The sequence below is a fragment of the Zea mays genome, chromosome 3, assembly GCF_902167145.1.
Source record: "Zea mays cultivar B73 chromosome 3, Zm-B73-REFERENCE-NAM-5.0, whole genome shotgun sequence".
Taxonomy (NCBI): Eukaryota; Viridiplantae; Streptophyta; class Magnoliopsida; order Poales; family Poaceae; genus Zea; species Zea mays.
In genome coordinates this window covers 205,632,603-205,704,286 of record NC_050098.1, presented here as the reverse complement: position 1 = coordinate 205,704,286, position 71,684 = coordinate 205,632,603, and the positions used below count along the sequence as shown (strand labels likewise).

The 71,684-nt window shown below is 44.7% G+C and overlaps 3 protein-coding genes, 1 non-coding gene and 1 pseudogene across 9 annotated transcripts; 4 read left to right on the top strand and 1 right to left on the bottom strand.

Annotated features, from left to right (window-relative positions):
* The first annotated feature begins 13,703 nt into the window (after nt 1-13,703).
* LOC103652497 (two-component response regulator ORR6-like) lies at nt 13,704-14,108 on the top strand. Its single transcript, XM_008678070.1, has one exon. The coding sequence runs from the start codon at nt 13,704-13,706 to the stop codon at nt 14,106-14,108; it is 405 nt and encodes a 134-aa protein (XP_008676292.1).
* A 2,397-nt stretch (nt 14,109-16,505) lies between these two features.
* Nucleotides 16,506-16,578, top strand: TRNAK-CUU (transfer RNA lysine (anticodon CUU)). Its single transcript has one exon. It is a non-coding gene; the product is annotated as a tRNA-Lys (tRNA).
* Nucleotides 16,579-39,878: 23,300 nt separating this feature from the next.
* LOC100273184 (BURP domain protein RD22) lies at nt 39,879-42,227 on the top strand. 2 transcript variants are annotated; one of them, XM_008674195.2, is made up of 4 exons: nt 39,879-40,033; nt 40,118-40,264; nt 40,522-40,633; nt 40,765-42,227. In XM_008674195.2, the coding sequence occupies exons 2-4, from the start codon at nt 40,226-40,228 to the stop codon at nt 41,982-41,984; spliced, it is 1,371 nt and encodes a 456-aa protein (XP_008672417.1). In that variant the 5' UTR covers nt 39,879-40,033; nt 40,118-40,225; the 3' UTR covers nt 41,985-42,227. The 2 variants fall into 2 exon arrangements, with proteins under 2 accessions (XP_008672417.1, NP_001141101.1); NM_001147629.1 differs by lacking the exon at nt 39,879-40,033 and having other exon boundaries at nt 40,197-40,264; nt 40,765-42,217.
* A 416-nt stretch (nt 42,228-42,643) lies between these two features.
* LOC100192885 (uncharacterized) lies at nt 42,644-52,465 on the bottom strand. 4 transcript variants are annotated; one of them, XM_008673870.4, is made up of 14 exons: nt 52,391-52,465; nt 52,011-52,291; nt 51,016-51,405; nt 50,861-50,938; nt 50,642-50,746; nt 49,126-49,217; nt 48,803-48,984; nt 48,628-48,716; nt 47,095-47,169; nt 46,887-47,003; nt 44,802-44,930; nt 44,533-44,652; nt 44,165-44,381; nt 42,644-44,034 (listed from the first exon to the last, which is right to left on the bottom strand). In XM_008673870.4, the coding sequence occupies exons 3-14, from the start codon at nt 51,187-51,189 to the stop codon at nt 43,505-43,507; spliced, it is 1,908 nt and encodes a 635-aa protein (XP_008672092.1). In that variant the 5' UTR covers nt 51,190-51,405; nt 52,011-52,291; nt 52,391-52,465; the 3' UTR covers nt 42,644-43,504. The 4 variants fall into 4 exon arrangements, with proteins under 4 accessions (XP_008672092.1, XP_020405046.1, XP_020405045.1 ...); XM_020549457.2 differs by having other exon boundaries at nt 50,826-50,938; nt 52,011-52,416; NM_001138073.2 differs by lacking the exon at nt 52,391-52,465 and having other exon boundaries at nt 43,031-44,034; nt 52,011-52,349.
* A 4,870-nt stretch (nt 52,466-57,335) lies between these two features.
* Nucleotides 57,336-67,338, top strand: LOC100272503 (replication factor a superfamily protein pseudogene; annotated as a pseudogene). Its single transcript, NR_152385.1, has 16 exons — nt 57,336-57,351; nt 58,411-58,449; nt 58,542-58,603; nt 64,392-64,536; nt 64,700-64,845; nt 64,918-64,973; nt 65,069-65,168; nt 65,296-65,426; nt 65,502-65,583; nt 65,659-65,788; nt 65,878-66,029; nt 66,140-66,534; nt 66,613-66,657; nt 66,846-66,910; nt 67,001-67,056; nt 67,135-67,338. The product of NR_152385.1 is annotated as a replication factor a superfamily protein pseudogene (transcript).
* Nucleotides 67,339-71,684: the final 4,346 nt, after the last annotated feature.

Below are 71,684 nucleotides of genomic sequence, written 5' to 3'. Positions count from 1 at the left end.
ATCTCATAACCACCTGTACCATAATGTCTCTGATCAAGTACCACTAATCACTGGAGCTCCCTTGGCCGCTCATAACCGCGAGCACGGCTGATATATCAGTTTTCAAACACTCTGCAGAGGTTGTGCACTTTACCCACAAGCCGTGATTCCCATTCTGCCCGGAGATCATGACTCTCCATTGATCACTACCAAGGTGACCCAGCAGGGCATCACTACGTAGCCTTTACAAAGATTCCCTGGGGCTGTAGTCACCCGTTAGGTTTCCTAAATGCACCGCACTCCTCCCCAAGGGGCGAACCCAAACTTGGCAGAGCGAGCCGCATACACCGAGCCCCATTGACGGCACGACGGCTAAGTGAACTACACCCTGGATCCTCTAATTATTCAGCTAAGGGCATCCCATTCCACCCTCATGGTTGCACTGTTTTCCCGGGCGGTCATCCATAGAACAGGTCCTTACGGAGAGGCACTCGAGAAACCGCTCGAGCCCCCTTGAAGACCACAAGTATAACATCATCATAAGAAAGGGGAAAACAGCGTATCATAGATAATCTCATCATGTTCATTGATTAGAGTTTGAGCAATAGCATAAAGCTAAACAATAATAATCCAACCCAAATAGGTAAGCAAGGACATGGATAACAAAAGCTAGTCAATCCTTAGGCATAAATGTGTAAAGCGGGAGGTGAATTAAAGAATGAATAGGACAGAGATAGGTCAAGGGACACTTGCCTCCACCAACCGATTGCTGCTCAGGGGCTTCTCCTGTGGGTTCCTCGGGCTCTTCAACCGGATCGTTCTCTATGCGATTGCAAACATACATACATCCACATATTTAATACAAAAGAACAGTACACCATACAATAGAATGCAATAAGTAAACAGACGTTCCACGCGGGCTCGCGAGTACGGTTAAGAGAGAAAGAGGAAAAGACAGTCGAGAAACGATCACGTTACATGATTATAAATTAACCACTTGCTTAATGGAAGGAAATTTAATGTAGACTCTATGTTTAGCGTAAAGTAAAGTCATGTTTCATGTCTAATCATTATAAGCAGGTGGAGATAAATAAAAAGGATGGTCGCGCGGCGAGACGCGCGACATAGCACTCTAAAACAAATTAAGAAGTTAACGACTCGTCGCGCGACCGAGCACGCAACGAGACACTTCGCCTTAGTTATGAGGAGACGTTAAGCGTCGCGCGACGAAACGCACGACGGCATACGTCGACTAAACTGAGTCCAAAGTGGAACGTCGCGTGAATACACACGCGGCGTTACACCTTAAACAACCTGAAATAAAAATGGATCGTCGCGCGACGAAGCGCACGACGCAACACACAGATAGAATCTGAAATTAGACAAATTCGTCGCGCGGCGAAGCGCGCGACGCAGCACGCTAACTAACGGAGTTTGACATTAACTATCAACTAACAAAAATCATCACCGCGAGCGCGGGCGAGCGGGGACACGGTCGGGCGAGGCCGGGACGGGGCGGGGCGACCGGGCCGGGGCCGACGGGAGCGGCCGAGCCGGGGCCGGGGCGGTTGAACCGGGGGGGGCGGCCGAGCTCGCCGGGAGGCGGGCGGGCGGCCGAGCCGGGGGCGGGCGTGCGCGGGCGAGCGGGGCTTGTCGCGCCGCGGGAGGGCGCCGGGCCACCACGGCCGGCCGAGCCGAGGGGCGGGGCGGGCGAGCGGGCGCCGCGCGGGGCCGGGGGAGGGCGGGCGAGCGCCGCCGCGGCCGGGAGAGGGCGGGCGCCGCCGCGCCGGGCCGGGGGAGGGCAGGGGGCGGGGAGCGGGCACCGCCGCGGGCTGGGGTGGGGGGCGGGCGCCGCCGCGCCAGGGAGGGGGCGGGGAGCGCCGCGCGGGCGGGCAGGGGGCGGGGGCCGCCGCCGCGGGCGGGCAGGGGGCGGGGAGCGCCGCCGCGGGGCCGGGGGAGGGGCGGGGGGCGCCGCCGCGCGGGCCGGGCAGGGGCGGGGAGCGCCGCCGCGGCCGGGGGAGGGCGGGCGAGCGTCGCCGCCGGCGAGCAGGGGCGGGCAGGGGCGCGCGCGAGCAGGGGAAAAAAAGGGGGGCGCGTGGGGGGAAGAAGAGGAGGGAGAGGGAGAGAGAGAGGAGAAGGGGAGGGGAGGGGAGGGGAACTCACCTCGGGGTCCAAAATCCGGTGATCGCCGTCTCCAAATCCTAGGGCACCACGGGGAGAGAGAGGTGGAAGAGGGAGAGGAGAGGTTGTTGCGCGGGAGATCCAAATGAGAGAGGGAGGAGAGGAGGGGGGCGCATGGGGGGTTTGGGCGCCAGGGGCGCGCAGGGCCGGGCCGGACCGGGCCAGGCAGGGCAGGGCTGGGCTGGGCTAGGCTGGGCCGGGCCACTTCGCGGATCGGAAACCCACGACGAGCACGACCACAAAACGGAATTAAATCGCGAATCGAAATCCGGAACGGAACGAGACGAACACTCAACATCAGACAAAGAAATGTGCTTCGGCATGATGCAACACCCATGACACTTAGGTTTTGGTTTATACATGACACGGACACCTGTCGCTATACTGGTTTGAAATTGGGAAGAAGAAGCGAAACGGGGAAAGAGAAAAGAGAGTAACGCCCGAATTTGGTGAGAGAAAAGAAGAAAAAAATCTACCCCCAAATTCAGGGCGTTACAAACCTATCCCCCTTAAAAGAATCTCGCCCTCGAGATTCAGGGTTGGCTAGCAAAGAGCTCAGGGTATTTAGCCATCAGATCATCTTCACGCTCCCAGGTTGCTTCTTCCTCAGAGTGGTGATTCCACCTGACTTTGCACATTCTGATGGTCTTCCTTCGGGTGACTCGGTCTGCAACCTCAAGGATTTGCACTGGCTTCTCAACGTAGGTCAAGTCCTCCTGGACTTCAAGACCTTCCACTGGCAACTGCTCTTCTGGCACACGCAAGCACTTCTTCAACTGAGACACATGAAAGACATCATGCACAGCTGACAAATTCTCTAGCAAACTGAGCTGATAGGCCACTTCTCCACGTCTTGCAAGAATCTGATACGGACCAATGTAGCGGGGTGCTAGCTTGCCTTTGACTCCGAATCTTCTGACTCCTCTGATCGGCGACACTTTCAGATAGACAAAGTCTCCGACTTCGAAACTCAGCTCTCTTCTTCTTGTGTCTGCATAGCTTCGCTGCCTCGATTGCGCTATCTTCAGATTTTCTCGGACCATCTTGATGTTCTCTTCGGCTTCAAGCAGAATGTCTGGCCCAAACACTTGCTTCTCTCCAGGCTGATCCCATTGCAACGGAGTTCTGCAACTCCTTCCATAGAGCGCCTGAAATGGTGACATCTTCAAACTGGCCTGGTAACTGTTGTTATAGGAAAACTCTGCATAAGGCAATCGCTTGTCCCATCCGGACTGATCTTGCAACGCACAGGCTCTCAACATGTCTTCAAGAATTTGGTTGGTTCTTTCGGTCTGGCCATCTGTCTGCGGGTGATATGCTGAACTGAAATTCAGATGCGTGCCCAAGGCTTCATGCAACTGCTGCCAGAAATGAGAGGTGAACTGTGTTCCTCTGTCTGACACTATCTTCTTTGGCACACCATGGAGACAAACGATCCGAGACATATACGATTCTGCCAATACTGCACTGTTGTAGTTGGTCTTGACAGGTATGAAGTGGGCTGACTTGGTCAAGCGGTCCACTACTACCCAGATGGAATCGTAGCCGGCTCGAGTGCGAGGCAATCCGACTATGAAATCCATACCGATCTCGTCCCATTTCCACTGAGGGATCTGCAACGGTTGCAACAATCCAGCAGGTCTCTGGTGCTCTGCCTTAATTCTTCGACAACTATCACACATAGCCACATGCTCTGTGATCTCCCTTTTCATTCCGTACCACCAAAATTTCTTCTTCAGGTCCTGATACATCTTCTCACTGCCAGGGTGAATCGAATAGGCTGTCTCATGAGCTTCCTTAAGGATCAACTCCCGAATGGACTGGACATTGGAAACACACAAGCGGTCTTTGAACCATATCACGCCTTCTGCATCTTCTCGAAAATCTTTGCCTCTGCCATCTAGAATCAGTCGCCGAATCTCACTGATCTTCTCATCATTCTTCTGCGCTTCTTTGATTTCGCGCTCTAAGGTAGGTTCCAACTCAACTGTGACTCCTCGTGAATTGTTCAGAAATCCGAGACTCAACCTGTCAAACTCCTTGGCCAACTCATAAGGCATCGGACGAGCGACCATCAGATTGACTTGACTCTTTCTGCTCAAAGCATCTGCCACTACGTTTGCTTTGCCTGGATGGTAATGAATCTCCAACTCATAATCTTTGATCAACTCTAACCATCTTCGTTGCCTCATGTTCAACTCTGACTGGGTGAATATGTACTTCAGACTCTTGTGGTCTGTGTAAACATCACATTTCTGTCCATACAGGTAGTGCCTCCATGTCTTCAGTGCGTGAACCACTGCTGCCAACTCTAGATCATGGATTGGGTAGTTCTTCTCATGAACCTTCAGCTGTCGGGATGAGTAGGCCACAACTCTTCCCTCTTGCATCAACACACATCCCAAACCTGTGTAACAAGCATCGCAATACACCGAGAAGGGCTTGTGCACATCAGGCAAGACTAGGACAGGCGTTGTAGTCAACTTCTCTTTCAGCGCTTCAAAGGCCTCTTGGCATTTCTGGGTCCACTTGAACTCAACTTTGTTGCCTAGCAACACTGTCATTGGTTTCGCAATCTTCGAAAACCCTTCAATGAATCGCCAATAATATCCGGCCATTCCAATGAAACTCTTGATTCCTCGAGCATCTGTTGGTGCTTTCCAGTTCAGAATGTCTGCCACTTTCTTCGGATCCACAGCCAATCCTTCTTTGTTGATTATGTGACCCAAGAACAGGACTTCATTGATCCAGAATTCACACTTGCTCAACTTTGCATACAACTGGTGCTCTCGCAATCTCTGCAATACCATCTTCAAATGATCTGCATGCTCTTCTTCGCTATGAGAATAAATCAGAATGTCGTCAATGAATACCACCACAAACTTATCGAGATAATCCATGAATACACTGTTCATCAAGTTCATGAAAAAGGCTGGTGCATTGGTCAAACCAAAAGACGTCACTGTGAACTCATACAAACCATACTTGGTAATGAATGCCGTCTTCGGAATGTCCGAAGGTCGGATCCTGAGCTGATGATAACCTGACCTCAGATCAATCTTGGAGAACACACTGGCTCCTCTCAACTGGTCGAACAGATCTTCTATTCTGGGCAAAGGGTACTTGTTCTTGATCGTGACTTCATTCAGAGCTCGGTAATCAATGCACATCCTTTTGGTGTCGTCTTTCTTTTCCACGAACAAGACAGGAGCGGCCCAAGGCGAAGTGCTTGGCTGGATGTAACCTTTCTCTGATAGCTCATCAATCTGCTCCTTGAGCTCAACCAACTCTGGTCCGGATATTCTGTAAGCTCTCTTAAAGATAGGGGCGGTTCCAGGAAGAAGCTCTATGGCAAACTCAACTTTCCGCTCTGGTGGCATACCCGGTAAGTCCTTTGGAAACACATCCGGGAACTCAGACACAACCTTGATACTCTCAATTGGGTCTGCTTCACTGCTATCGACAGTCATCTGATAACAACTTCCTTTCTTTGGCTCAGGCGGGACTAACTCAGTCACCACTTCCTCTCCTAGTGGAGACACCAACTTGATTGTTCTCTTATCACAACTGATAACTGCCTGATACTTATCTAGCCAATTCATCCCTAGGATGACATCTATTCTCTGAGTACCCATTACTATAAGGTTGGCGGGAAACGATATCCCCCTTATTTCCACACATACATTCAAACAAATGCTATCGGCTCGAATTCTACCACCGGCTGAGTCGATTTGAATGGGGGTTGACATGGTAGTAATTGGAAGATTATGTGCTTCTACCCATGATGCAGTAATGAAAGAATGCGTTGCTCCAGTATCAAATAACACTTCTGCAATATGGGAGTCGACTGGGAACATACCTACTATCATGCCGGGGGTCTCCTGAACTACTTCAGCCTCCAAGTGGTTCAGTCTTCCATGATTATAACGCGGCTGAGAGCGATTGCCTGCTCCAGGCTGAGGCACATTCTGCTTTGCTGGGGCATTGGGGCCTGACTGCTGCTGGGCTGCCTTCTTCGGACATTGCATCACCCAATGGCCTTGCTCTCCACAGTGGAAACATGCCCTGTTTCCAACCTGAGCCGGTGCTACCTGATTGTTCTGCTGGTTTGCTGAGGCAGGAAGACAAGGTGCTTGCTGATTTTGCCTCTGAAACTGACCTCCTGACTGATTGTTCTGACGGTTCTGGTACTGGTGCTGAGGATACTGCCTTTGAAACTACTGATGCTGCTGAGGTGGACGCTGGTTCTGCCTGAACTGCTGAGGCTGATTGCCTGAGAAACGAGGACGGTTGCTGCTTCCAGGCTGGGGTCCACTGATCTTGCGCTTACGATCTTCCATCTCCTTACGCTTCCTCTCCGTCATGATTGCTCTGTCAATCAAGTGCTGGAATGTCGGGAAGGTGTGATTCATCAGTTGGTACTGCAGAGGGTCAACCAAGCCTCTCAGGAAACGATACTGTCGCTTGGCGTCAGTGTTGACATCTTCAGGAGCATAGCGAGACAATTGCAGAAACCTGTCTCGGTACTCACTGACAGACAATGGCCCTTGCTTAAGGGCCAGGAACTCCTCCTTCTTCACTGTCATCAGACCTGCAGGAACATGGTACTGACGAAAGCTTCCTCTGAACTCTTCCCAGGTGATGGCGTCAGGGTGGGCATGGGTGGCGAGGTAAGACTCCCACCATGATTGACCTGCTCCTCTCAACAGACGGGGACCATACAGGACTTTCTCCCTGTCATCGCACTGAGCGGTATGCAACTCCCGCTCCATAGTGCGTAGCCAGTCTTCAGCATCCATGGGGTCAGAAGAATGAGCGAACGTTGGTGGATGACCTCTCATGAATTCAGCACGCTTGTCTCTGGGCATCTGAGGCATCTGAGGTTGAGGTGGTGCCTACTGCTGCTGCTGCTGCTGAATGGCGGCCAAGGTCTGACTGATGGCTTGAACTGCCTGAGTCTGCATCAGAAACATCTGCTCGATCGACATCGGGGGCGGGGGCGGCAGGTGCTGCTGCTGGGGCACCTCCTTCTGTTGAGCGGCTCGCTCCTGCTGAGCGCGCCTTCCTCCTCTGCGCCTGTTCTCTGACATCTGCAGAATGCAACCACACATCAGAACTGATCTGGCAAATCTTGCAGCATAAGAAAAGAGTATAGAATTCTTCAACAGCACTGAACAGATGAGTATCTTCACTGATCTCCAACACAGACCACACAGCTTCTCAGATAAAGAGGAAAGTGGAATAAAAGGTTTCCTAACTATATAACTAACTCCATTAACATAATAGGTAAACCAAAATGCAGGGGATGCCCACACTCTGGTGACAGTCATTACAAAGATCCAAACCAAACATAGTTCATCATGACAAACATAAATGCACAGGATATAGCAAACTACCCTGTCTAACTAAGACTAACTAAGAGCGAGACTAACGCTAAGATTGTAGCTTCCACGTATATATTTCGTATTAATTACAAGATCCAACTCTAACGAGCTATGGTTCTAGAGTTATCTTGGTCTTGCAGTTGGGATTGCCATAAGACTGGTGTCCACGTCGAGGTGAGCGGTACGGGTGCTGAGTCCCGACGGGAGCGGGGGAACCACCATCCAGGTGACGACGTTCCGCGCGCTCAGCCTGTAGCAGGGCGATCTCAGCACGAGCCCTACTCAGCTCGTCTAGTGCATGGTCCAGCTCCGTGTTTAGCACGACGGCTAGGTTGACTGTGCTGCTCAACCTAGGATTGTCCTCACCGACAGGTGAGACAATCACGCCTCCTGTGCTGCCAGATGGACGGCGGGGGTAATACTTCAGGTCAAGACCGTCAGCTACCCCACCGAAAACCGAGCAGTAGTGCGAAAGCGCACGCCGTGCAGCATCTTGCATGGCTGCCTCAGCTGAGTCCCGCTCAGAGATAGAATAGTGCTCTGAGCAGCCCTCAGCACCCTGGAGATTGTTCTCCGGACGGCGCACCAAGCAGGTCGCCTCCCAGCGGTCCGGGTAGACCCCGCGACTATGCTGGTAGACCACACAGCGATACTCGATGGACCAAGTATGCCGGTTAAGTGCCCGACGTAGCAGGGTATCGAGCGCATCGTGGAAGTGACACCCGCGAGCAGCGTCGCGAGTGATGAATCGAGCAAACCATCCTTCCAGCTCATGGTTAGCAGAGAAGTCGGTGTCGTGGCTCGAGCTGTCGTCGCCATCTCCGTCGTCTGGGTCTCCTCCAGCAGCTACTCTAGAAGCTGGGGCGCCCAGTGGTGGTGCAGGGGGCACCTCCAGGGGAAGCACAGGGGAGCAGCTCCTCACAGACTCTATCTCCTGTTGGAGCGAGAAGGAAGAGCCCTGCTGCTCCTGTCGTCGATGTTCCTGCTCCTCATGCAGGCGGTGGTGCAGTCTCTCCAAGTGGCTGGACTGTCTGGCCACGGGACGGCGAAGCGGACGCTCAGCAAGGCGGGAGGGTAAGAAGAGGATGACGGACTTTCGTGCAGTGTGTCTAAGTCGAGCCATCTACAAAAGACATCGCAAGCAAAAGGGTGAGAACAGAATCAATATGACCAACTAGTAATGAATCATAAATAAAGGAAGGATTAGAACAAAACATGATTTTCAGCAAGGTATAATATATAGTAGAACATAGGTTTGGTCGGTATGACCAACTTTTGAAGGGATATCAAAGTCAAGGAAGGGACAGAGGTCTATAGTCCTTAGAACGACCATTCTATTCTAGGTTAGCGGTCCTACAGTCAGCACGGCTTTGATACCACTTATGTCACACCCGGTTTTAGAAGGCAAACCGAATGCGAACCATGTACGTGCCAGGATCAGTTATTCACGTACACAGCGGTTACATAACATGGACATCATCACACAGTGCTCAAAATAGTATTAAAAGGGAAATAATAGTCGATTACATCATACGTCTGAGACGTCCATATAGTCCTTACAATAAATCAAAGTGCGGAAAAGAAACGTAGATAACCGCGGCCTTCACAGGCAGCCGACTGGGGGTTGCCGCTAACCCACGCCTAGAACTCGTCGTAGTCTTGGAATTCCTGGAAGTCTCCTTCCATGGCTTCATCTTCGCCTGAGCAGTGGTTGCAATGCTGACAACCTGGGGGGGTTGGTGTGTAGAGCAAGGGTGAGTACACATCAACATACTCAGCAAGTATCCTGTTTGGCTGTAGTGGACTAGCTTTATGTGGGGATAAGTCAAGCAGTTGCTTTTAGTTGGTCAGATTATTATTTACTAATAGAAAGCCAGGTTTTAGCATTAACCCAAGTTATTAGCCCGATGTACCCTTTCCAAACGGAAAGAGTACCACTTACCAGCACCATAGTCATAACCAAAATCATCGATCTCATAACCACCTGTACCATAATGTCTCTGATCAAGTACCACTAATCACTGGAGCTCCCTTGGCCGCTCATAACCGCGAGCACGGCTGATATATCAATTTTCAAACACTCTGCAGAGGTTGTGCACTTTACCCACAAGTCGTGATTCCCATTCTGCCCGGAGATCATGACTCTCCATTGATCACTACCAAGGTGACCCAGCAGGGCATCACTACGTAGCCTTTACAAAGATTCCCCGGGGCTGTAGTCACCCGTTAGGTTTCCTAAATGCACCGCACTCCTCCCCAAGGGGCGAACCCAAACTTGGCAGAGCGAGCCGCATACACCGAGCCCCATTGACGGCACGACGGCTAAGTGAACTACACCCCGGATCCTCTAATTATTCAGCTAAGGGCATCCCATTCCACCCTCATGGTTGCACTGTTTTCCCGGGCGGTCATCCATAGAACAGGTCCTTACGGAGAGGCACTCGAGAAACCGCTCGAGCCCCCTTGAAGACCACAAGTATAACATCATCATAAGAAAGGGGAAAACAGTGTATCATAGATAATCTCATCATGTTCATTGATTAGAGTTTGAGCAATAGCATAAAGCTAAACAATAATAATCCAACCCAAATAGGTAAGCAAGGACATGGATAACAAAAGCTAGTCAATCCTTAGGCATAAATGTGTAAAGCGGGAGGTGAATTAAAGAATGAATAGGACAGAGATAGGTCAAGGGACACTTGCCTCCACCAACCGATTGCTGCTCAGGGGCTTCTCCTGCGGGTTCCTCGGGCTCTTCAACCGGATCGTTCTCTATGCGATTGCAAACATACATACATCCACATATTTAATACAAAAGAACAGTACACCATACAATAGAATGCAATAAGTAAACAGACGTTCCAAGCGGGCTCGCGAGTACAGTTAAGAGAGAAAGAGGAAAAGACAGTCGAGAAACGATCACGTTACATGATTATAAATTAACCACTTGCTTAATGGAAGGAAATTTAATGTAGACTCTATGTTTAGCGTAAAGTAAAGTCATGTTTCATGTCTAATCATTATAAGCAGGTGGAGATAAATAAAAAGGATGGTCGCGCGGCGAGACGCGCGACATAGCACTCTAAAACAAATTAAGAAGTTAACGACTCGTCGCGCGACCGAGCACGCAACGAGACACTTCGCCTTAGTTATGAGGAGACGTTAAGCGTCGCGCGACGAAACGCACGACGGCATACGTCGACTAAACTGAGTCCAAAGTGGAACGTCGCGTGAATACACACGCGGCGTTACACCTTAAACAACCTGAAATAAAAATGGATCGTCGCGCGACGAAGCGCACGACGCAACACACAGATAGAATCTGAAATTAGACAAATCCGTCGCGCGGCGAAGCGCGCGACGCAGCATGCTAACTAACGGAGTTTGACATTAACTATCAACTAACAAAAATCATCACCGCGAGCGCGGGCGAGCGGGGACACGGTCGGGCGAGGCCGGGACGGGGCGGGGCGACCGGGCCGGGGCCGACGGGAGCGGCCGAGCCGGGGCCGGGGCGGTTGAACCAGGGGGGCGGCCGAGCTCGCCGGGAGGCGGGCGGCCGAGCCGGGGGGGCGGGCGTGCGCGGGCGAGCGGGGCTCGTCGCGCCGCGGGAGGGCGCCGGGCCACCACGGCCGGCCGAGCCGAGGGGCGGGGCGGGCGAGCGGGCGCCGCGCGGGGCCGGGGGAGGGCGGGCGAGCGCCGCCGCGGGCCGGGGGAGGGCAGGGGGCGGGGAGCGGGCGCCGCCGCGGGCTGGGGTGGGGGCGGGGAGCGCCGCGCGGGCGGGCAGGGGGCGGGGGCCGCCGCCGCGGGCGGGCAGGGGGCGGGGGCCGCCGCCGCGGGTGGGCAGGGGGCGGGGAGCGCCGCCGCGGGGCCGGGGGAGGGGCGGGGGGCGCCGCCGCGCGGGCCGGGCAGGGGCGGGGAGCGCCGCCGCGGCCGGGGGAGGGCGGGCGAGCGCCGCCGCCGGCGAGCAGGGGCGGGCAGGGGCACGCGCGAGCAGGGGAAAAAAAGGGGGCGCGCGTGGGGGGAAGAAGAGGAGGGAGAGGGAGAGAGAGAGGAGAAGGGGAGGGGAGGGGAACTCACCTCGGGGTCCAAAATTCGGTGATCGCCGTCTCCAAATCCTAGGGCACCACGGGGAGAGAGAGGTGGAAGAGGGAGAGGAGAGGTTGTTGCGCGGGAGATCCAAATGAGAGAGGGAGGAGAGGAGGGGGGCGCATGGGGGGGTTTGGGCGCCAGGGGCGCGCAGGGCCGGGCCGGACCGGGCCAGGCAGGGCAGGGCTGGGCTGGGCTAGGCTGGGCCGGGCCACTTCGCGGATCGGAAACCCACGACGAGCACGACCACAAAACGGAATTAAATCGCGAATCGAAATCCGGAACGGAACGAGACGAACACTCAACATCAGACAAAGAAATGTGCTTCGGCATGATGCAACACCCATGACACTTAGGTTTTGGTTTATACATGACACGGACACCTGTCGCTATACTGGTTTGAAATTGGGAAGAAGAAGCAAAACGGGGAAAGAGAAAAGAGAGTAACGCCCGAATTTGGTGAGAGAAAAGAAGAAAAAATTCTACCCCCAAATTCAGGGCGTTACATAGAACAATAATCATTTACGTTCTGACCTTCATATGATTCAAGATACTAGGTATTTATCTCAAATCGTAATTGTGGTGTACACTGATTGTTTTACTTTTTTCAAAGAGCAACATAGAAACTAAAGGGAAGGCTCATATCTCTTATTAAGGCAAAACTTTTCCATCTTTAAATTCTAAGTCTGTCCAGATCTATTGCTTCTGCTCTCCGGATTTAGTCAAATCCGGTATGCCCGATCCCTCAGGATATTGTGTCTATTCAGTTAATTCTTCTTTCTTTTTGTTGTTGTTGAGGAATTTGGTGTTTTCTTTTCTACAGCTATTGAGCGCCTCACAATGTATTTACTAAAAACCCATAAAATGGAATATCTTCATTGCAGGTCTGCTTGGCAAGAAGCATTCGTAGTCATAGGGTTACCTGTTAATAATTTGATTGAGCAAGTCAAGCGTCGAGGCCATCGAGGCGGGGAAGAAGAAGCTCTATGAGGCAACCTACATCAAGAACCTCATAGTACGAATGGGGTCATTCGTGGACCACATCATCATTTGTTATTGGTTGATGACAAAGAATTTGTGAGATATTGAGATCAATGTGAAGTTCGTATGAGATACTTATGTTGTAGAGGGTAGGTTCCTAATTGTGACCATGTACTAAATTGTATTTTTGTTGCTAAGTTACATTATAGACCAAATAAACTTAACCTGACCAACTTGCAGAAAAATGTGGTATGGCAATTAAAGATACATGAATTGCTCATATTGTTACTTTCTATTCATGCTTGTAATTGAATTTACTTTTATGTGAATATTATGCATAGTAGCCATGTCATGATAATGAATTGCTAGAATCACTTATCAAATATGACTGTGTCATCGCAACACATAGGCATTGTACTATGTATTGGTGAAATAGCTAGATTAAGATAACAAAATTTATGTATGGCTAGAATCATAAATGGATTATGAAATCTTTTCTCATAACAGTATAACACATATTTATACTTAAGTTATTGTGGTATTATATGTTCCCGTTGCAATGCACGGGCACTTACCTAGTATGTATATATATATATATATAGTATTTAGAGCTCTGGGCTCTATTTAACTACAGGAAGCTCCGACCAGGTGCGCAGACCGCACCGGACCTTTTTTGGCTTATTGTACCTAACTGTGCTTACGCTAAATTATAATACGAGTTATGCTGATGTGTGTATCAGTTTATGCAAATATAGTCTGCGCATATTACGTGCATCGGGCCCACGATCCGGCCCATGCACTCATAATTATCCAGTCCCACGCCGCCACTATAAAAACACCCCCACGCCGCCAGGGATTAGATTTTAGCGGCGGCGGCGGTTCCCTCGGGCGTGCGAGCGGCGGTGATCCTGGGGGCCAGCAGCGGTGTCGCCTCGAGGCAGGCGACCGACGGCGGCGCTCCACCAGGAACGAGCGACAACGACGCTCCGAGGCAGGCGGGCAAGCGGTGACGGCGCTGTCGAAGCGGACGGACGACGGCAGCGCACCCTAGGCCCGGAGACAACGGCGGTTGTCCCGTCCGTCTCTGCGATGGCCACCGCCGCCGCCACTCCAGCATTTGTGGCGCCGTCCCTTGCACCCAAGGCCAACGACAGCAGGAAGGCGGTGGTGCCCGTGGACGCGTCGGAGCTGGAGAAGCACGTGCTGGCGGTGGACGACAAATCCGTGGACCGCGCCGCGATCGCTAGGATCCTGCGCGGCTCTAGGTACAGGGTGACCGTCGTGGAGTCGGCGACGCGCGCGCTGGAGTTGCTCGCGATGGGCCTACTCCCCGATGTCAACATGATCATCACCGACTACTGGATGCCTGGGATGACCGGGTACGAGCTGCTCAAGCGCGTCAAGGAGTCGGCGGCGCTCAGGGGCATGTACGTCGTCATCATGTCGTCTATGACCATCGTGATTTATACATTTTCAAACAAAATTTTACGATAGCTCTTATTGCATTTTACGCTTCCACTAAAAAACAAGTGCCACATTCGTCGTTACAAAACAGATCATTGATTTACGCTAAAATTCGTATCCATTTACGCTGTATCGGATCACGTTTTACGCTTAAATCCACCTGACCTAGAACCTGAGCACGATCGGAGCGCGATTTTCACGTCGTAATTTAGGCCACATTCGTCGTTACGAAATAGATTGATGATGTACGATAAAATTTGTACCCATTTACGATGTTTGATTCACGTTTTACGCTGAAATTTGACCAAGCCAAAATCCGTGCACGATCGAACGTGATCAATTTTCACGCCGTAATTTTTGGACCCTATTCGTTGTTACGAAACAGATCTATAATTTATGTAAATTTCGTATTCATTTACGTTATATCGATTCACGTTTTATGATTAAATCCACCCGAGCCAGAACCCTAGCACGATCGGCTGCACGCGATTTTCACGCCGTAATTTTGGGCCCCGTTTGATGTTACAAAACAGATATAGGATTCACGCTAAATTTCGTATTCATTTACGCTGTTTTAGCTAACGTTTTACGCCGGAATCTGCCCTAGCCAGAACCCGCGCACGATTGGGTGCATGCGATTTTCACGCCGTAATTTTGGGCTTCGTTTGCTGTTACAAAACAGATATATGATTTACGCTAAATTTCGTACTCATTTACGCTGTTTTAGCTCACGTTTTACGTTGGAATCCGCCCGAGCAGAACCCGCAAACTGCGGCTGTAAATTAAAATTTATTTCCTTCTACTAATGCTCCTCAAACCGTAACTGCCCATTTATTTACGCGATTATGCAGCACGTCTTTCCTTATATCAAACCGATCAAGATTTATATAATGCATGGTTTATGCTATCATGTTACACATCGTTATGCAGTCGTAAACGATGTGCACATGGTAATATTCGTTTCCGTGAGTCGAGGTACAAAAGATTCCTTCTATGCATGATTTATGCACATTACTACATATATTTATGTGTACGTATATCTCCTGACGCGTATCACCCGGGATTCGTGGCTATCATCTGCATGGCTGATATATCACACACTAGTTACGTTCTTTAGGTCGTTGTACAGAAAAACAGCCTAAACTTAGGCTAGTCGGGAAGAAAACTATATATGTAGCATGTGAACAGTAGCTTTCAACCTGTTTATCGAATAACAGCATATATCACCCACATCCACGATTACTCATGCGCGGCAAGAAGTCCTAATACATACAGGGCAAAGCTAGCAATAATAGAACTCTGATGCACAAATGCACAACTTGAAGAGCACATATATTTTTTACAAACTTATATGATAATGTCTAGTTTGACAACTTTATTTTTTCAAGAGAAATCTTTTAAAAAATAGGGTTGCCAAACTAGCACTAAATATCTAGTACGTCGTAACAGCATCAGGAAAACTGCACGTAGCGTCACCATAAGCATAGGGAAAGAATTACATATTTAGAGGTGGGAGAGGAGATAATAAGTTTTAGGTCGAAGGTCTGTTTGAATCCATCAAACTAAACTTTTTACTTGGCTAAATTTAGCTGCTAGGTATCTAAACGGTCAAGCTAAAAGATCAGCTAAACTTTAGCTGAATCTATTATAGCTTGGAGGATCCAAACGTCCCAGCTAAAGCTTAGCTGAAAGAACTTTTAGCTTTATAAAGTTTAGCTATAAATTTTTAGCTAGCTAAACTTTTGTTGAGTGGATCCAAATAGGGTGCAAGTTACATCAAAGTGCATTGAACACCAACCAAGTAGGTGTCGGGCGTGAAGCCAAAGGCATCGACACATCAACGTTCTAATAAGGAGAGGTTATGTATGGCAGTCCTATGTTCAACATGCTTTTAACTGTATGTGGAGATCTACTAGCAGTGCGAGGAGACTCAATGGGGCTGATTGGTTGCCGGTCCGTCACGCGTCTGCCTCGTGCGCGTTTGGTTCCTCAGCGAAGGCTATTTCCGGCTTCTCCACACATACAGGCCGAACGGCGAAAAAAACGCTAAACTACATGCGCGCATGGCCGCATGCAGTCTAGGCCCTGGGCGTGGCAACCAAACACCTGGGGCCCGGTCAACACATACCGCGAGCCTGGCGGGTAGGATACGGCAACCAATCACGTGAAATATGACTAGGTAGAGACGTAGAGTCTTTTCTACACCTTAATTTTAGCGCATCATCTTATTTTCGACTTAGCTTAATCACAGGTTACACGCACATGAATCGTTTTGCCCCTTAGCAGTGTGAACACATTTTATTTAATACATCGTCATCGAAAGGCAGGTCCAGCATAATAACCGTAAACGCATGGATGTATGTTATCCTCACACCTCAACTGTAAACGTTTCTGTTATATAACAACAAATATATTTTTATCACAGAAGCCCGTCTAGCTCAGTTGGTAGAGCGCAAGGCTCTTAACCTTGTGGTCGTGGGTTCGAGCCCCACGGTGGGCGTTTGTTTGTAAATTTTTTTTACTTATTCTGACTTTGCAGTTTAGCGTTGCTTCTTTTTGTTTTTTACTTAACTCACTTTTGTATTGTTTTTTATTATTATCAAAGGTATAATATAAAAAGTTTTATTTGTTTTTTACTTATCTCTCACTTTGCAAGTTTGGCGTTGCTTCTTTTATTACTTTTGTCCATTTTTTCTTTACTTTTCTATTTTAGTTTTTACTTACCTCACTTTTGTATTGCTCTTTTTTATTATTGTCAAAAGTATAATTAAAGTAGCCCCGCGGAGGGCGCATCTTTTTTATCTTTTTTGTTTTACTTATCTCTCACTTTGGCGGTTTGGGGCTGCTTCTTTTATTACTTCTGTGCATTTTTTCTTTACTTATATATTTTTGTTTTTTACTTACCTCACTTTTATATTGCTTTTTATTGCTGTCAAAAGTATAATTAAATGGTTTTTATTTTTTATTTATCTCTCACTTTGCCAGTTTGGCATTGCTTCTTTTATTACAGTTGTGCATTTTTTTCTTTACTTATCTATTTTTGGTTTTTGCTTACCTCACTTTTGTATTGTTTTTTTATTATTGTCAAAGTTATACTTATAATGTTGTTTATTATAACAAAATTTAATGCTAAATTTAAATTATTTTCATAAATTTAAACTATTTTTAAAATCTAATCTAAAATACTGATTTTAAAATTTATGGCCAGAGATATGTTATAACTATATTTTAAACTTTCATATGAAAACGAGGACAAACTTATAAACAGTTGATAAAGGAAGGGGCAATGGTGAAAGAATATGAATGTTTGTTTGCGAACTGGTATCGGTGTTTCGAACATTGCTCCGATAAATAAATTTATTTGTGCGCGTTTAGAGTTCTGGATGGTGTACTTAGTGGGCATGAGGTTTATACTGGTTTGGGCAGAACGTCCCTACATCCAGTCTTCGGTACCAGATGCGTACCATGCTTGATTAGAGATGGCAATGGGTACCCGAAACCCGAAACCCGATGGGTTTTTACCCCATTAGGGTACGGGTTTGGGTCAATTTTCATACCCATGGGTTTGTTAATGGGCATAAATGTATACCCGACGGGTTCATGGGTATGGGTTTGTTCCTATAGTACCCAAACCTGTGGGTTTTTTAAACCCGACCAAACCTAGTGTATATTGTCATTTTATTTTATAAACGAACAACAAACTTGTTATCTACCTATTTACTTCCTAATTTTTATCAAATAGTGAATGTATAAGTAGTTGGTGATAGTGTTGCATGCTTGCTATTATAGTTATTACTAGCGTTATATATGTGGTGGATGTATAACTTAGTGCAAGGTAACTTGATTATACAACTTATTATTTGTATTTAATTCTCTCTACTAATATTATTTATACCAAATCATGAACTCGTTGTTCATTACATAAATTTTGGACCATGATCTCATTAATCATTACGATACTTATTGATTATAAAAAGAATAAGCATATTGGAGATAAAAACCCGCGGGTAACCCGTGGGTACCCGCAAACCCGATGGGTACGGGTTTGGGCAAAATTTCAAACCCGACATGGGTACGGGTTTTTTAATGGGTGTAAATATTTTTCACGGGTACGGGTTTGGGATAGCAAAACCCGACGGGTTTGTACCCGTTGCCATCTCTATGCTTGATGCTGACGTTAGGCTTCGGAAGACTTTCAGAAAATGTTGGCGCAACATAGAGATTATCGAGGCACTAATCCAAACCATAACTTCGGCGGTGACGCCTACATTCGAAAAGTCGAACACATGGTAAGATTGTGTAACAATGTCAGTCACCAAATAATATCTTTATTTATGAAAGTCTTTTATCCACACAGGAAGCTAGGACTGGTCAAAAGTCTAGCAACATTGATGTGTACATAGCGGGCCACAAAGGATTAGACCCTAGATAGTAACCTTGAGCAGTTGTGTAGCTAGACGGCCACAGATCAACTAGTGAGTTTTAGCTCAAAATTGTAAATAGTTCAATTAATGCAACTTTTACATTTCTAAGTTTATAAAATGTTGTATAAGCGAAATATGGGGAGAAGATGGTTCGGTGTCATGGCCTGAACTTCGATTTACGACATGAATAGTTCGATGCCTCAACCGTGCATACTAGCGGTGGGGGAAAGCACATGTACAGTTAGCTCTAGCTTATCGAATTCCATGAGTGCTAATAACATGATCATGCCCTAAGCATACTTTTCAAAACAATTGTAGGTACACACTTTTCAACAAAATGATTGATTCATCTAAGGTGAGAGCTCAGAGGACGTGTTCATCGTCCTGTAGCTCGGGCCTTTCCTCTCGTCGGCCAACAAACGAAGGAGTTGCTAGGCTACATGAGGAGCTAAGACAACAAAGAGAATACTTCTTGTCTTGTGTGCAACAATAACAAGTGATGTTTCAAGTATAACGGATGCAAACTCTATATTCGTAGATTTAAAACAACCTTTGCAATACTAATATATTTGTTTAATAGGCATTATTCCAGCAACAAGGCATGAACGTAACATTCCCCGGGTTTCGACCACCGTTGTCATCGCCGCCATAATGGAGCCCTTTTCCAGCTACAACGACTCAGGTACGCTAACCTTCACTAATTCTGTTATAACATAATCTAACCTATCATTTCATTCTAGTTATTATAGCAAAACTTAGCCTATTGTATGTTAATTGAACAAAACTTTGAATCTAGCTTTGATTGGTATACTCATGTGTTATTTGGTAGCTATAGGAGATAAAATAAGAATTGTATCTAAACTTGATCAAATATCTATTAAATAGGGATCGAGGATGCATGAGTACCGTTTTAACACACTGCCCTCACATATACCTTCATTTGGAGACCATGGACGTTTTGTAACTCTCGAACAATTCATATGATTTAGACATTTGTATACTCAGCTTGTAAATATTTGCATTCTTCCTACATAGGCTATGATGGATGCGAATGGGATTGACGTCACACCGGTTTTGGAAGGCAAATCGAAGGCGAACCATGTATGTGTCAGGATCAGAAATTCACGTATACAGCGATTACATGATTGGACATCATCACACATTGCTCAAAATGAATAGAGGAAATAGTACTTTATTACATCAAGATGTCCAAGACATCCATAGAGTCATTAACTTAACATAGTCATTAACATAATCAAAGTGCGGAATACGAAACATAGAGATAAGGCATTCACAGGCAGCTGACTGGGGGTTTGCCACTAACACGACTAGAACTTATCATAATCCTAAAACTCCTCGAAGTCCTCCATGTTGTGTGCATCTTCTCCTAAACACTGATTGCAATGGGGACAATCTAGGGGTTTGGGGGGTTTTAAAGCAAGGGTGAGTACATATCAACGTACTCAGCAAATGTCCCGTTTGGCTAAAGTGGACTAGCTGTATGTGGAATTAAGGTTAATGCGGTTTATTTTAGTTGGTCAAGTATTTATTACTAGTAGTAAGCAAAGTTTTAGTAATAAACTCAATTATTACCCAAAAGTACTCCCTCCAAGAGGAAATACCATAAACTAGAGTTATATTCATCATCAGTTACCATTATCAAAAGAGTATCCAAAGTTCTTATAATCAAAGAGGATCTCAATGCTTCTCTTAACCGTGAGCATGACTGATATACCAGTTTCTAACACTCTGCAGAGGTTGCACACTTTACCCACGAGTCATGATCCCTTTCCAGCCTGGGTTGTACAGACCCGATCTTCACTGCCGAGGTGAATGACCAGGGATACACTACGTAGCCTTTACAAAGACTCCCTTGGTGCATAGCTGCTCATTAGGTTTCGCTAGTTGTACAAACACAGTACCCCTCCCTAAGGTGGCTGACTAACAAAATCAAATCAAATGAACCTCGGCACCCATCGTTAGCAGAGTGAGCACTATGCCCTGGCCTCCATTGACGGCCCTCCAGCAAAGCCAACTACACCCACAAGTTCATCTAATTAATCAGCTAAGGGCATTCCATTCCACCCTCATGGTTATACTGTTATCCCGAGTGGTCACTCAACGAACAGATACTTACGGAGAGGTACTCAAGAAACAGCCTGAGTCCCCTAAAGTGCCACAAGAACATCATCATAATCATAATAATAGCATCGTATCATAAATAATCTCATCATGTTCATTGATTAAAGTAAAGCAATAGCATGAAGCTAACCATAATAACCCGAAAGGTAATCAAGGACAAGGTAAATACAGACTAGTCAATCCTTAGGTTTCAATTAAATAATGCGGGAATTATAAAGTAAGTAGGACATAATGGGTGAGAGCACCTATAGGGGGGTGAATAGGTGATCCTGTAAAGATAGACACTAAATAGCCACAAACTTGATTATAAAGATGTTAGTGCGAGTTAATCAAGTTGTTATGAAGCGAGCTCTTGCGAACACAAACGGTTACAGAAAAGAGCAGCACAAGAGACACGCGATTTTTATCCCGTGGTTCGGCCAAGTATAACACTTGCCTACTTCCACGTTGTGGCGTCCTAATGGACAAGGGTTGCACTCAACCCCTTTCAAGTGATGCAATGATCAACTTGAATACCACGACTTTTTGTTTAGTGTTCTTTTCCCGTTTGCGAGGAATCTCCACAAGTTGGAGCCTCTCGCCCTTACAATATAGATCACAAAGAAGCACAAGAGTAAGGGAGGGAAAACAACACACACAAGACTTGAATCCGTAGCACACACACGCACACTAGCCAAGACTTGAGCTCGAAAACACAGCACGAGGAGTTCACAACTCGAACAGAGCTCAAATCACTAACACAACGAATCAAATGCGTGGAGGTGAAGTCTGGGAGTCTTAGGATGCTTCGTGAATGCTTTGGTGTACTGCTCCATGCGCCTAGGGGTCCCTTTTATATCCCTAAGGCAGCTAGGAGCCGTTGGAGATCAACTTGGAAGACTATTCTTGCCTTCTGTCGAGTGGTGCACCGGACAGTCCGGTGCACCACCGAACAGTAACTGTAGCAGTCCGGTGCACAATCTCCTTCCATATCGGACACGACCGACTGTTGGCGCGAACCACGTGTCGCGCGGACGACCGTTGGCCGCTAGAGCCATTGACTCACTGGACAGTCCGGTGCACCACCGGACAGTCCGGTGATTTATAGCCGCGTTGCTCCACCGTTTCTCGAGAGCAACTGGTTCACTATTGACCAGCCTGAGGCACCAAACACTGTCCGGTGCACCATCGGACACTGTCCGGTGCACCACCGGACAGTCCGGTGTGCCAGGCCCGAGCTGGTTTTGGCTGTACACAGCCAACTCTTATCTATCTCCTTCCTTCTTTTCTTGGCACTGTTTCTAGCAATTAGATAAACATGTTAGTATTCAAAAACAATTTACTAAGTCTAGAAACATACCTTGTTCATTGATTTTCACTTCTGACCCATTTAGCACATAAGAACTCAAACAGTATGTGTTGGGCATCTAATCACCAAAACACTTATAGAAATGGTCCAAGGCCTCATTTCCCTTTCAATGGGTCAAAGGACACTTGCCTTCACCAGGTTGCTGCTCAGGAAGGTCTTCGGCAACACACTCAGGAACCACGGACTGCTCGTTGTCTACGCAAAGTTATCATGCATTCAACACATTTGGATAAATGACCAAGAAGTAGTACACCAAACATGTACAATCAAGTGAACACAAGCTCGAAAGAACAACAAAAACACAAGAGGGGAAAATCTAGGTTCTAGGGTAGGCAATTACACCTAGAGGTTTGTCCTTCTCTAAGTACTGCTTATCTCAATAGATTACATAACTTAACTTCATTTATCTTAATGAGACACAAAAAATTATACCAGGGACGGGTTCATACTTTACAGGTTGTTACTTTCACAAGGTTGATTACCTAATTATAATTAGGGTTTTCTTTTTAATAAATAAACCATCACTTACACTAACCTATAGTCTAGGTATAGAATTAACACATACAGACAATAAAAGATTATAATTTAAACAGGTAGAGACCAATCTTATGAACATTTTGCAATTTGAATCACTCAATTTGGAGTTCATATGCAAAAGATATGAAATAAACAAGTTTTGGAATTCAAAATACAAAACTAGGTCCAATTCTGCGATAAAATAAAAGGTCGGGGGATTTTCTGCAAATACTCAGGGGTCTGTGCATGAAACGTAGGGATGGCGGGTTGATATCTCGAAAGTCGAGGGGGTTTTAACAAGTTTTCCAGGCAAACGGGTATGGGGTGATCTCGACCACACAATCACGAATCAACGGCCAGGATTAGATCTGAAATGCGAGCGCGCGCGGATGCGCGGGCGAGTGCTGACAAGTGGGCCAAGGATGTCAGCGACTGGGAAGGGAGGTGGGTTGACAAGCTGGGCCTACCACCAGGGGGCACAGGCACTGACAGGCGGGGCCTAGGGCCAGAGCGCGTGGGCGCGGGCCGACACTCGCAGATCAGAATCGTTGGATCTAGGACGGACAGTTGCGACGAGGCGCGCGGGGGTTTTACAGTTTGGTGACCGGCATTGCTCCCTCCGCGGCGACGAGGTTACCTGAGGCGAGGCAGACGCGGACGTCGGGGGTCTGGGGTCGCCGGTGAGGGCAGGAACGGGTGGCGAAGGTCCGACGAACTCACTGGCAGGACTCCGTCCGCAAGACCAGGACCGAAGACGGGAGAACGGCGAAGGGGAGATGCTCCGGGCGGGTCGGGCAACTCCGGTGAGGAATCCTGGCCGCGGGGAGGGAGTTTCGGGTGCGCTGAGGCATGGACTAGCTCCGACAGGGTAAGGGGAACACTATGGACCAACGCAGGGGCATAGGGCGAGGCTAAATCGGCTAGTCACCTCGCGTCGAACCGCGACCGAACTCCGGCGAGGTCAAATTGGCTAAGACCAGGCAGAAATAAGGTAAACCAAGCACGGCAGCGAGTTCCTCACCTCGGGACGGAGCTCGGGACGGCTTAGCGTGGCTTATGGCGGGCTGGACGACCGATAGCGTGGTCGTGGATCTGAGGCGAGCACGGGCGGCGATGGCAGAGTGCGAGAGTGTGCGAAATGAGGAAGGGAAGAGAGCGGGTGCGGGCAGGGCCTAAAAGGGAGCTGGGGCGCGTGGGCGGGCGACGTGGGTGATCTCCACGGTGGGTGCGCGAGCGTGGGTCAGAGGTGGTTGTGGGGAAGACGGAGCTAACATGGGGGCCCAACGGCACAGCGATAGAGAGAGAGAGAGAGAGCGAGTGCGCGGGCGAATGGTCTACAGCGCTGATGAGGCGGGCCCACAACGCAGAGAGAGAGAGAGAGAGTGGGCGCGCGCGAGGGAAGCGGCGCCGACAGATCGGCCTCACCAGGTAGAGGGAGAGGGGGAGCGAGAGCGTGTGGATGCGGGTCGTTGCTGTTAGGTGGGACCCACCTGTCAGGCGGAGCGGGCGTACACGCGTGCGGCCTGGCTGGGCTGGGATTGCTAGGTTGAATTCACTTTTTCTTTTTCCCCGAATTTCCAAATGTTTTTATTTTTATTTTGTCTAGGGAATTCAAATCAAATTCATAGAATAATTCAAACATGTGCATCAAACAAAAGAACAATTTAGGCTCAGCATGATGCAACATTTTATGACCCACATAGGTTTTGCTATTTTAAATAAATAGTTAATCCCCTACAAACTAGACATAGTTCTAATAAAAAAGAGAGAAGAAATCTAGAGAGAGAGAAACAAGAGGTAACACCTGAATTTGGTAGGCATTAGAGAAGAAATTTTGTACCCCAAAATTCAGTGTGTTACAATTGAACCTACTGGAGCCGGTTTTGTGGAGTCCGTCTTTGCCTACCCTCCTCCTGGAGGAGGCAGCGACCACAACTCTAATAATCCATGTGGTGGTCCCTGGACATGAGTAACATTGTATGTTTCTTTACATTTAAACTTGTGCTTTATTTTGGTTATGTATGATGGACAATATGAATTGAATTGAATGTTTATGGTTTGGTGAACGAATAACTTGACTTGTGATGTGATTTTGAATGGATATGTTAGCTATAATGAGCTTTGATGAATTTGAAATGTGATGTATATGGTGTATGTGAGTTGTGAATGAATGTATGTTATTTGTGTGTTGTTGTGATTAAATTGGATGAGAAACTGGTGGAATAGGCTGCTATGTGGCAGCAGAACAGGTTAACTTTCGTCGGCCTGCCAATAACTGATGGGAGTTATTCTGGTACAGTACCAGGTTCATTCCCGTTGATTATGGTCAGACCGATAGGAGTTAAGAGTTGACATGGCACTACTCTAGTTAACTCCAATCGTCGGTCGGCCTACCTAGATGACATGGTTACTGCTCGAACATAGGAATTTCCATCAACCACCAGGAGCCGACATGAATTAAATAAACATTGTCGGTGGCTGACGTGAATTACTCGAACCCTGACCAAAAAATCTCGTCGGTCCCAAATTGATGAGATTTACTGAATCACTATTGTGAATGGAGTTAGCAACACTACCGTAAGTGAGCATGTGTAGGGCAGTGATGCATTTTTGGTGGTGTTGGGAGGAAACCATTGTGGTTGAGTGCATCAGTTTTAAAAGTGAAGCAGGGGATCCTCACCCAATCTCTGCAAGATTTGGAGAAAAAGACTTCTTTGCATGTGGCTTTGATGAAAGTAGAGCGGAGGGCAGACACAAGAGTCATTGAAGTAGTCCTGCATCAACCAGTCATGAGCGGCTGCACGGTCTCGATCGATGTATCTTTGATGTTGTGTTCTTCGCTTGGTCCTCGTGGAAGACCTGGAAGCAGGATTCATCTCTGCATCCATTATAGTTTTCTGTAGCAAATCGAACACCTCGCATTCGGTCATATCAATGTCAGATCTCAACGAAGACAACACGGTAGCGGTTTACTGGAATGAAACGAGAGTGAGATAAGTATGAGGTGGTAGATCAATTCAAAGTGTGTGAGATGTGCCAATGAGTTCAAACACTCCTCTATTTATAGACCAGATTGTATTTTTTTTTGAATTTTTATATTTTCTTCAAATTTTAAAAATTTAAAAGGAGCGAACCAATCAGAAAGTGTTATATATGTGGTAACAACTAACAAATAGTCAATACTGATTGGTTCTCCAATGTACTAACTCCACCGTCCGATAGACAGACAGCCGGATCGACCACGCGTCAATAGGCAGTATCGCTCACCATTGGATCCTACGGAGAACCTCGGGATGTTGATCCCTCACGTCTTTTGATGTAGCTGTTGCATGGATCGATCTCCCCCGTTCCCGCTGAGGGCTTGTTCGGTTATTTTCAATCTATATGGATTGAAGGGGATTGATACGGATTGGAGAAGATTTTAACTTAGGCCTTGTTCGTTTGTGTCGGATTGGTGGGTCGGAACGATTCCGAACCGGATTGCTTCTCTAATTTATATAAACTTTGATTAGCCGGAACGATTCCGGGTGCAATCCGATGTAAACGAACAAAGCCTTAATAGGGATTGAAACCCCCTTAGGCCTTGTTCGTTTCCGTCGGATTGCACCCGGAATCGTTCCAGCTAATCAAAGTTTATATAAATTAGAGAAGCAATCCAGTCCGGAATCGTTCCGACCCACCAATCCAGCAGAAACGAACAAGGCCTTAATCCCCCTCAATCCATATGGATTGGGGTAGAACCGAACCAGCCCTAAAAGAAAGGTTCATGGAACCACCCATAAAAGCGAAGGTGCAGCAGCAGGACGCCGACCTCTTCCTCATTAAGTGAGCCGGCCATTAGGTGCCGGCCATACAAGTATCCGTACCACGATGGAACTGTCCATATTGGTGCCAATGGTGGCTACATACGCTTGGGGCGGCATGTCATGGATGGGCAGAACAAGATGATGGGCTGCACGCTGCAGTAACCAGGCCGCGGGAGCTGCACTCCCCGGTTTCTCCAGGGCATTGAACTGGGGAGTGTACACCAAATCAATCAGCGGACGGCTCCTAATAATGTGTCGCTGACCTGGTGCTCTAGCTCTCGCTTGATTAACTAACCACCAAACTGGCTCCAAAAGGTGCAAGCTTTTCGTGCCTGTGTTAATGGTAATAAGACCGTGTCCAACAATTTATTTATAGTTTATATAAAATACTGTTTTTACTGTTCTATATTATAAACGACAATATTCACAGAATAGAGTTTGAATATGCATGAATAAGCTGATGAACATAGTCTAATAAACGTTGTCTTACACCATCCAACGCCCAAATAAAAGTCTGCAGATCTGTCGTTCTGACTTTCGTTTCCACCGCTTAACTGACTGATGGCATGGCGGGATGCCGTGCCGTCGTCCTAACCGTGCACGTGTTAGTCAGCATCTCTGATCAGGACCTGCACGCCACCGCAGGGTTTTGCTGGAGGTCCGCCGCGATGCAAGCATGGTGGCCCGTGGCCGTGTATACACAAGAAGGGTGCCTGCTGTTGTGTGCTGCTGTCAGTTACTATCAGTCAACCAATGGTGGGTGAACCCATTAAAGACAGTCATGGGTGATCACAGTTATTCTCACTTACGGTCTATGCTATTTTTTTACATATATATAAAAAGCTGACTGCTCGTTGCCATCTCATTTCCCGTAGCTGGCTGCCGGTTTGGAACGTAATTTTCATCAAAACATTATCAACATTATATTGCAGTATGACCCCATTTACCGTAAACTTGGCATTATTGGGCATATGCATGCAGGAGGCACCGACAAAGCCTGTAAAATAAATCATCGATCGACGACACTGATGCAACGGTTCTTGGTCATGGCATGCATATGGTACTCCAATTCTTGCCAGCTCCCTCGTTTGCTGGCTGGTGACCGTTCATGCATGTATGAATCGACGTGGCCGGGCGGGGGGAAAGGTGGCGGCGGGTTGCGGAGCGCGCATGGAGGGCTTGTCCTGCAATGCAACCAATGCAACTCCCAACCAAAATTGAGACGATCTGGCCCCAAGTTTCCACGCTTCATTACTTGTTCTCGGCCCGCCGGCCTTAGCTTCTTGTTCGGTTGTTCCGCTCCAAAGTCGCAACGGCGATACTGATGTGCGTCACCAGTACAGAAACAGATGCACTACGCCGTATGCCGCCCAGAGCATCCCGTCTATCAGTGAGTCAAGTGCTTCGAACCGTACGCTGAGACGCCGCACCTACCAGACAGAGACCGTAGTTATGGCTAGGGTTGCATAAGCCATGGACTCCGTGTAAGAGATAGCTAAATTGTATGATGTGATTCTGAGCCCCTAGATTAGATTAATCGAGTCCCTAAAAACGGAGTTGTGAGTTTTTCACCTGACCCTATTATGTGATAATAATTTACGGATTTTATGTTTAGTTTAATCTAGAAATAATCTCCTGAATTTGCAATGTTGTGTATGTATATGTATATAATACTGTCATTCACAATAGTAGACGATATATACATGTAGATCGTACTAACCATAACCAAAATTATACTAAATTTAACAAATTTGAATATTGAACCATACCTAGCGGAGGGAAACATGCTAAGACACTTACGGTTCCATTCACACGAGTCAACATCATGTGTTGCTCAAAGTAGCGGACCACACTCGATGTAGTTGAATGTTCATTGTGTCGTTCCTCAAGTGTACGTCCACCAAGATAAAGAGGAAGAAGACAATATGAGACAACACCAAGAAGAAGATTACGATCAGTAAGAAGTAGCAAAGATGCTCTCTAAAAACCTGATCATCCACACACTTGAGCAGGTGTCATAGATATATAGATAGTGGTCCTGGAGATCTTCTCTCCCAACACTCCATGCACGCATATATGGCATTGCTATATGGAGATTCAGATGCAATCAACAGAGAAGTGACAGGTAGATTTGTGCTATTGTTTTCATCATCCTACTGATACTACTAGAGCTAGATATAATAGCAACAGTTGAAGGAAGATTAAAAGATAAGAGGTCGTTATAATGTACACTCATTACTTTGTATATTACAGGTCCATTGCAACTCTATAAATCTAGCCATTAACTTGTATTAACCTGCCCAACTAGCAAAACTAGCCCATCCACACAGTAGGGTCACAGACAATGCCATGGTATGCCAAGTCAGTCCAAATGGTCCGATGGATTTATTAGCTCCATATGGCCATTGTGTGCCCCGAGGGTTTTGAACAACCCTCGTGTTCCCTAAAGGTATGAAGGGTCCCAACATCCTAGGGGATCCAAAGGGCCTATGGTGTCCTAACAACCATGAGCCTCGAGCATTCCAAGGACCACATGGGGCCTCAAACATCCCAAAGGCCACAAAAGGCCTCATGCGTCCCAAAGACCACGGAGTCCCTAGACATTCCAATATCCACACATGGCTCCTAAGCATTCTAAGGGCCACACTGGCTCCCAGGCATCCCAAAGACCATGGGGGTCTAAAGTTTATAACTATAAACCATTGCTTGGAGATTTTAGATCTAAACTATATTGGCTTAATTTTGGATGAGGGGATCTAAACATGCCTTAAACGATGTTTATAAATTTAACCCTTTTAAATTAGAAATTCATGTTTGTACCCCTATGTGTCAAAATCTTAGCTTTAGATCCTAGAGATCAGTATCATAGGCCATAACATTGAGGTAGCACGCACTCGACGTTGTAGGCTATGGCACCGAGACTCTTGGCTCGGTGTTGCATGGTTGTTGGCATGGCATTAACATGACAGATGAGCCATGGAGCCAAGCTCAAGACCATAGATCTTAGTTTTGATCTTCGTTTCTAAAAATGACAACCAGTTTCGTGATTGAGACTCGGTTAATTGTTGCCTCCCCTCTATTCCTCTTTCTGTCTCCTAATCCTTCTTACCTTCTCTAATCATTTGATTCAGCCTTTAAAGGTGGATTGATCCATATATATTGGAGAGCAAGGTATTCTCTCCTTTTATTAATTTGTACGTGTTGATTTGGTCTATGGTATGTATACATTTATAATGCAAGTTTTCTAGGTAGGTAGGTAGAGGTTGAACTGTGTTTTTTGCACATGTTTCGAGTAACTAACTACTTACTAACTAGCTAACTAACGAATGAACTGACAAACTAAAAATCTAGCTAAGTTACTAACTAAACTAACTAGATAACTAATTAACTGTGAAGTTAGTAACTAAATAACTATCTAATCTAAGTACAAAAATTGTCTACCTAGGTCGTGGTAGCGGTTCTAGACGCTTGTGTGGGGAGGCAGAATCGTGGGGAGGACGGACAAGAGGGGCTGGATCGTGACGGTGGCTGGCAAGCGGCGGGCCATTGGTGTAGACACGACCAAGTGCACATGGGGACATCTGAGAGCACCTAGAGGGGGGGTGAATAGGTGATCCTGTCAATTTCAAAACTTAAGCCACAAAAAACTTGTTAAGTGTTAGCACAAGTATGGCCAAGTGGCTAGAGAGGAGTCAAAACACAATAACCACAAGAGATCAATCACAGAGATGACACGGTGGTTATCCCGTGGTTCGGCCAAGTACAAAAACTTGCCTACTCCACGTTGTGGCGTCCCAATGGACGAGAGTTGCACTCAACTCCTCTCAAGTGATCCAATGATCAACTTGAATACCACGGTGTTCTTGCTTTTCTTTTCTCAATCCCGATTGCGAGGAATCTCCACAACTTGGAGTCTCTCGCCCTTACAATTTGAATTTCACAAAGAAGCACGGAGTAAGGGAGGGAAGCAACACACACAAATCCACAGCGAAATGCGCACACACACGGCCAAGAATCAAGCTCAAAGACTATCTCACAGTTTCTCACATGAACAGAGCTCGAATCACTTAGAATCACAAACGGATGCGCAAAGACTGAGTGTGGATGATCAAGTATGCTCAAAGGTTGTTTGGTTGTCTCCTCCATGCGCCTAGGGGTCCCTTTTATAGCCCCAAGGCAGCTAGGAGCCGTTGAGAACAAATCTGGAAGGCCATCTTTGCCTTCTGTCGTCGGGCGCACCGGACAGTCCGGTGCACACCGGACACTGTCCGGTGCCCGATTTCCTTCCTTAAACAGCGCAGTCGACCGTTGCAGATCTGGGAGCCGTTGGCGCACCGGACATGTCCGGTGCACACCGGACAGTCCGGTGCCCCCTTCCGACCGTTGGCTTGGCCACGTGTCGCGCGCGGAATCCGCGGCCGACCGTTGGCCCTAGCCGACCGTTGGCTCACCGGACAGTCCGGTGCACACCGGACAGTCCGGTGAATTTTAGCCGTACGTCGTCAGCAAATTCCCGAGAGCGGCCACTTCGGCCGAGGCAGCCTGGCGCACCGGACACTGTCCGGTGCACCACCGGACAGTCCGGTGCCCCAGACCGAAACAGCCCCTTGGCTGTACACAGCCACCTCATTCCTTTTCTTTTTCTTCCTGTTTCCAATACTTAGACAAGTATATTAGTACACAAAAACAATGTACTAAGACATAGAAACATACCTTTGCTTGTGATTTGCACTTTGTTCATCCATGAGCATAGATTCACATTTAAGCACTTGTGTTTGCACTCAATCACCAAAATACTTAGAAATGGCCCGAGGGCACATTTCCCTTTCAATCTCCCCCTTTTTGGTGATTTATGCCAACACAACATAAAGCAACTAGAACAAGTGCAAAATCACTTCAAATAGAACTCAAATCTATTTTGATTCACTTTTGGCATATATGGATCATCCTTTGCCACCACTTGGTTTGTTTTTGCAAATCAAACCCAAATCTCTATCTCTAAGTTAAACACATACGTTGAAGCATAGAGAGAGTCATTCCAAAAGAAATTGATCAAAGATTTCAAAAACTCCCCCTATTTCCCATAATCAACACTTCTCCCCACAAGAAGCCAACTTTTGACAAGAGAGACGATAAAAGAGTTTAACAAAACAAAAACTCTATTCTACTATTTTCAAAATCTCTCAAGTGGTAGCTGATCCATTTATCGCTTTGGCCTTTATTTTCTCCCCCTTTGGCATCAAGCACCAAAACGGGATCAATCTTGGCCCTTTAACCCCATTGCCTCACCAAAATCTTCAATTAAGAGTACAAAGGCAATAAGATCATAGAGATGAACTTGGAATAAGTTACCCTCTCATCGGAGTGCAGTGGAAGTCTTTCATGGTCCAAGTCCACCTTTTCCCTTTCAATCCACCTTCGAGACTAAATCAAGCAAACTCAAGCAAATGGTTAGTCTCAAAGGGTCAAGTTGTAACACATCTCCCCCTAAACATGTGCATCACTTTGCAACGGACTTGTGAGGTCCAGGGAGTGTTTGTACAACTTGAGCACCACTATAAGCAACAAAATGCAGAATGAACCTGATCAAATGCATAAACACATGTATGCTACAATTCAATCCAGGTTCCGCGAATCTAAGACATTTAGCTCACTACGCAACCTGCAAAAGGTCTTCTCATCTAGAGGCTTAGTGAAGATATCGGCTAGCTGGTTCTCGGTGCTAACATGAAACACTTCGATATCTCCCTTTTGCTGGTGGTCTCTCAAAAAGTGATGCCGGATGTCTATGTGCTTTGTGCGGCTGTGCTCAACAGGATTCTCCGCCATGCGGATAGCACTCTCATTATCACATAGGAGTGGGACTTTGCTCAGATTGTAGCCAAAGTCCCGGAGGGTTTGCCTCATCCAAAGTAGTTGCGCGCAACACTGTCCTGCGGCAACGTACTCGGCCTCAGCGGTGGATAGGGCAACGGAAGTTTGTTTCTTAGAGTTCCATGACACCAGGGACCTTCCTAAGAATTGGCACGTCCCCGATGTGCTCTTCCTATCGACCTTACATCCAGCATAGTCGGAGTCTGAGTATCCAACCAAGTCAAAGGTAGACCCCTTTGGATACCAGAGCCCGAAGCAAGGCGTAGCAACTAAATATCTAAGAATTCGCTTCACCGCCACTAAGTGACATTCCTTAGGATCGGATTGAAATCTAGCACACATGCATACGCTAAGCATAATATCCGGTCTACTAGCACATAAGTAAAGCAAAGAACCTATCATTGACCGGTATGCTTTTTGATCAACGGACTTACCTCCTTTGTTGAGGTCTGTGTGTCCGTCGGTTCCCATCGGCGTCTTTGCGGGCTTGGCGTCCTTCATCCCAAACCTCTTTAGCAAGTCTTGTGTGTACTTCGTTTGGGAGATGAAGGTGCCGTCCTTGAGTTGCTTCACTTGGAACCCAAGGAAGTAGTTCAACTCGCCCATCATTGACATCTCAAATTTCTGCGTCATCACCCTGCTAAACTCTTCACAAGATTTTTGGTTAGTAGAACCAAATATTATGTCATCGACATAAATTTGGCACACAAACAAATCACCATCACATGTCTTTGTAAAAAGAGTTGGATCGGCTTTCCCAACCTTGAAAGCGTTAGCAATTAAGAAATCTCTAAGGCATTCATACCATGCTCTTGGGGCTTGCTTAAGTCCATAGAGCGCCTTAGAGAGCTTACACACATGGTCGGGGTACCGATCATCCTCGAAGCCAGAGGGTTGCTCCACGTACACCTCCTCCTTGATTGGCCCGTTGAGGAAAGCGCTCTTCACATCCATTTGGTACAACCTGAAAGAATGGTGAGCGGCATATGCTAGCAAGATTCGAATTGACTCTAGCCTAGCCACTGGAGCAAAAGTCTCCTCGAAATCCAAACCTGCGACTTGGGCATAACCTTTTGCCACAAGTCGAGCCTTGTTTCTCGTCACCACCCCATGCTCGTCCTGTTTGTTGCGGAACACCCACTTGGTTCCCACAACATTTTGCTTCGGACGAGGCACCAGCGTCCAAACTTCATTTCTCTTGAAGTTGTTGAGCTCCTCCTGCATGGCCAGCACCCAGTCCGGATCTAGCAAGGCCTCCTCTACCCTGAAAGGCTCAATAGAAGAGACAAAGGAGTAATGCTCACAAAAATTAGCTAATCGAGAACGAGTAGTTACTCCCTTGCTAATGTCACCCAGAATTTGGTCGACGGGATGATCCCTTTGAATCATCGCTCGAACTTGGGTTGGAGGTGCCGGTTGCGCATCTTCCTCCATCACATGATCATCTTGTGCTCCCCCTTGATCACACGCCTCCTGTTGATGAACCTGTTCATCGTCTTGAGTTGGGGGTAGCACCATAGTTGAGGAAGATGGTTGATCTTGTTCATCTTGTTCCTGTGGCCGCACTTCTCCAATCGCCATGGTTCGTATAGCGGCCGTCGGAACATCTTCTTCATCTACATCATCACAATCAACAACTTGCTCTCTTGGAGAGCCATTAGTCTCATCAAATACAACGTCGCTAGAGACTTCAACCAAACCCGATGATTTGTTGAAGACTCTATACGCCTTTGTATTTGAGTCATAACCTAACAAAAACCCTTCTACAGCTTTGGGAGCAAATTTTGAATTTCTACCCTTCTTCACTAGAATGTAGCACTTGCTCCCAAATACACGAAAGTACGATACATTGGGTTTGTTACCGGTTAGAAGCTCATATGACGTCTTCTTGAGGAGGCGGTGAAGGTAGACCCTGTTGATGGCGTGGCAAGCCGTGTTCACGGCTTCCGACCAAAAACGCTCGGGGGTCTTGAACTCTCCAAGCATAGTCCTCGCCATGTCGATTAGCGTCCTGTTCTTCCTCTCTACCACACCATTTTGCTGTGGTGTATAGGGAGCGGAGAACTCGTGCTTGATTCCTTCCTTCTCAAGGAACTCCTCTACTTGAAGGTTCTTGAACTCGGACCCGTTGTTGCTCCTTATCTTCTTCACCTTGAGCTCAAACTCATTTTGAGCTCTCCTGAGGAAGCGCTTGAGGGTCCCTTGGGTTTCAGACTTATCCTGCAAAAAGAACACCCAAGTGAAGCGGGAAAAGTCATCAACAATAACTAGACCATACTTACTCCCCCCTATGCTCAGATAGGCGACGGGTCCGAAGAGGTCCATATGCAGCAGCTCCAGAGGTCTTGAAGTGGTCATCACATTCTTGCTGTGATGTGCTCCTCCCACTTGTTTACCTGCTTGACAAGCTGCACAAGGTCTATCTTTTTCGAATTGTACGTTAGTCAACCCTATCACGTGTTCTCCCTTTAGAAGCTTGTGAAGGTTCTTCATTCCCACATGTGCTAAGCGGCGATGCCACAGCCAGCCCATGCTAGTCTTAGCTATTAAGCATGCATCTAGACCGGCCTCTTCTTTTGCAAAATCAACTAAATAAAGTTTGCCGTCTAATACACCCTTAAAAGCTAATGAACCATCGCTTCTTCTAAAGACAGACACATCTACATTTGTAAATAGACAGTTATATCCCATATGACATAATTGACTAACAGATAGCAAATTATATCCAAGACTCTCTACTAAAAATACATTAGAGATAGAATGCTCATTGGAAATTGCAATTTTACCTAACCCTTTTACCTTGCCTTGATTCCCATCACCAAATATAATTGAATCTTGGGAATCCTTATTCTTGACGTAGGAAGTGAACATCTTCTTCTCCCCCGTCATATGGTTTGTGCATCCGCTGTCGATAATCCAGCTTGAACCCCCGGATGCATAAACCTGCAAGGCAAATTTAGGCTTGGGACTTAGGTACCCAACTCTTGTTGGGTCCTACAAGGTTAGTGCAAATTTCCTTAGGGACCCAAATGCAAGTTTTGTCTCCCTTGCATTTTGCCCCTAACTTCCTAGCAACTATTTTCCTATCCTTTCTACAAATAGCAAAGGAAGCATTTAGAGTACAATAAATTTCGGAAGGTTCATTCACTACTTTCCTAGGAGCATTATGAACTACATTTCTCCTAGGCATTTGGTGAACAACATTTCTTCTAGACACATTTCTACCATGCATAACATGAGAACTAGAAGCAGTCATAGCATAAGAGTCATAAGCATGTGAATCAAAAACATCATTACTTCTAAAGGCAGTTCTAGAGTATCTCCTATCATAGTACATGAAAGCATGATTCTTCTTAACACTATTAGCCATAGGAGCCTTCCCTTTCTCCTTGGTGGAGATAGGAGTCTTATGGCTTGTTAAGTTCTTGGCTTCCCTCTTGAAGCCAAGCCCATCCTTAATTGAGGGGTGTCTACCAATAGTGTAGGCATCCCTTGCAAATTTTAGTTTTTCAAATTCACTCTTGCTAGTCTTAAGTTGGGCATTAAGACTAGCTAATTCATCATTCAATTTTGAAATGGAAACTAAGTGTTCACTACAAGCATTAATATCAACATCCTTACACCTAGTGCAAATTTCAACATGTTCAACACAAGAGTTAGATTTTTGTGCTTCTACTAGTTTAGCATTTAAGTCATCATTAATGCTCTTTAATTTAGAAATTGAATCATGGCATGTAGACAATTCACAAGCAAGCATTTCATTTCTCTTAATTTCTAATGCAAGGGATTTTTGAGCCTCTACAAACTTATCATGTTCTTCGTACAAGAGATCCTCTTGCTTTTCTAGTAGCCTATTCTTATCATTTAAAGCATCAATCAATTCATTAATTTTGCCAATCTTAGATCTATCTAATCCTTTAAATAAGCATGAATAGTCTATTTCATCATCACTAGACTCATCCTCACTAGAAGAAGCATAAGTAGAGTTTCGAGTACTTACTTTCTTCTCCTTAGCCATGAGGCATGTGTGATGCTCGTTGGGGAAGAGGGATGACTTGTTGAAGGCGGTGGCGGCGAGTCCTTCGTTGTCGGAGTCGGACGAGGAGCAATCCGAATCCCACTCCTTTCCAATATGAGCCTCGCCCTTTGCCTTCTTGTAATTCTTCTTCTTTTCCCATTTCCCACTCTTCTTTTCCTGATCACTATCATTATCGGGACAATTAGCGATAAAGTGACTAATCTTACCACACTTGAAGCATGAGCGCTTCCCCTTCGTCTTGGTCTTGTTGGGATGCTCCTTGCGACCCCTTAACGCCGTTTTGAAGCGCTTAATGATGAGAGCCATTTCTTCATCATTAAGCCCGGCCGCCTCAATTTGCGCCACCTTGCTTGGTAGTGCCTCCTTGCTTCTCGATGCCTTGAGAGCAATGGGTTGAGGCTCGTGGATTGGACCGTTCAACGCGTCATCGACGTACCTCGCCTCCTTGATCATCATCCGCCCGCTTACGAATTTTCCAAGAATTTCTTCGGGCGACATTTTGGTGTACCTGGGATTCTCACGAATATTATTCACCAAATAAGGATCAAGAACGGTAAAGGACCTTAGCATTAGGCGGACGACGTTGTGGTCCGTCCATCGCGTGCTTCCATAGCTCCTTATCTTGTTGACAAGGGTTTTGAGCCGGTTGTATGTTTGGGTTGGCTCCTCCCCCCTTATCATAGCAAATCTTCCAAGTTCGCCCTCTACCAACTCCATCTTGGTGAGCATGGTGACATCGTTGCCCTCGTGAGAGATCTTGAGGGTGTCCCATATCTGCTTGGCATTGTCCAAGCCGCTCACCTTATTGTATTCTTCCCTGCACAAAGATGCTAAAAGAACAGTAGTAGCTTGTGCATTTCTATGGATTTGTTCATTTATAAGCATAGGACTATCCGAGCTATCAAATTTCATTCCGTTCTCTACAATCTCCCATATGCTTGGATGAAGAGAGAATAAGTGACTACGCATTTTGTGACTCCAAAATCCGTAGTCCTCCCCATCAAAGTGTGGAGGTTTGCCGAGAGGAATGGAAAGCAAATGCGAATTCGAACTATGTGGAATACGAGAATAATCAAATGAAAAGTTCGAATTGACCGTCTTCCTGTAGTCGTTGTCGTCGTCCTTTTGGGAAGAAGAGGATTCGTCGCTGTCGTAGTAGACGATCTCCTTGATGCGCCTGGTCTTCTTCTTCTTCCCATCTTTACGTCTGTGGCCCGAGCCAGAGTCGTTGGATTTATCATCTTTTGGCTCGTTGACGAAGGACTCCTTTTCTTTGTCGTTGATCACGATTCCCTTCCCCTTAGGATCCATCTCTTCGGGCGGTTAGTCCCTTTCTTGAAGAGAACGGCTCTGATACCAATTGAGAGCACCTAGAGGGGGGGTGAATAGGTGATCCTGTCAATTTCAAAACTTAAGCCACAAAAAACTTGTTAAGTGTTAGCACAAGTATGGCCAAGTGGCTAGAGAGGAGTCAAAACACAATAACCACAAGAGATCAATCACAGAGATGACACGGTGGTTATCCCGTGGTTCGGCCAAGTACAAAAACTTGCCTACTCCACGTTGTGGCGTCCCAATGGACGAGAGTTGCACTCAACTCCTCTCAAGTGATCCAATGATCAACTTGAATACCACGGTGTTCTTGCTTTTCTTTTCTCAATCCCGATTGCGAGGAATCTCCACAACTTGGAGTCTCTCGCCCTTACAATTTGAATTTCACAAAGAAGCACGGAGTAAGGGAGGGAAGCAACACACACAAATCCACAGCGAAATGCGCACACACACGGCCAAGAATCAAGCTCAAAGACTATCTCACAGTTTCTCACAAGAACAGAGCTCGAATCACTTAGAATCACAAACGGATGCGCAAAGACTGAGTGTGGATGATCAAGTATGCTCAAAGGTTGCTTGGTTGTCTCCTCCATGCGCCTAGGGGTCCCTTTTATAGCCCCAAGGCAGCTAGGAGCCGTTGAGAACAAATCTGGAAGGCCATCTTTGCCTTCTGTCGTCGGGCGCACCGGACAGTCCGGTGCACACCGGACACTGTCCGGTGCCCGATTTTCTTCCTTAAACAGCGCAGTCGACCGTTGCAGATCTGGGAGCCGTTGGCGCACCGGACAGTCCGGTGCCCCCTTCCGACCGTTGGCTTGGCCACGTGTCGCGCGCGGAATCCGCGGCCGACCGTTGGCCCTAGCCGACCGTTGGCTCACCGGACAGTCCGGTGCACACCGGACAGTCCGGTGAATTTTAGCCGTACGTCGTCAGCAAATTCCCGAGAGCGGCCACTTCGGCCGAGGCAGCCTGGCGCACCGGACACTGTCCGGTGCACCACCGGACAGTCCGGTGCCCCAGACCGAAACAGCCCCTTGGCTGTACACAGCCACCTCATTCCTTTTCTTTTTCTTCCTGTTTCCAATACTTAGACAAGTATATTAGTACACAAAAACAATGTACTAAGACATAGAAACATACCTTTGCTTGTGATTTGCACTTTGTTCATCCATGAGCATAGATTCACATTTAAGCACTTGTGTTTGCACTCAATCACCAAAATACTTAGAAATGGCCCGAGGGCACATTTCCCTTTCAACATCGAACAACAATAGTACAAGGGGAGGTGAGGTGGGTGGTGGGGACACAATGAGAGGTAGTGGCGGGGGCAAGAATTGCTAAACGCGGGGAGAGAGCGTGCAACGAGAGAGAGGAAGACGACTACGCGACTGGGTTGGGATCTTAGAGTTAAGATCTATGATGTCAAGATTTGTGTAATGGTTTATGACACTGAAGTAGTGATTGCCACAGCAGCGTCGTATGGTGTCATGATCTATTGCACTGAGCTATATTACATCGGTGTAGTAGGTTACCACATTGAAATATTTGGTAAAATTGGATTTATGACCATCAAAAGTGTAAACATGGATTTTTTAGGAAGAAAATATTGAATACAAAGAATTCAACCCAGCTATGGCTAACCAGACTAATTACTCATGGTTGTTCGCGCGGTGAAGACTAGGACATGTTTGGATCTCATGTACTAAAATAAAATGATTAAAGTTTATGCCCCATTCAAATATACTAGATCTAATAGTTACTAATAAAATTAGTATAAGACATCCAAACACTATAACTAATAGTTCCGTTATTAGCCAACTAATTTTACTAGTAACTTTTGAACCAACTAACTATTAGTTGTATTGAATTACAGTCTCTTAGTCAGTTTATATAAACTGGATTCCGAGTTTCTTAAAAATCAAGAAGCTTGTCTGCTCTAGCTAAAACTAGTTTATGAAAATTGATTGGCTTCAAACACCATTAATTAGTTTTTTTTCTAAAACCAGTTTCTAGAAATTGGAATAGAAACTGCATTCTTATAAAAAAAAAGCTAGATCTCTTGCCTTAGTAATTTTGGTTTAGCTCGTAGAACCCCAGCGGACCTGCTGTCCGCCGGTCGCTAGCAGGTGGTTTCCCAGCGCAACCGTCTTCGCCGCGCGGCACGCGAGCAGGCTGGGCCGGTGCCGTCGCCCATCGGCTTGGGACAGTGACGGGCATTCAATAACGCATCAGCCAGTCACTCAGGTGGGGGACAGTTGAGTTGCCGCGATACAGTTCCATATGGGCCATGGCCCATGGCCGCCCCGGTCGTCTTGTCTCGCTACGGCTCTCTACTGCCCATACCGCTACCACTGTACGTGCCTGCTGACCGCCGAGCGCCGAGCAATCCTTGGAGCCGGCCGATCCCGGCGTGGTTCGGTGGTGGCACTCTATTACCGCAACTGCTGTCTGTACCTCAGAGCTGAGCAGCAGCGGTGAATTATTGATCCCTCTCCTTTCATGCCAATTAATTCTCTCAACTCCCAATCTACTTACTCCCTGCTTTTGGTTATAAATAGTGGCAAGTGCCACCTGCTGCACGGCCATCGTCTGCAACTGCATCGCTCGCTCTCTCCTTTCACTGGGAACATCTATCAGCTCGCGCTCATTGGCCATCTTTGGCTTCCATGGAGAGGCTCATTGCCGGCCTACTTGGCTTCCTATTGGTCAGTCAGTCACTGCCACGCAGCTCATGCATCTTGTGCACCTTTTTCTCACATGATTTGCTTCATCAGCCTTTACATGTGGATTTGAAAAGATTCAGCTTAACATATATGAAGTTGTATGATTGCTACTTGTATGGTTTTTCTATTGTTATTGTATATGGAAGCAGTTTCAGAGATGTTAACATTCTTTACACCTTAGTATTGACATAAGGTAGACGACCTCTGATGCAAGGATAACTCTTGTGGTTTGCATGCAGGTTGCATCGGTAGGAAGCCATGCAGCTCGTGCTCCGGATCAGTACTGGAAGTCTGCTCTTCCCAACACTCCCATGCCGACCTCCCTCTCCCAACTCCTCGACGCCGCTCCAGGTATAACAACAGACAGCTCCAGACCTTCATCAAATCATCAGTAGATAAGATACTTCGTATAGGCATGTGCCTGTCCCATCATACAAACATACGTGCCAACGCCACCTCTTCAATTCCCTGCTTGTTCGCAGCCGGCGGCGGCACGACCGTCAACGTCGGCTGGGGCGGTGTTCACGTCGATGCTGGGCACGGTAAGCCCGGGGGTACGACGGTTGACGTAGGCAAGGGCGGCGTCGGCGTCAACGTTAACCCTGGCAGGAGCGGCAAGCCCGGCGGCACGACGGTTGGCGTCGGGAAGGGCGGAGTCGGCGTTAACGTCAACCCGGGATACGGAAAGCCCGGCGGCACCACCGTTGGCGTCGGAAAGGGTGGCGTTGGCGTTAACGTCAACCCCGGCAAGCCCGGTGGCACAACGGTCGGCGTCGGCAAGGGCGGAGTGGGCGTCAACGTCAATCCCGGCAAACCGGCCGGTGGTGCCGGTACAACCGTTGGCGTTGGCAAAGGCGGCGTGGGCGTGGGCGTCAATCCCGGGCACGGCAAGCCGGGCGGCACCACGGTCGGCGTTGGCAAGGGCGGGGTTGGCGTTCACGTGAACCCGGGAAAGAAGCCCGTCCACGTCAACGTCTCCCCTTTCATCTACACGTACGCCGCGTCGGAGACGCAGCTGCACGACGACCCCAGCGTGGCGCTCTTCTTCCAGGAGACGGACCTCCGGCCCGGTAAGAAGATGACCGTCCAGTTCGCCAGCACCGGGACGACCGGCACCAAGTTCCTCCCGCGGAGCGAGGCCGAGGCCATCCCGTTCTCCTCACAGAAGGTGCCCGAGATCCTCGCCCGCCTCTCGGTGGACCCGGACTCCGTCGAGGCGGCGGAGATGGCGCAGACGCTGCGCGACTGCGAGGCGCCCGCGGCCAAGGGCGAGAAGAAGGCGTGCGCCACGTCGCTGGAGTCCATGGTGGACTTCGCCACCGCCAGCCTCGGGACCAGGCACGTGAGGGCCGTGTCGACCGTCGTGGCGAAGGAGGGATCGCCGAAGCAGGAGTACACGGTGACCGGCGTGGAGCGCGCTGCCGGCGGCACCGACGACGACGGCCGGGTCGTGGCCTGCCACGCGGAGCCGTACGCGTACGCCGTGTTCGCGTGCCACCTGACGCCGCAGACGCGGGCGTACTCTGTGTCGATGCTCGGCAGGGACGGCACGGCCGTGGACGCTGTCGCGGTGTGCCACGCCGACACGTCCGGCTGGAACCCCAAGCACGTCGCCTTCCAGGTGCTCAACGTGAAGCCCGGCACCGTGCCGGTCTGCCACTTCCTGCCGCAGGACCACGTCGTCTGGACCCGCAGCGGCTGAGTCTGCTGGATGGCCGCCGTTTGCTCGCGTCGCGCCGCCTGGAGTGATTTGTTATGTTCCAGTGGCCTCTAGGCATACTGTCATATTATTATTATACCGAGGTATCACGAGTTTGCTTATGTTTCCAGTACTTGATGCTTGTATGGATATGGTGTAGCCAGCTCAGCAAGTATCAACCCACCTGCTTAATTCTGTTGTATAGTTTTAAATAAACAGACAACCTCTTTATGGTTACTGCTCTCAGCCTAGGAATATCTGGTGTGTACATGTTCTTTATCTCAGATCTAACATCTCTAGTTGTGTAGATGAAACCTTGATCCCTTACGTTCGTTTAGAAGACTAAGCAGACATATGAACTCAGTCACCTGTTATTAGGCATGCCAACATAGCACGATAGCACTACCAATACGATACTCCCTCCATTCTAAATCGATCTAAACACATATACAAAACATATACATCAATTGTATGAATTCATTAAAAGCCTAAAACGAATTTTAATTTGAAATAGTACTACACTGGTTTGATACGATTAGTAAAATTCCAGAGTGAGCACTAAGTACAAAATAATAGTTCCGAAGTCATCAAAAGTTCGTTAACTGAACTGAAACAGGGCTAGACGAGTTGAATGCACACTAACAGTCAGATGCAACAAAAGCTGATGTAATTACTGTTCTCACTTAATCAAATGAAATGGTGTTTCGTACAGAGGGCTAAATGAGGAAACTTTAGATCATCCTCCAACTATTTCTCCGTATTGGATGCTTTAACATCTACATGTTTCCACATTTCCAATGCCTTTGATTTACAGTGAAATGAAATTCTCACTGGTTCCATATTCAGCAAACATGGATAATATGTACTTTCTTGCCTAGAGATGGCAATGGGTAAATACCCACCGGGTATTACTACCCCATACCCATACCCACAACACAAAAATAACCCCATCGGGTCACCCATATACACTGGCGGGTATGGATTTACCCCCATACCCATACCCATGTGGGTATGGGTCACCCATCAGGTCACCCGTACCCATAAAAGCTAAACATCTATCAAAATGTTATATGATACAAATGTCAACATCTAAATACCATTACAAAATTTCTAGAATCATTTAACCATCCATTCAACACACCAAAGATAATTGGATAAAGTAGTAACACTAGGATAGTACTACATAGCACATTACATGTCCCATTACATGTTCATTAAATTGTCGTTAAGCCTTCTATGACATTATGGCCTAAAAGGTTGTTAAAGAGTAAAAAAGATGGATGACTAAAGTCAAAGTTCATGCTTGGACTAAGTTTATATTGGGTATTTTATACCCACGGGTTAACGGGTATGGGTGAAGGCGGAACGTTCTAATACCCGTTTACCCATTGGGTGAAGATTTTTGCCCAATAACAGACCCACGGGTAGAATATTTAGCCCACATACATACCCTAATGGAGTAAATACCCATCGGGTATTGGGTCGCGGGTACCCATTGCCATCTCTATTCTTGCCCATCACAACTATGACCATGTCTCGATGTTAAGTCTACCAGCCCTTTCTAGATCCCTGAGCCATTTCGAAGCATCCGCTTGCTTGACACCACCTTCTTTACAAATAACCTCCTCTAGCGCAGCTGTAACATCGGCAGGCATTTTCGTCGAAGAGCCTGCAATGTAGATCACTGCATCGGACAGTAATAAGTTCCACACTCTTGAACTCTGTTCCATTATCTTATGTTGCACGTAGACCTTTTGCGGCTGATCCCGGGAAAAAGCGACGAAGAAACCACCGCCCCTTTTCGAGGACAACACCCCCTCATCCTGCGCATGAGTTAGCCAGAAATCCTTGTATAGAAAATCGTTTTCTTGGTTTCTACAGCCGAAGAAGAACAGAACCGGGGCTGTTGGTTCAGCTGCAGCCTGTGCAGCCCTTTCCTCCACAAATGCACGGAATGGTGCACACCCTGTTCCTGGTCCAATCAACACGAGAGGAACCAATGGACGTGGAGGAGGCAGGGACCCTTGGTGTATCCAACACGGGATAAGATTGCCTGCACACAAGCATAATGTGAGAGAGGGTAGATGGTTGTGTTCTGGTCAGTACTGAGCAGCGTAGCTACAACAGCTAACTGAAGTTAAGAAGAGAGGATACTAATTGCAGCTAAATGAAGCAGAACATACCTTTATTTGGATTGAGCCCGGCCAACCATGTAGAGCAGAGTCCACGCCGGGTTCTCTTGAATGGAGTAACCCATGCTACGACGCTAACGGTCAAATGGATTTGGTTTGGGTGTGCCAGTGGGGATGATGAGATAGAAAAGGCTCTTTTCTTCAGTGGAGGCGTTAGTTGCACCAGCCATTCAAAAGGCATTTGCACTGAAGGAAAATCCTCCAACACCTAAAAATGACACTATATCATGTAACTACTGTGAACCATGGAAATTAACTGAAGAGAAAAATGGGAATATTACTACCAAAAGTTATTCTGCATGGCAAGCCATCTATGGAAACAATGTTGTTATGAAAAGATTCAGTGAAGCCTTCCTCACCTCTAGAACAGTCCTACTCTCCTTCTGATTGTACTGGTAAAGATCATCTCTTCCTTCTGGTGAAGCAAAATACTGAAGCCTCTCCTTTTCACGTTCACTTGTTGCAAAAAAGCTCATGACCTACCAAAGAACATTGGAGTTATGTGAGCATTCGCAGCTTGGCATGACAAATATTAGTTAGACATCACATCAGACGCGTAGATATAAACATGTGACATCATAAGAAAAGAAAAGAGGTTATAAGATTAATTCAAAATATTGGTTCTTGCCTCAAAGAAATATCGCCGAGGGGAAGCTGACACGACATCCATTGTCAAAGCAACAAAGGTTCTTAATTTGATGCGGTCCATCTGCTCAACTGAACCCTTGAAAACTTTATCCCCACTTCTCACTCGAATCTGAGCAGGCAAAAGGACATTTTTCTCATTAGTTAACTAGATACTTGCAACAGACGAGAAGATAACAAAAATGCAAGTCTAAGGGCCAGTTTGCCAAAGCTCCGGTCCGCAAGATTCACGCGGAGTGCTGCCAAAAGCCAGTGCTACCGCCCGCTCCGCACATGAAGCACTTCAACTGTTTTGCACTGCTGGTGGAGAGCAGAAAAAATCCGCTCCCCACACTCTGCTCCACTCCCACCGTATTTGTCCACTACCCCACCGGCCGCCGCCCTTCCGCCTCCCCGCCACTCGCCTTGCCTCCCTCACCGCCCACCTCCCCCTCTGCCTTTCTCCGCCAATTCACAACTGGCTGACCTTGATTCCTGGAAGAGCACAACTGGCCAGAGGGCAACCTCGATCCATGTGAGTTCAATTCGCCTACACCAACCCTGGCCCAACCACATGCTGACTCTGCCGTCGCCTGACATGGAGCAATGAGAAGCTCTACCAAACGGTTTATGCAGGAACCTAGAGCGACTGGGAGCAGGAACTAGAGCGAAAGGATGTTGTATTAGAGCTTTACCAAACTGATCCTAATTATCCATTCTACCAGATAAACTTATCATTTCAGGAAAGAAAGGTGCAATTGTCTAAACCATCTGATAAACTGCTTGTAAAACAAAAATGTTGTTAAGCCAGCCGTATTTACAGCTACACTAATGGGGTGTGGGGATATGACAAGTATTGGAAAATAAAGAAAGTTGATGTATCAGGATACCAAAAACACAGTTACAAGTGGATAACTATTATAATTTGGAAGTGATGGGTTGGTCTTCAAATTTGAGATGGCTTTGGCTCCAGAAAACTGAACCAGATAGGCCTTGGGCTGATTTTGAAATAAAGGTACACAGATTTGGTACAGCCCTCTTCGCAGCCTCTTTTTGTTCTATTGTTGGAAATTGGGCAAACACTCTCTTCTGGACAGATAAATGGATACATGTCCAGTCTTTGTTACAGATTGCTCCTGCTCTAGCAAATCGTGTTTCCATGAGAACTAGGAAGAGCAGATCAGTCCAAGGAGCCTTAACAGCAAACGGATGGGTGCATGATCTCTCTGGGAGCCTTCCGGCGCAGGTGCTGTTTGAGTTCTCGTTGGTCTGGGATTTAATCCAAGAGGTGCAGCTGCAGCCAAATGTTGAGGACCAGCACCGGTGGCTGCCTTCTTACTCGTGGTTGTATTCGGCCAATTCTGCTTATAAGCTCTTCCATGGTGGTGAAACAACCTTTTGAGCCGGTCAAAAGAATATGAAAGACTTGGCTCCTCCACGATGCAAGTATTTTATTTGGCTGGCATCTCTCAACCGATGTTGGACGGCTGATCGGCTGGCTCGTCGTGGAATGGATCACCCGGATAGATGTCCCCTGTGTGACCAGCAGGATGAGACAGTGCAACATATTCTGGTGGCTTGTGTCTTTCCGAGGGATGTATGGTTTAGAACTCTAAGTAGGTTGGAACTGCAACATCTTACTCCCACGTCTGATGCAGCAGTGTTCCAGGAATGGTGGGGAGAGGCAAAAAGAAATGTGCCTAAGCAAAAGAAAAAAATGTTTTAACTCTATTGTGAGTTTAGTAGCCTGGCAAATTTGGAAGCATAGAAATGCTTGTGTGTTTGATAATGCATCCCCAAACATCAACGCAATCTTGTTGTCTATCCATGAAGAGACCTTATTATGGGGCCTTGCTGGGGTTGCTGCTCTTAGGAGTGTTTAGCAGTAGTTTGGCTTTTTGGTTTATTTTTTGTTAGATTTGGGTGTGTACTCTCTTTTTTCCTTTTCTTGGGTGCTTTCTGGGCACCTTGTATTTGGTCTTTTCTATACCTTTTCCTGACTTCTTAATATAATGATGTGTGGTTCTCCCGCGTGTTCGAGAGAAAAAAAAACTATATACTTTATACAGAAGAAAATAGAATTGCATACCGTTATGTAACAATCTGGATCCAAGTTACAGCGTTCAATGAAGGCATCAACAGCTGATGGATTTTGACTTGGTAGAATTTCAAGAGCATCACCAATTTTATAGTTGATGGCCATGGCCTAACATGAGAAATATGCAATTATCTTCCCATCTCTGAAGTATCATATTTCATGTTCATGAGAAAATTACAGTGTAGTATAAATGACATACCGAAGATGGATCTTCCAATTCAAAGTGGCGAACATCTCTATCAGTACCCTCCTTAGTCAAACACTGTTTTTTTACCTAGGGTGTTCAATATCATTAATTCATTAGCAACAGCAACAATAAAGAGAATAATGGCAAATCATGATACATTAGCATAACAGATGAACCATCATTTTCACCAAGCTTGTTGTTTGTCCAACTAGTCTTTAAAAATTGGCATCCAGTATCCACTAGTTAGTTAGGTTTGACTTTATTTCACCCTTGTAAACATCTTGAAACGCCAATAAGACCTACCGGGGCAAAAATCTATCAATCTATAATGTCTAACATCAAGCTGACCTCAGAACTAAAAAGATTGTTATTAGCTAGCTCGTTGCAGGCTTGATTCGAGCTCGGCTCAACAGGAAATCAAGCGAACTTTGAGCTCAGGCCAAAGCTAGTGAGCTCTTATTGAGCAATATCAAGTAGCTTGATGGAGCTCGTGTCAATTGATTTTCTAGCATGTTTATCTCCTTTCAAACTTAAAAGCAGTCAATGAAGGCCCAAGGACCAAGCAACTATCGGACTAGCAGACAACAGAGCCCACTCCTGTGTCACCGATTCTATCCCTACCCTAGTGCTGTTTCTTACCAGTGACACAGTGAGTGCTGCCTTTAGTCACTGGCCAGTGACTAGGGGTGGTAATGGATCACGATCCAAATGTCTCTTCATAATTTATTTGAGCCCTTAACTATTTTTAGTTCAAAAATGAATAGAAATAGAGCCTGATGCTAATCTGATCTGGTCCTTAAATTTTATAGTGTAAAATTTAGAGCCCATTACCACCCCTACCAGCGACAAGCAGATCACCACATTCCTCACTCTCCATTCCAATACCCTCTGCCATAAACCGTCATGTCTCTCTCCTCTTAAGTCCTAACCGTCCCCTTTGCAGCTAGAAATGTACTGCACTGCCACGCTTGACCCCATGATATCCGGGTTGAGCTCCTCAAGACCTCAACACAGATTACCATTTCTCGAATTTGCTACTTTGTGCTTTTCCTTTGATACATCCACTGGAGCGGTTTTTAAAGCACCCCTTGTTATATCATTGAACTCTGAATATCTCGTTTTGGATCATGTCTTCCATCCTCCCCATGACCATCACCTTGATGCCAATGTAGATGCTGGTGGCAAGCTTTTCTGAGTTAAGCCCGAGCTCCACTGCAAGATTGAGCGGGATCTTGCTCAGGATCAGCTCGAGAACATGGCCAGCTCAAGAAATAAGCAGGTAAGTTTGCTTGAGCTTGGCTCATTGAGATCCCTATTTGGAAGGCATGCGCCTTTGTCAAAAATGAATTTTGTGATTACTCTAGAGTCCAGATAATAGTTTTTTAGTAACATAGGAATAAAATTTAAATAATATACATGACTAGCAATGTTCAGCAAGCTGTAATTATTATGGTTTCAAAGCAAAGGAAAACTAATTTAGATATGAAACAAGGATAGAGATAACAATGATTCAAGTTCAAGCTGTCTAAAGAGCATATTACATACCATTTGAAGCATGTAAGGTGGCTCTCCATCAGCATGGAACCGTAGGGCAGGGGACATTGATCTTGCGCTACTTATTATTTTATTGGAATCTGTGGATTATACAATAGATAAAATCATGAACGGATACTGCAAAATGGAGCATAGCAGTAAATAATACCCAGTTCATCATTCATACCCAAAAGTATAGGATCTTGTGTAACTTCATTGGAAGAGTAATAAATGACATGAACTTTTGGATCCCCCAAAAAACTCAAATTAGGATCATTGATATCAGACACTCTAGGTAAGAGTGACGGATTAATTTCATTCAGAGACTTCCACATAGATAGCAACCAAGGATCTAAAGCCCCTTCATATCTGAAGTTGCATAACGAAGAAAATCCATTAAACTTGAGAAATGCTTCTAAGGAAAGGAAAATAATAATGTGCAAATTTTACAACCACAGTGTCACAATACTTACAGTCTTACACAATGCAAGTGAAATATTAAAAACATACCCTGAAGGGTGTTGGTCATCTCCAAGACCTATCTCTAGAACTGGTTCTGCACCAAGATGTAAAAGCCTTCTATCAAGCTTCTTTGCAGCAAACTGCAGTAGTAAACGCACTAATTAAGGGCAAACAGAAACAAGAGGACCATTGCAAAAAGTCTGATTTATGAGAAGCAGATTACAAGCTTACAGCATCGGTTTGATTGAAATAATATATAAATACAGTAAAGTATACAGCAGAATGTATGTTTATAATATACAAAAGGGAAAGTTACAATGTCGTATTGACTATTGAGGTACATGCAAATGTTATCTGACGCTGCTACAGTGGCTATATTAGAACTTAACAACATACAAGCTTCAGTTTACAAGTGTTCACCTGAGTAGTACTAGGACTGAAAAACAGCTTTATATCACACCCAAAATATGGTGTATTTGTCGCAACCACCCAAAGCACAAAGGGAAGAGAGTTACTAAGAGGGTGTTTAAATGCACTAGAGCTAATAATTAGTTGGCTAAAAAATTGTTAGTAGAATTAGCTAGCTAAGAGCATCTGCAAGAGACTAGCTAAATGGCTCATCAAGCCAAATTTTGGCTAAACAACAGTAAAATAACTCTCCAACATACTAGCTATCTGACTCGTCAAGCTATCTGACTCTCTAAATTGGTTCCCTCACTAGCCAAACTTGAATAGACACTGACTAGCCAAAATAGATAGATAGTCTGTTGGAGTGAAATGCTATATATAAAGTATAATCTTTATGAAAAGATAAATAGAGAGTCAAATATAGAGTCAAAAATAAAGGGTCTCTTGGAGATGCTCTAACTATTAACTAATTTACTAAAAATAGCTAATAGTTGGAGGGTGTTTAGATGTCTATAGCTAATTTTAGCCACTAACTATTAGCTCTAGTGCATTCAAACACCTCCTAAGCAGTATATGTCATTATCACCATATACTTTTTCTTAAAGATGCATGGCGCGGAATGTGCTTCTGGCAATAAGTCGCTAAAATGTAGGCAATTAACTGCAATTATTACAACAAATCTACTTTTTAGAGGATTTTCTGAATGAATGTGTCTACCGCTCACTTGAGTGTTTTGAGCTCTTCCACACTCAATTTTTTTCACATCTTCCTCCTCCCGCTGCCTACAGCACCAGCAGCGACCTCCTCCTTCCCCTCCCTCCACCGCCGTCATGGCCATGCTCGCCCCCGCACCAACCTAGCCTGACCACCGCCGCCACCGTCTGCTCCGGCGGTTTCGCCTCCACCTCGATGCCATCTCTCCCGTCACCACTGCTTGGCCTGCCTGCCTGCCCATAATTTCTTCTAAGCCGCCGGAGATGGAGAAGGAGAGAGGAAGAGAAAGAGAAGAGAAGGGAAGAATCGAGTGTTGGAACACTGAGTCAGATGTAGCTTTCTGCTTTGGGTTGTCTTTGTGAGTGTGTGAGTGAGTGTTTTTGTACTGATGGCAGCATATAATAATTATTAGCAAGCTCAATTACCCAGAAAAAAGTCTCACATTGTACTTCTGGTAGCCTGAATCCCCGAGTCCAAACACTGCATGATGGATCCCCTCAAGCCATTGTCTATCCAAATCCTTCCGAAGCATATATCTCCAAAACCCCTGTCGCAACATACAACCCAAAATCCCAATAAGCAATCCAGACGACTGGAAATTATCTAGTGGATCAAAATGTCCAGACCTTGGAAATTATCTAGTAGATCAAAATGTCCAGACCTTCATGGAATCTGGGGGGTCGCCCTGCCCCGTGGTGGACACGACAAATACCACGAACCGCTCGCTCGGCAAGCGACTCTGCACGAACACACAAAGGCGTCAAGTTCGCACATGCACGGGTTGTGTGGCTGAGGGCTCTAGGTTTTGGAGCTCACGGGATCGAAGCTGTCCATGGAGAGCACGTCGACGGCCGGGCAGCCGCCACGTTCTGCCTCGCGGCCCACACGCTCTGCGGCGTCCATGGCGTTCCCAGTTTGTGACGCGTAGAGCACGAGGAGACGGCCGCTGGAGGACACCGCCGAGTCAGCCTCCGCAGACGAGGGCGCCATGGAGTAAGAGCTCAGAATTCGCGGACTGCAGGTAACCTAGAATCGGCCAACAAGCACAGCCAATAGACGCCTCAATCGGCTCATTCCGCCCAGGCCACGCAAGCTCCTGCCGCCGCTGCAGCGGTTCGCCAGTACGATCACCCACCTTGAGCTTGGTGTTCGCTGGGCGCACGTGCCTCCCTTGTCGGCTTCGGCGGCGCCGGTTGCCAAGCGAGACTGCAAGAGGGGGGAATCGGGGAAGGTTAGCATTTCTCTTCAGTCCTGAAATGATACTTTGGGCATACTCAAGTTGCTCTTCACGTTTCACCTGTTCACACAGATACAGTGAACCATTGGACACTTTACAGAATCAGAACAATACAATAACCCATAACTATATGTGCATCTCAGGAAATGTTTCACAAACCATACCGCATAGAAACATGCATCTATTTTAGATGCAGTCCTTTATAAACAAATATCCCAAAATTTCTCCTTTATTTTACAGAAACACTGATACTATAGACCATATAGGCACTACATTTGCTTCACTTTTTGAAGCTAGGAACTGGAGTCTGGAACATGAGGGTATGAACTATGAGGATTGAGAAAGGCTGATTGAATATCATATTATGTTAGACATTAGGGACTCGGTTGATGTATTATTGCTATGCAGGCACAAATTAGTAATGAGACTGAGAGTAAATGAGGGCCCCATAAAAACAATCAAAAACTGAATCTGAAGTAATAAAAAATAATAATACAATAGTTTCAAAACCAGTGTCTAGTCTCTAATCTTGACCAAAACCAATATTGTACTAAAATAAGTAAATACTCCTTACCTGAATCTCTCGCTAGGGACTGGAGAGGAATGAACAGGTGCAGATCTAGCCGTGCGGAGAACGTGAGGAGGGAGTCAGGGAGAGGGAGGATCAGGGCGCTGGCGGCTGATACGAGCGTGGAGCGGCCGAGCGATGAATCTAGGCAGCAGCATGCGCACCTAGGGCCGGCTCTAATCTCTTCCCCAGTATCTCGTGGAGGCTCGAGGACGGGCACAAGAAGGTGAGGCTGGAGTCCCTGACGTCCAGGTCTACAACACTGGAGCTAGCACAACCACCCTCTCCTGCGTGGGAACGAGGTACAGGAGCTATGAGAAGGGTACCAACGGCGGAGGCGACGCGATGAAACGAAGAACCAAAAGAAGCCAGGGTTGAGGGAGCACCTGGGACCGGAGAATTTTGCAATCATGGCACCGCCAAGGGCGGGCTTCCACAAACATGGCACGTTCATCGCCGCAATTGCTTTCGTGGCATTATAATTCTAGCCAATTTAAACATTTAGCATCGGACCCTGGTAATGGTCATTAGCTCATGTCACTTTCTTCCAGTGCCCTCGCGCCGTTTCTTACCTGGGCGCCGTTACTCCCTCCCTGGTCGCCGTTACTCCCCGAGGCGATCGTTCTCTTCTGTTCGTCTTCAGTGTCTGTGTTCTTCGGCTAGTCGTCGTCTTCCTCGCTCCTTCCTCCCCCGGATATGTTCCTCTCGCAGTGCGGTGCCTTCCTCCCATCGCCCTACCCCCGCTGACCAGGCTCCGCACCTGCGCTATTGTTGTCCATTGCCGCCCCGACCACGCTGGTGAGATCTCTTACTTCGGTAACCCTAGGGTTTGCAGAGTTGGAGGCTGCCATGGAACCTGCCGTGGAGCTATGTTCCCAGAAGTTGTCCGCGGCCGTTGATGCCGCCCGTGACACAATGAAAGCTTCATCTACCGCCTGTATGGTTGATGGTGATTATTGCGCCACATTTTCCTTAGGTAACGATGTGGTTTCTACTCTTGATGTTCTTGAATCCGCTGTGGCGGCGGAAAAAAGTGCTATGAGTTCTTACAGCCAGGCGAGTGCAGCCGTCGATTGTGCTAAGGAGACTATTGCCAAATATTGTGAGGTTTGTATTCTCAAACTATTCTTGTGCCAGGCAATGATTGAGATTGTTTAGCCCTGTCATTGAAATGCGAAGTGAGTAAGTGTTAATTGAGGAAAAGTTTCTGATTATTTGTGGTTTTCACCTTGCTAGTGACATTGCTGCTATTTACCTGATGCCCGACAATGATTGAGTTGCACAAAAAATTTTACCTGATGCTTGTGCTCATGTGAGATGATGTACTAGCCTAGCCCTGTGATGTTTTCTTTGAAAAAAGTGAACTGTATACTACACTTGTTGGTTTTATGTTCAAAAATAACTGAGGGCTATGGCTGTTTAGAGAGGGCTAAGGCTGATTCAGCCTGTTTGATGCTGTGCCATGTTTGCAAAATTCTCCAGTAGAGTTGAGACTGAAAGTTGCCCTATGATGATTTCTTTGAAAAGAGTGAACTGTATACTACACTGATAATTTACAGAGGGCTATCGGTGTTTGAGCCTGTTTGCTGGTTAACATTCTTGATATGGCTTTTTTTAGCCTTTCTGCTGGTCTACATTGTTGATATGGTTGTTTTCAAACTGAGGGCATAAGAAACTTGTCAGTTCCAGAATCTTGTAGGTTCCCAGGTTGGTTCAGTTCAGTTGTTAGTTCCACAACTTGCTCATATGAGATGCCCATAGTGTGATGTCAATTTTTTTTGCCTGACCATGATCAGCCCTATGATGTTTTCAAACTGAGGGCATAAGACACTTGATAGTTCCAGAATAAACTTGTTTCCTAGGTTCGTTCAGTTCACTTGTTAGTTCCAGAACTTGATCATATGGCTGGCAGTAGTCTGATGTTAATTTTTTTCAGGTTAACCAAAAACTTGCGCAAGCACTCAGATATTCTCTGTCTCTAATGAGTGATACAGCTAAGAAACTACAAGAGACTGCCTCTTTGTGCTACACAGATGAAGATGTTGTCGACGGTTTCAAGCTGACTCAAGTGGCTCGTTCCTTGGACGAGTTAGCTGAAACGATAGAAGTTACTGCAATTGACTGTCAGGTCTCGATGATGGATCCAACAACTATATTAGAAGCTGGCTATGGTAGCGAAGATAGTGCGGTGTGGGAGGACGTATTCCGTGACCGAGAAATAATGAATCAGCCATTGGAAGTGGAGACACTAGCTGAGCACTGTGCTAAGTGGGGCTTAATTACAATGAGATCAGGGATAGATCTGTGTAACATCTTCTTTTGTAGTGTTTTTGTAACACTGGCTATGCTTTTGTAAGCTGAACTTGATCAGTGTAACACCGATAGTGGTTATGTAACACTGGCTATGCTATTGTAATGTGTATGAACTATGTTGTTATCTTCCAACCGACATGGAACTTGGCTGTTATCTTGTATGAAATGGAATGAAATGGTATGGAACTTGGTTGTTATCTTGTATGAAATGGAACTTGGCTGTTGTGACTAATTATTATCATGTATGAAATGGAATGAAATGCCAGAAAGAAGGGAGGTCATGCCAGAATTTTGAACTACAAATAACCATAATAATTCAACAGAAATACCATAGTACCATACTACTCAAACAGAAAAACCATAGTACCATACTACTCAACAGAATTTTGAACTACAAATAACCATACAAATTTAACAGAAAAACCAAAGTACCATACAAATTCAACAGAAAAACCATAGTACCATACAAATTACTCATAAATAGCATAGAACCATACTACTCAAACAATCTTCTTTCTAGGTGTGATTTTTTTAACTAGGACACGAACTACATGTTCTTCTTGTGGCGACGAAGGTCTTTCAATAAGTTCTTCATTAGCTGTTATAATTGCCTGTGAGGACTCGGTACATCTTCATTCTCTTCGACACCAGCCTGTGAGGACTCAGCTACATCTTTGGGGAACCAGCCTTTAGTTGAATGAAGAACTTATTGTCGAAGAGAACTCAGGTACATCTTCATTCTCTTCTACTATATTGTCTATAATTCATTAAAACCACTAACCTCTGTATGCTCTGTGGCAATACAAGTCAATGCCCACTCATGTTCTTCGCTCATGCAGGTAGTCGTTTCGTCGTTCGTAGGATCATTCATATTACTCTGCACATAAAATGAATGCTAAATGGGTGCTCGGGTCTAGTTCACTGCACAAACAATATAATGGCAGCTGGGCGCCTAGTTCACTGCACACAAAATACGCCGAGCTCGACTATAGTGCACTGCACACAAAATATACGCTAAACAGGCCGCCTATTTTACTGCAGATCATCAGTTACCTCAGCTGGGCGCGCAGGGTCCGGTGACTGGCTTGCTGGACGAACGCCGCTCCGGGCAGATCCATGGCGCTCGGGCCACATTTCAAGCTCGCGACGCACGAATTCCAGGAAGAAACACAGGAGCAGGATCCGGCCAGTGGAAGGGCGACGGGAGACAATGGAAGACCGAGGGGACGCAAGCAGTGAGCTGCGGGTCTCAGAAATGAGGGAGGAAGATGACGGCAACTGAACGAGGGAGGTAGACGACGGCGCCCAGGTAAGGAACGACAGAGGGATGGCGCCCAGGTAAGAAACTGCGCGAGGGCAAAAAGGGAATGTCACATGAGCTAATGACCATTACCAGGGTCCGATGCTAAATGTTCAAATCGGCTAGGATTATAATGCCACGAATGCAATTGCGGCGATGGGCGTGCCATGTTTCTAAAGCCCGCCCTTGGCGGTGCCATGATTGCAAAATTCTCCTGGGACTGCGGGTGGAGGGATGAGTTGGTGTAGAGATCGATGGCAGCATCGACGGCGGCGGAACCGTGGAGTGGATGGCGACTAGAGACCCGAGAGACCTAAAGGGGTGACCGCGGATTAGATTAGGGTTGTTAGCGGTTAGAGACGCTTTAGGATGGTTTGGGGACATGCGGTCGGGTCGTGCCGTCGTGGACCAAGTGGGTGCGATCAGCTGGCTTGGGCTTCCTCCAATTAGACAAAGCTCAGGGCTCTTAATAGATATACTATATATATAACACACAGAAATATACTAATCTCTGTGATTTTCTCTAGGACATATTTTTTCTAACAGGAGCGTCACCATGGAGGTGTGGGCTGGGAAGAAAAACTGTCGGCCATGGTGATCTGAGGAGAGGAGGAAGACGTAAGGGAACATGTGGTGAGGGAAGATGTGGTGGACGAGTTTGACATCTATTGAGTCGATAGTTCTGGTACCATGTTGAATGGCGCAAGGCAATCAGCCTCTCTGGCTGTTATCCTATTAATATATGCAGTGGCGGATTACCTAATAATAATTAGGTATGGCTGAAGAAGGATAAAAAAGAAAAAAAATGATGCAACACATAGGATTCAAACTTGCAACCTATTGATTGCAAGCAGTATGCACTTACCACTACACCAAACATGTTTTTTAGGTATGGTTTCAGCCATAGTAGGCCATAATAGGTGCTCCACCACCGAATATATGAAGAGATACATGCGTGACATATAGAAAGGGGGGCAACAATATAGGCAATAACCATGTCTAGAAAAGGAGGTGCAGCTCCAACACAATCAGGCCTACAAGCCAACACAATTAGGCGTACAAGCCTTATCTAACAAGAAGATATTTCATATCTTTAACAGTGGTCACTACTTACGAGGCCGTCCATAATCACCCTGCGAGAATCTCATGGAAGCACTCAGCCCCATCTTCAAGCAGCTCCACTTCCTCTCACACTTCCAATTCTAAGTTTCTAAACGAACCTTAGCTAGCTAGCTGCTTTGGTCATCATTGTATAATCATATATGCATACACAAGCACGGCGCGGCCACCGAAAAGGTCGAGCAGACAACATTATAATAAATACACAAAACCACATGTGTGATATGTGTGCTGCAGCTAGTATTACATAAGAGATGAAGAGAGTACAAACGTAAAGTATTTATTTACTATATTAACCAGCTGACCCTAAACGCGCAATCGTGCTATCCACGTCACACATATTTTTTCACCCCTCCGATTATAATCCGACGTCTCGTATAAAAATATAAATAAAAAAACGGTTGTTCCGGCTGTTCCGAAGGCTTACGAGAGAAGCTGTACCGAAGGCTTACGAGAGAAGGCATGTTTTTCCTTTTTGGGGCTACAATTGGGTACATCCAGAGTCTTCTACGGAGTGAATAAAATAAAGAGAAGTAGACGTCACATTCAACGAGTACTCCGCAGTCATCGGACGCCATCGGCTCCCCAAGTCCCCCACCGTCCGCTGTTCTTCAGGTTCTCCTGTCCCCTTTTTGGATCTTTACCTCCGTAATATGCTCTGATCGCTGTTGTACAAGATTTTTTCTCCTATCATCCTTGAATCAACATTTTTAGAAGCTGTATATGGCCTCCCTCCATACCTCCATTCATCGCCTTCCAATTTCTCTTACCTCACTTCAGTTCTTTATCCCAGTTTTTTAAAGAATACAATAATGAGGTCTGGGTTGTCTTATCCCACTTCAGTATTCTATTCATCATATTTTCCCTTGTTGGTACTGCTGAGTGAAAATGTGTTAAAACATTTGGGGAAACAATTTGTTTCACCCTCGTTGGTACTGCCGAGTAAAGAAAGTGTTAAAACATTTTGGGAAAATTGTTGGTCGGATGTTCCTAAATGGAAAAAAGAATCTCTTACACCACTTTAGTATTCTATCCATCATATTTTTACTCTCGTTGGTAATGCTGAGTGAAAATGTGGTAAAACATTTGGGAAAAGAATTTGTTTCACCCTCATTGGTACTGCCGAGTGAAGAAAGCGTTAAAACATTTTGGGAAAATAGTTAGTCGAATGTTCCTAAATGGAAAATAAGAATCTTTTGTCGTTTAGGGTTTTATTTAACAATTAGATTTTATGGTTTAGAGTCTAGGGTTTTATTTAACAATTACAATGCCACTTACCTGGTTATGCTTTCAGTTCCTTCTGATATATCATGTCGCTGCACACATTTTCCCCATCCTTTAATCTCTTTAAGCCTCAAATATTTTCTTCAATCTTATATTCTGTTATCTGTTAGAAGTACACAAAAAATGTGTGCTCAAATAAATACTATACTGTAATTTGCAGGGATAACACATTCGTTCAAAGCCACGTTCAGAGATCTGTGTTTCTACTTATTAAAAATTTTTCTATGCTCTATTTTTTCTCCTTTGCTACCTATATAAACAAATACATAACAAGACATACAAGTTACCATAGATCTCTTTGTGCCTAAAATAGTTTATACAATCTTATCTTATGTCAGCAATATGTAAAAAGGTAGCATGCTAAAATTTGTATATTACTATACTTTGCAGGGATAACACTTTCATTGAAAGCCAGGTTCAGGGAGCTAAGTTTGTACCTACAACAATTTCTATTCTTTATTTCTCGTGATACCTATGTAGCCAAATACATACTAAAAGATATAAGTTGCCATGTTTCACAGTATTTGCGAGTTCATCCATAAAAAGAAGAGCTCAGACGGTTGAATATCGACCATCAACAAAGGTAATGTATTATCTGCTTATTCCCCACTGTACTAACGTCTTCCTGGTCTAATCAATGCAATAAATGTTTTGCTCACTATTATCATGAATTTAGATTCATTCACATAATTTATAATGATATTTAGATCTCCCCATCTTTTTTTGTTGATTATGCTTTCCCCATATGTCTACATTTTTCAATCGCATAGTGTTTCATCCATGCGCAAACTAACATATAATACCTCGACTAAATGTTATAGGACGAGTAATTGTCCAGTCATATAAAACTTAATTTACCAAATGAGTGATTCTTCAGCAACAAAGGAAATGGATGTCAATGATGAAGCAGATCCTCCTACTTCTATTGTGGCTTCTCATGTAACTGATACTTGGGCTTTAACTCCTCGGAGAAAGATTTCTTATGTGACCACGTAAATGCTGCACTTGCACGACAACAACGTAAAAGAGCGTTGGAACAACATCAATTAGTCACTCAAGGTACCAAAGAATACATGATAATTACAATGCCTAACAACGTTAATACTTGGTCTGCTGTCTCTGACAATACAATAACCTAGGTCCTACCAAAAGTATCAGAACATCAATGACATGTGGTTATTTTCCTGAAGAATACATAGCTGCGCTTAAAGGTATAACAACAACACGCCTCTAATATAAGATAATTTATAGTTATCTATACGTATAAAGTTCTTTTTAGAAAAAAATTCTTTGTTTTTTAACTCATATTTTTCCTACTAGCATCATATCAAGGTCGATCATTCCATGGAACACTAGATTATGAATGTCAATACTGTCATGCTTTATTCTGGTATGGTGAAAAATCTTCTATAAATTGCCAAACCGAAAGGCCTCGGTACCATACTTGATGTAAGAGTGGGAAGATTGATATACCTTCGTTTAAAGATCGACCTGAACCACTGGCTTCCTTGGCAATCTTCAATGGTGACTCTAGATCTAGGAAATTCATGCGTAGTATCAGGCAATATAACTGTCGCTTTGCTTTCACATCAATGGGTGCACAAATTGACAACTCTATTAATAATGATGGTCGTAGACCGCCGCTATTCAAAATATGTGGCCAAGTACATCATCGTGTTGGTTCTCTTTTACCCCTTGATGATTCTGCCCCACAATTTCTTCAACTTTATGTGTATGACACTGCTAATGAAGTTAGCAATAGAATGAAATGTACGTTTTGATGAAAATGGCTTTGTTCTCTACAGAAGAAGAAATAATGGACGTTTTGTTTTGAAAAATAAGATTGCACTAGATAATAGGTACATTGTGCCAACAAATTTGTTGTTGCTGAAAAAATTTGGTGCACATACAAATGTTGAATGGTGCAATAAAACCATCTTTATAAAGTATCTTTTTAAATATGTGACCAAAGGACCAGACCGTAGCAAAATGTTCCTTCAAAGGATTCAGAGAGGTGAAGATGTTCCTTATGATGAAGAAACAGACGCAAGAAACGAAATCAAAGAATACCTTGACAGTCGGTATCTTTGTGACATTGATTCTTGCTGGCGGGTATTTGGATTTGAGATACATAGACATACCCAGCTGTGGAAAGGATGCATGTTCATTTACCAAATGAAAATTACATAACATATAATTCTTATGCTAACATGGCAGACATATTGTCGCGACCATTTCACAGAAAAACCATGCTTACTGAATGGTTTACTACTAATCAAAGATATTTTAATGCTAGAGATCTTACATATTCTCAATTCCCATCAAAATGGAGGTGGGATGACAAGACCAAGACTTGGCATCCTAGACAAGCAAGAGAAGGGAAAATAGGACGTCTATACTATGTGCATCCCCTAGCAGGCGACAAATATTATCTTAGAATGCTTTTGTTAGTTGTCAAAGGTGCACGTAGTTACGAGGAAGTTCGAACCTACAACAATATTGTGTATGATACATTCAAGGAAGCAGCAAAGCACGTGGGCTCCTTGGCGATGATCAAGAATGGTTGGCTGCTATGAATGAAGCTGCAACTTGGGCAACGTCTTCTCTAGGGATGGCAGCGGGTCAGATTTTGTGCGGGTATAATAATACCCGACCCAAAATTGTACTCGAGACTTCTACAAATATCCATACCCACCAAGCCAATCGGATGAGAAACTGTACCCGTACCCATGTCCACCGGGTATCAGGTACCCAGTGGATATATTATTGTAGACTAAATAACATTCAGTTAGTGTTATAATAAATGCATAAAATATTTTAATTTCCATTTAAGCACCAGTACAACACGAGAATGACTATATTTGGCTACATGTCTATACACTATCTCAACTCATAATTATCGCATCCAATAGATTTAAATTCGAGTACAGAGAATAAAAGCTTAATGAGTTCATGACAGTTGACAGTCATAATATTGTCAATGTCTCATTGGTCTCTAGTACATTACAGCTGACTGTTAACACAACACAAATTAATATTTATTAATCAACAACACATGCGCCATGATAAATTTATAAATAAAAACAGCATGCAGCAACCAGCTCTAGTAGCCCATGACATGGTGTATAGTTGCATCAGCCTGCCGCCAGCAACAACAGCTCGTGGTCATGCTTGTGTCCATGGTGAAGTAGCAGCAACCATCATGCAACAAAACCAGGATTGCTGTGTATTTTTGGCTCCATTCTATTATGGTCCTTAATTTTTAGTGGCTGTAGCACATTTAAAAAGGTATATTGATATCTCGTATATCCACTGGATACCCCGAGTAAAATATTTTACTCATACTCGACCCGATATATTTCGGGTATCCGACCCGATAGGACCCGCGGGTGAGTTTTTTACCCGTATCCATATCCATCGGGTACGAAACCCGCGGGTATCCATACCCACGGGTCCAACTGCCATCCCTAGTCTTCTCAGCTAAGACAACTTTTTGTCACAATGCTCCTTTACTATCAGGTAGCTGATGAGTATACACTCTTTGAAAAAGTTTGGAAATACCTTGCAGATGACATAGAATATAATTTTCGTAAAGCACTTGACCAGCCTAATTTCCACATACCAGAAGATGATCTCAAGAATTATTTACTAGATAAGCTAGCATTTTTATTCAACAAGAGCGGCGGCAACATCCAAGACTTCAAACTCCCAAGGAAAACTGGCAACCTAGAAGATAGAAGTGTCAATCGTTTACTCGAAGAAGAATTATCATACGACGCAAACAACCTCTCAAATGAATCTGAAGTCCTTATTTCTCAATTAAACACAGAACAAATGAAAGCCTTCAATACCATTGTGGAAAATGTCTTGTCGGGACAGCCTGGCTTCTACTTTGTTTCAGGTTATGGTGGGACTGAAAAAACCTTCCTTTGGAATACTATTATAACATATTTGCGTTCACAGAAAAAAGTTATTCTTACAGTTGCTTCTTCAGGGGTTGCTGCATTACTCCTTCCCGGAGGTCGTACAACACATTCTAGATTTAAAATACCATGTGATTTAAATGAATCCACTACCTGCAATATTAAGAGGGGAACTATGTTGGCTGAATTGATTGAGATTGCTTCATTAATCATTTGGGACGAGGCATTCATGACTCACAGGATAGCTTTTGAAGCTCTAGATCGAACGCTGCGTGATTTACTTTCTCCTCGATAGAGATGGCAATGGGTACCCGAAACCCGAAACCCGATGGGTTTTTACCCCATTAGGGTACGGGTTTGAGCCAATTTTCATACCCATGGGTTTGTTAATGGGCATAAATCTGTACCCAGCGGGTTTATGGGTACGGGTTTGTTCCTATAGTACCCAAACTCGTGGGTTTTTTAAACCCGACCAAACCTAGTGCATATTGTCATTTTATTTTATAAACGAACAAAAAACTTGTTATTCCTTATTTACTTCATAATTTTTACCAATTGGTGAATGTATCAGTAGTCGGTGAGAGTGTTGCTTGCTTGCTATTATAGTTTTTACTAGCGTTATATATGTGGTGGATGGATAACTTAGTGCAAGGTCACTTAATTATACAACTTATTATTTTTCATTCTCTCTACTAATAATTTTTATACCAAATCATGAACTCGTTGTTCATTACATAGATTTTGGATCATGATATCATTAATCATTACGATACTTATTGATTATGAGAAGATAAGTATATTGGAGATGAAACCCGCGGGTAACCCATGGGTACCCGTTAACCCGATGGGTACGGGTTTGGGCAAAATCTCAAACCCGTCATGGGTACGGGTTTTTTAATGGGCATATATATTTTTCACGGGTACGGGTTTGGGACGGCAAAACCCAGCGGGTTTGTACCCGTTGCCATCTCTACTCCTCGATGTCCTACAGCTGAAAAAACACCTTTTGGTGCAAAGGTTGTTGTTTTAGGAGGTGATGCTAGACAAATACTCCCAGTTATTGAAGGTGGTACACGGTCGCAGATTATAGATGCTGCAATAACTAGCTCTCCTCTATGGAATTCTATTATTGTCTTATACTTGACTGAAAATATGAGATTAAACTCATCCCATTTGGATCCTACAAGTAAGAATGAGATTGCTTCCTTTAGCAAATGGTTGTTGGACATAGGTGACGGCAAAGTACCCGCAAGAGCAAGAGACAGTGAAACCGAAAGATATTGGATAAAAATTCCGCATGACATTTTACTAACATCTCAAAATAATAGTCTTCAATGCATTGTTGACTCCGCGTATCCAGATATAAGAGATAGGTATGCAGAGATACAATACTTAAAAGAACATGCAATACTTTCTCCAACAAATGAAATTATTGACACGGTCAACGACTTTGTTGTCACTCTAATACATGGTGATCCAAAGGAATATCTTAGCTGTGATAGCATAGTAAAAGGACCAGACAACAATGATTCATATGACTTATTATATCCTGTTGAATTCCTCAATTAAGTTACTGGCAACAATTTCCCGCAACATCAATTAATACTGAAAAAAGGAGTACCAATTATGCTTTTGCGTAACATTAACCAATCTGAAGGTCTTTGCAATCGAACGAGGTTAATTATTGTTACTCTAGGAGATCTGATTATTGAAGCCAAGATCATGACCGGAAAATATAAAGACAAAATTGTGCTGATTCCACGTGTATGTTTAACTTTAAAAACACCAAGGCTACCATTCACTCTAGAAAGAAGACAATATCCCATTAAAGTTTGTTACGCCATGACAAATAACAGGAGCCAAGGACAAACTCTGTCCAATGTTACTGTGTTCTTGAAAAAACCTATTTTCACACATGGACAACTATATGTTGCTTTCTCTAGAGTTACTTCAAAAAAGGACTCAGAGTGCTGATTGAAGATGATGATGGAAAATCAATAGATGAAACGAAGAATATTGTTTACCAGGAAATCTTTACTCGATTTCCTTCACATTAAGGAAGTTCTATAATTGCCGCCCATGTATAGAATAATGTCTATATAAGTGAGTTTTATATTCCATTTTATATCCAAGACAAGCCTATTATGTATAATATATGCATCTACTGAAGATGGTTTCTATGGCTTACAACATTCCTACTTCCTTTATTACAGGTACATTTCATTACTCTCTCCCCCCCTTTTCCCTCCAATTACATACAATTTTACACTCTTTTAACTCACTTGAAAAAAATAGTAAACCTATCTACATATACAAAATTCCATTTGTTTTCATCGTTTTGTATAATACTATATATTAACTCATACATATATCTCATAAATAAATTTATTATAGGATACTTATAAACAAAATGCTAACTACATTTTTTATCTGTTCCATGTTACACAGAATGCCTAATAAACCACTTTCAGCATTGACTCTACAAGATCGAGACATAGAAATTCAAATAGAGGTCCACAGGAAATGGGAATTTCGAGGTGCTATTGACAATGGACCCATATTACACATAGACATGATCCTGACGGATTGCATAGTAAGTATTAAGCACACTAAAAATTACCTCCAAATTTGACTCTTTGGGCTAATGTAACTAGAGATTCGATATGTGAAAACATTTTCTATTACTATGTTCAGATAGTAGTCCAAAATACCTAAACTGTGAGATATTTATATTTGTTTTTTCCAACACCTCACAGGGCAATGCTATCCATTGTCAAATACCATCATTCCCAGCAGCTAAAAGAGGTGATGAATTTCAAGTGGGAAAAATATACAAGATGTCCCGCTTTCCAGTAGCTCGTGCAAAATCTTCCTACAAACCTGTTGATGGTGATCTCATGTTGTATGTGACACCATACACAACCCTTGAACTTTGTCATAATTCACCCTCAAGTTTTCCTCTCTATGTTTATAGTCTAACAAGTTACGACAAGATTGATCCAAATGAACCAAATGCAAGGAACTTCCATGGTATGTTTCCTAAATATGACATAAAATCCTATTCTCATAATTATCCAAGCGCTCACGTGATCTAATCCTGGTTTTGCTATTGTATGAAACATTAGATGTCATTAGCATTATTACAGAAATCTCTGCGATTAAACCTGTGGGAAATGCACGCATACCCTCATCTTACAATCGACATGTTCTAATAAAAAACCTCAGGTCACTGCTATGCAACATACTACATATTTATTATCTTATTTTACCGTTTTTATATTAATACTTGATCCACCATTGTTGAAAAATGCATTAACACATATTTAGTACTTATTTTGAAACTGTCTAACAGTGATAGCATTCTGAAAATTACTCTATGGGGGAAACGTGCACAAGAATTTTATTTGACCAACACTTATGACCCACAGAAACAAACTCTTGTCATTGTCTTATTTGTTGGTTGTTTACCAAAAGAATTCCAAGGTGCGTAATTATAACTTTTCTCATATCTTTTTTGGTCTTATACTTCTTATCTTCCTTTGTTATAAACATATATAGGGGAAGTACTTTTAAGTGGTGGTGCAGCCTACCATTGGTACTTCAACCCATCAATTGAAGAAGCTACTGCTTTTTACAACAAGTACACCAATTACACACTTTCATTTAAAAAAAATAAAATCAACAGCAAAACCTAACTTTACTTTATGATTCACAGGATTGAATCTGAGAAGATAAACATAGAATTACCCAGCCTTGACGGACAAGAAATTACACCTCCACAACTTCCACAACGAGAACATCATGACCTTAAATACATATTACCTCTAAACCCACATGATGTACCGGTAAGCACATCTAATGCTAATTTACATTAACTCAGATTTACTTCTTTCAAAAATATTTTGTAATTTATGTGTTCATAATTCATTCATAGGATGAAGGATATGAATGCACAGTAACCATTACAAGTATTCCTGAAGGCAAGACTTGGTATTATATTGCTTGCAATACTTGCCCAAACAAACCAAGCATTGATCCTATCATCCGTCAATGCTCCACATGTGGATCAACAAAATACTGCTTCAGGTCTTTTTCATACAATAGAATAGATATGTTTTCTTATAATCCCGTTTTTAATTGTTTCTTAGATATAGCATAAAAATATAACGATTTACTTACTCAACTTATCATTGTAGGTACAAGCTCACTTTCAAGGCATCAGATGGAACTGCAGAAGCTGAAATGTTTGCTTTCGACACTGTTGCAAGGACAATTATTGGGAAACCATGTCCAATGGTTGTTGCATCATTTTCCAGATGCATCAGCTATCCCACCTGAAATTACAGCAATCGTTTCACGGAAATACACATTCATTGTAGTGTTCAACAACCAATCATACAGATTTCTAGAAAAAGCATTGCTCATAAAAGGAATTGTAGCATCATATGGAAGAATGACATCACTACCAAGAGTTCAAGAAAAACTTGATGTGCACCTTCCTCCCAATCCAGCCAAAAACAAACTGATAACAACAGCTGCTCAATCTCCCTCTACAGTCATGTCTAGACTTTCCACGGCGGACTCACCAAGTGTAAGTTAAATCATGCTTATCAAATACCTTTTCATTCTTGAACTTCCATTTAATGATAGATGTTTCATTCATCCTCAGGTGAGTCGAAAGCTAACCTATTCTCCAGCAAAGGATAAACCTGAGGTAAGTCTATTTGATATTTGATATGAAGGAAACAATCCACCATGTTCTACACCAACACTTGAAAGAAAAAAAATGAAATATGACATCTTTTTTGAATATTTTCAATATATGATTTTTTTTCAAAAAACTTTACCAACTGTTCTTAATTTCCCTTTTACTCTTATACAAATAATTTAACTATTGCACAGACAAACCCTCTTGATGCTGATAAAAATAGAGCTCCTGCAACAACACTTGAATCACCTACAAAAAGGTCTGTAGTTCTCATCTCATCATATAGTACTACTTCCATTAGTACATTCGCTATACTATACAGCTAAACTTTCATCCTACATTCATCCAGGATCAAACAAGACCCTAAGAATCAACAAGAGTAGACGTTGTGTGCAACACAGTAAGGTAAACAATGCAGCTACAACTTCAAATAGACTAAAACTTTACTCTATGATTGAAATATCCTACCATTATTGGCTGCAGGAATACTTCTGAACATCACGCCCAAACTTCAACAAACGAAGCATATTCCTCACTATTTTGTCTATAAATATTATGTGTGCCTTCTTCTATGAAGCAAACCTTACCCTCGATATGCTATATATAATATCTATGTATTGTCATGTAATATAACCATCTATAAACTCATCAGTTGCTACAATATATTCTAAGCAAACCTTACCCTCGATATGCTATATATAATATCTATGTATTGCCATGTAATATAACCATCTATAAACTCATCAGTTGCTACAACATATTCTCATGTTATGCATATAAAATTGTTTGCTTCGGTTCGGTAAAAATATATAACATAAAAAAGCTAAACGTGCGCGCCAGCACGCCAGTTGACCTGTATAATAACCAACCGGAAAGGGGAAAAAAGGAGAAAAAATGTGCCTGACTCCCCGAAATACTGATATATATGCCATATACCTTGTATATAATGAAAGTTTATTGTACACATGTGTATACTGATGAGGTGATGAACATATTAGTAATACGGAGTCATTTTTGTTTTAATCTTCTTTTAGCAAGTATATTCTAGTGTAAGCACGCCATCTATAAGAGTGTCCATGCTAGACTCCTCAATTACGATGGAAACCGAACGCATGCTGTTGCTGTCTTGGTCAGGCAATTAAGCGAGAGGACTTCAACTCCGCTCGTGCAGAAAAGTTCACGGTGACACCTTCGATCCACGATGTTCATTAGCATAGAGACAGTGGTGGATCCAGCTCTAAAAAAATAGGTATGGAAGAGTCGCGAACAATCGAAGACATATAATATAGGAACGTAAGTAATATATAAAAGCAAATTGTATTCGGTACTATTTATCTATAACTGAATCGCGCAAACAAGACGATAAACGGTTTGGTGATCGATAAATATATGCCATAAGATAAGATTCATGATAACACCTCAGAAAAGGCAAGAACATTTTGCTTCATGCAACAATTTCAAACATACAGCAAAAGATAAACGACAAACCTGTCAATTAGGAAAAAAACTAAGATTAGTTTGTGAGTGTCAATAAATAATCATGCATTTATTTATCTTTGTAGATCTCATTGTAATCAGCACAGTGGTGCAAGCAAAATTGTAAACGAACACTCTGATAAAAAGCTATGCTTTTCGAAGTATGAAATACACAACAACAAAAAAATCGTACTGGGCCTGATACAGTGATTCCTTCAGACGTATTGCCCACGAGGCATTTTTTTTTGTTGGGTACGTGGTTGCCTCTCGCGCAGGTGTGCACAAGGCTAGGCCAGCCCAGCCCAGCAGTCCACTCGCGCATAGATCCAAGCGTTAATGCCCCGAGCGCGAGCGTGAATGCGTGATGCTGCAAGCCAAAAACCCTTCCGTTTGCGCGAGCGCCCCAGTGCCCCCAGCAACGACTAACGAGCCAACGACTGGTTGGCCCGTCGCTGCCGCCCAGCGCCAGGTGCCCAGGTCTTCTTCGGGCCCTTCGTCGGCAAGCACCACCAGGTGTGCGAAACAGAGCACCAAGCCCTAACTTACCTTTTGTATTCGGATCTGATCTAATTATTGTTGAGAACTACGTTATCGCGGATCACCAGATCCGCTCCCTTTCCTCCCGTCAACAGTAAAGGCGCGAGAAGCTGTAGAGAACCCGTCTCCCTTCCCATAAGCACGACAGAGGAAACACACGAGACACATGATATAGAGTTGGGTCTCTGACCTCTTTCTGATCTCTTCACTATATTATGAGGTGTATAGGTTCATTATATAGAGATGTGAGACCCATCGTGGGCAAAGTAGGTATTTGCCCACATAACCCTAACTAGGGTTACTTAACACTCCCCCTTGGGCGAATATCGCGACCAACACATGTCTCGTTAAAACTCCGAAAAACCCAGTGGAAAAAATATGGAGAAAGAGTGCATGGTGATACAATTGCATTTGCACTTTGTTGCCTCGTTAAAAACCTTATGTGAGAAACTTCAAGAAAACTCACTAAGGGGAAAAGAGTGCATCAACTGTCATCAGGACATATTTCGATCTTCTAGATCTAGATTACATCGAATCTTCTACAAGAGCTAAATTTAGAAATGTGCTCCCCTTGATCCTTGCAAAACCGTATCAATATGGCACAACATCTTCTTCTAAAAGTATATGCACATAAAGATTTAGCAAACAGATTGCATATCCTTGCAAGGACTATTTCAGGAACTTTACCTCTACTCACTTCTAGGATATACGAGGTAAGTGCACGTATCAATATAAATAAGCCACTTTGACTGATGGTGTTCGATCGACTGGATCTATATATTTGATAGAAAGTTCCATAAAGGTTCGTATATTGATCATCAAGCTCACGCCTTCAGGACATAGAATATGACATTTATTGTCTCACGATTATGATCAATATAAGCATTCGCTCCCCCTGACGATGACATCTGTCAAAGTCGTTATCCCTCATAACTCAAGCATATTCTTCAATATATATGTCTCATTGTTCATCTGGAATAACGAGAACGGATGAGGTTGGAGTGCTATCATTTTCTATCTTACACCACAATTTATACATAGTTGTGCAAAGCAAATAACATGTCCTTCATTAGGACTTAGGGGATAATATAGTTGCAATAGTACATATTCTAAATATGACACATCGCTCCAGGCGTTCATCCATCGCAACATCTATGATGGTGTAACAAAAGTCCATCAAAGATCGTAATCCATCAGGGATTTTTCATCGATCAGATACATCGTTATAGTCTGTCATTCTGGTACAATGGGATATTTTGCCAGTAACACCTAAACCTTATAGGTTTCTGCCATCAGGGCTTTAGAGGATACCGTAATTCCACATATGATGGAATACACGAGTGTACATACACTCGGTAAAACTCGTGACATGCACATGTGCTTATCAAGCAAACTTCAAGTCCTTTGGTTCCTCATTTCATTCATTCTCGGGTCTATATGGGTCTTTATCCCTTTATAGGGATTATCAAACTTTGGTGTTTAACACAGACTTTATTTCTTCTGGAAAGGTTCCATCAAGGAACTATAATCTCATCTAGGAGATATTCTCTCTACATAGGAGAGTGTTCATTCATCAGGAATGTATTATTCGGTAAGAGATTTATATGTTGCATATTTATAATTCAAAGATACGAGTCCTTCTAGGATCTCATGACGGATCTTCAGAATCCTATTAACTGCATATTTTAATTCATGCCATTTGTCAGATATATTACATAGCGGAACAGTGTTTATTCAACACATATGTGGGATAGATCTCTCACAAGACCACTTGAACCATCGCATTCACCACATATTATTTCAGCAGTGCCCATAAATGTCCGAACTTCAAGCTCGCGACTTTTATTTTGCGATTATTGGTTCAGCCTCGATTGCATTTATCAATGACCCGATAAGAGAGCTTAAAACACTCATGCCTAGGACTTTGTTTTGGATCCATTTGCAATCTAGAGGGACAAGATAGGTGTCAACATATTTGTCTCCCACATTTAATAATGATCTCCGTCATTTCCCAAAACGAAAGATTCATTGTTCTGTATTCCCAGCACAATGATATTGCGCGCATTGCTAGGAATTTCATCATCAAGATGAACCTCTTCGTGAGGCAAATCACCATCAGGGTGAATTAATCGAAGGAGAGTTATCACAGACCACGTGAATCTGCAATCAGAATATATGTTTTGACTAAGGCTGATGGATCATATTCGCAGGCGTCCCCGAGAATAGATCAAATACCAATAAGTCAAATGTGGATATGATATTAATCCCGGGTATATCCACATCTACATCAGGTAGAAGCATTCAGACCAATATGGTTACTCCTCAACGATTTCTGACAAACTCCATATACATAGGAGTACACACTAAACGACAAGTTTAGTTTGGCTTTTGTGCGTTTTATAGAATATTGAGGCATTACACTATATGGGCATTCCTCCCCCTAATGTCGAGATGTTCTAAAAGCATACAGATAAAATCCCCAACCACAATCATCGAGTTGTGGCCATTGTATGCTATTGTGGTGATTTATTTAGGAAATATTACGCACATTATAGATAATGGTTTTATGCAGTGAGCTGTGGACTTAGATTAATGTAGTGGCATGAATACTACATATTTGTCCTTCAACATGAAGGGTTAGTCTCAACATCCAGTGAGACACACAACAACAAATTGCTTCGTGGTTACAATTCTGCAAATTTATTGTTTTATTACCAAATACACAGTCAATCATTAAGATTTAAACTAACATGCACAACACTATTTTTATCCATAAGGGTCCTTCAGGGGCTATTGCATACCATTCGTCGTTTGGAGCCATTAGTTGACTTCAGGTCAACAAGTAAAATGACCATCAAGGTTTAGCGCTCACAAGGACATTCACTGGTTGCATTGTGCTTTGAGGCACATAGGAAAATGTGTGTTTATATTGGTAGTAAAGTGCACGACATCAAGCCAATGCTGCCAAGCAAAGATTTTTATATGCAGAGATGCATAGTCCAGCTCATTTTATTATTGCC

Excerpts from the sequence above, each read along its gene's own strand:
- LOC103652497 (XM_008678070.1), top strand. The coding sequence starts at position 13,704 with ATGGCCACCGCCGCCGCCACTCCAGCATTTGTGGCGCCGTCCCTTGCA.
- LOC100273184 (XM_008674195.2), top strand. The coding sequence starts at position 40,226 with ATGGAGAGGCTCATTGCCGGCCTACTTGGCTTCCTATTG. Across the intron at positions 40,265-40,521 it reads GCCTACTTGGCTTCCTATTG|GTTGCATCGGTAGGAAGCCA; the intron begins GTCAGTCAGTCA and ends GTTTGCATGCAG. Across the intron at positions 40,634-40,764 it reads ACTCCTCGACGCCGCTCCAG|CCGGCGGCGGCACGACCGTC; the intron begins GTATAACAACAG and ends GCTTGTTCGCAG.
- LOC100192885 (XM_008673870.4), bottom strand. The coding sequence starts at position 51,189 with ATGGCGCCCTCGTCTGCGGAGGCTGACTCGGCGGTGTCCTCCAGCGGC. Across the intron at positions 50,939-51,015 it reads CCATGGACAGCTTCGATCCC|AGTCGCTTGCCGAGCGAGCG; the intron begins GTGAGCTCCAAA and ends GTGTTCGTGCAG. Across the intron at positions 44,035-44,164 it reads CGGGCTCAATCCAAATAAAG|GCAATCTTATCCCGTGTTGG; the intron begins GTATGTTCTGCT and ends GCTTGTGTGCAG.